At 32.8% G+C, this 72,089-nt stretch overlaps 1 protein-coding gene across 2 annotated transcripts; it reads right to left on the bottom strand.

Moving 5' to 3' along the window:
- Nucleotides 1-13,535: 13,535 nt before the first annotated feature.
- On the bottom strand, nucleotides 13,536-48,074 carry LOC127717501 (histamine H3 receptor-like). 2 transcript variants are annotated; one of them, XM_052223183.1, is made up of 2 exons: nucleotides 47,929-48,074; nucleotides 13,536-14,737 (listed from the first exon to the last, which is right to left on the bottom strand). In XM_052223183.1, the coding sequence occupies exon 2, from the start codon at nucleotides 14,703-14,705 to the stop codon at nucleotides 13,611-13,613; it is 1,095 nt and encodes a 364-aa protein (XP_052079143.1). In that variant the 5' UTR covers nucleotides 14,706-14,737; nucleotides 47,929-48,074; the 3' UTR covers nucleotides 13,536-13,610. The 2 variants fall into 2 exon arrangements, with proteins under 2 accessions (XP_052079143.1, XP_052079142.1); XM_052223182.1 differs by lacking the exon at nucleotides 47,929-48,074 and adding an exon at nucleotides 17,307-17,506.
- Nucleotides 48,075-72,089: the final 24,015 nt, after the last annotated feature.

Genomic DNA, 72,089 nt, shown 5'->3' with positions numbered 1-72,089 from the left:
TTAGTGGACTATCACAAAGTACGTAAAACAACATAACATAAAAATTATACTAAAACAAGCACCTTTTACGGGTTTGTTGGGTTGTGTTTGCCTGTATCATAGCACATATTGGTATTTTTTTATGAAATGGTTGATTAAATAAAGTCATTGATTTTTAACTTTTAACTCCCACTGTATCATCGACAACGGAGACTACGTACCACTGGAGTGGATAGAAAGGACAAAACAAAAATAAACACATTGATATTTTCTTTCCTATAGATTTTGCAAAAAGCTTTATATTTCAGAAGGTGAATGGACTTGGTGATTCATAACTTCTATGCAGATGCCTTATTTGACGAAGTTTCCGATTGTCATATGTTTATTGTCCTTGACCTCATTTAATGGTTAAGTGGCCGCTGGAACAACATTTACAAGTGTTTTTTTTTTGTCATGTGAAGTACTCGCTTATTATGAGAAATATGATAACTATATTTTGGTATATGGGATCCTTGAGAGGTCAACATATCTGTCAGACAGGGTTCACCTGACCTCGACCTTATATCAAAGATCAGTAAAGGATTCAATTTTCATGGTAAATTCATGGTAAAGTCTGTCTCTCAGATATGATAATCAGTAGGTCATATACATTGGGTGTATATAATGATTGTAAGGTGTACTTGTTCGAAAGATTGACAGAATGACGGACAAAAGTAAAATGAAACAAAAAGATTTCAGGTGAACAAACTAAATAGTAATGTTATATACATACGTACATTCATGGTCCTACAATCTGTCGTTAACTTTATTTTGGCATTGCACATGGTCATGTTGCTCTCTGGCTGTTAATGAAGTCTTTACACATAATCGATTGGTTATTGGTGTGTGATGATTTATATTATAGTCCTCGATACATGATTTGTATTTGTTGTTATTGGCTTTATAATATCCTTCAGTAACTGCAAGTACATGGCCGTAATTCGTACTGTATATTTCTTTTGTGTTTTTGTAAGGAATTTTTGTGCTTTATATTGACCCGTTGATTTAAACATTTTTCAAATGATTTTTATGGTGTGTCCTTATTTTGTTCTGTTACACCTCTGTTCCGGGCTAGGGCAGGGTTTGACGCCAGCAAAATATGTTTAACCCAGCCACATTCTACATGTGCCTTTCCCAAGCCAGGAGCCTGTGATTCTGTTGATGTATATACGATTTGTTTTTTTGTTACTGTTTTGCACATTAATCAGGACCTGTTTTTGTAAACTTTTTTCTTCATATTTGAACCTTTCATCATCTTAAATGTTAAAAATTCGTCAACTAAGGGTAATGACCTATAAGAAGTCGACTGATAGTTTTAATGTAAACAGACTGTAGGGTATATCTCATTACCTTGAATACTTTTGCCCCATTTAATATTCTCTATCTTTAGCGGTTTTCAAAATATTAGTCAAAACCGACAGCCGTATAGGTTGGAAGGCGGGACCATAAGACAAGTTTTAACAAAATATCCCAATAATGATTCTGGTCAAGTTTGGTTTCTATACATATTGACTAACGTACAGAAACTTTCACTTTTGAGGAGATCGGATTCTCGGGGTTACCTATTATATACTTTAAATTTTATGAGAATTAGCAATGTTAAAATACAATTCAAGATTAAAGATATCGCAAAGATTTTATATACACCCATATCTAATATGATTGGAAGATTTGCAAAATTGATCTCAAACAAAATTGTAGTCATTCAACAATAAATATATTTTAATTTCTAAATTTGTATTTTATATATGATAAACCCCGAGGATATGTCACAGTCTCAAATCTGTTATTGAAATAGATGAACACAATCTAATTGTCTAATTGGTCGATCTTTACTTTTTACGTAAGATGAAATTATGCATTGTCCAAAACTTTAAGAAGAAAAGATGTTTGTAAAAGTTAACGGAATACAGATGACGGACGACGATGACGGACTACAAATCATAAGAAATCTCACTTGCACCTTCTGTTAAGGTAACGAATAACGACAACGGAAGCAAGCTCAATTGACCATATGGCAAGGTGAGGAAAACAATTATGTGTTGTTCTTACACATTACTTACATGTAATACATTTTTGAAAACATTGTGTATTATTGATAATCCATTGCAATGTATTATCACACTGTCTATACGAACTCACCTAATTAAGTAGGGTACACAAAGGAGCAAATGTTTATCAAAGGTATCCTCAAATCCAACTGCATTAAAAAAAATAAGTTTTTTTATAACTTATAAGACAATAATGATTACCGTTTTTTTGTTGAATTGTTTTTCCCTTTATTAAACAATCTGGTGTAAGGGAGGCAATTCCCTTTGAAATCCTATGCAGTTTTACTTACGACCAAAAAGGCGATTGACTTTAAATTGAATTTAACTCTCAAACAGCAAATTTAATATTTTAGACTCAGCCTAAAAGTACAAACAACACGAAACTTGGAACCACTACTCAAACGTCTAAATTAGTATATACAAACAGGTATAGTCATTACCACGAAGTATTACCTTGTGAAAATGCCCAAGGCAGAACTACCACATTGGTGCATGTTCTGGAAATCATGATGTGTCCAACTGCGTTCAATAATTTTAGTTTTTTTTTGTAATTTAAATTACACTCAAGATAACAGTTCTTCTGTTGAACTGCTTTCATTTATTTAACAATCTGGCATAAGTGAGGCAATTCTCTTTGAAATCATATACAGTTTTAATTCATTCTTAAAAATGCATTACGGTAGGTCGGAACAAGACACATGCAGACTATATTCAAAAGTCTGAATCAGTAAATAGAAAATTGAACAATAAGGCAGTCATTACCACGAAGTTTTACCCGTTGTAAAAATGTCCAAGGTAGCTCTAAAACAGTGATGTACGTTCTAGAAATCATGATGTCTGTTGGTGCTCCAGTCACAACAGGTATACAAGTTGAGAACCATCGATGAATACAAAAAGATACGAGAACAAGAAAAAACTATATGAAAAGAAAACAAAATTTTAATCAAAGTTCAAATTAACCTCCAGGAATAAGGAAGACATTTTGAATGAAACGGGTATGTTACTTCAGAGTAGAAAAAAATGTTCATAAAAACTACCTGACATCGCACGATAAGATTATGACGTACACACTAAGAAAGCTAAAAACAAATGACAAACAAACCTTTCAAATCATATAAACCAGGGTGTGTATAGTGTAGTTTAGAAGTGTGGCCATTTTTGAAACATAATTCTGTCCATAGTTACACATGAGGTTCCAACACCAGATGTTCAATGAAACTACATGTCTTATTGTTGAACATATGACTGACGTCTTACTGTTCTCTATATTCCTTTGTACTTTGTGTGCCATAGTATAGTCTACGAGTGTTTTCAAAAGTCGTTTGCCAATCTGGCCAGTTCACTCTCTTGTTGCTTTAGACAGATTCTGTACAAGCACCATTCCACTGCATACATTTGTTTGGTAGAGGGGTGAAATGGAGCTATTCCTGCATATTTCATGTCAAATATTTCTTAAGGAACGCCTTTTAAAGCGCAAATATGAAGAATCCTAATATAGCGGTTATAGCCATGACGACCTTTCAGACATGTATTTCGGTTAAGGTTGAAGGTGGCAATTAACAATAACACTTTTATTTAGATTGACCACACTTCTGTTACACCGCAGTCCAACTTTTACTTGACTCAATTCCATTAATACATTGTCAAATAGAAATAGATTTGAAACTGCATGATAACCGTTCCCTTTCTGTCGAGCCTGCGACATTTATGCCGCGAAAGCAAGACATGGCGACCCTAGATTCCGTCGTCGACGGCGTCAACATTAAGGTTCAGTCTGGTTAAAGTTTTTGAGACATCACAAACTTGGTCAAACCTTCATGGAATTTTACTAAAGTTGGACAGACGCGTCATTGCGAAATGCAGTATCTAGAGCAAAATTTGAAAAGATTTATTTTCATTTTTCCGTATTTTACTGGTAAATAGACTTCGTTTTTTAACAGTTGACAAGTAGATACATTCTAGGGTTATTGTTGGTTTCACATCAATTTCTTTGTCAAACCTTCATAGAATTGTATGAAACTTTGGCAGGAGCTCGTGTAAGATTAAGAGATAATGTCTTTAGCAAAATTTTAAAAATATTTATTTTAATTTGCCGTATTATACTGATAAATGGACTAAGTTTTTTCACAGTTACAAACTTTTACAAAAAGCGGTATACAGAAATTGTTTGCCGTATTAATTAAGAGATAACTGTATTGTATTTGAAGCATTGCGGACGTCCATCGGTAGTTTTACTGTCGCAAATTTAGTTTACCTGGCGACGCGTAGCGGAGACAGGTAAACGGGTATTTGCGACAGTAAAACTACCGAATACAGCTGGCCAAGGACCAATAACAAGGCCAATACAGAAATACACGTAATGATACCTTTATTAATTAACTACAGTGTTAACATTGTTTTATATACCACAAGAGATAAACTTTTTTTACCTTGAAGTGGAACTATCCAAATCTGAGTTCCCATTTATGTTTATAAGCTGCAATATCAAATGATCTGGTGCTGTTTCTAGGCGTCTTCTACATTTTCTCATCTGATGAATTTGTCTATCCTTACCAGTCACTATAAAGTGTTGCAGTTCATATTTAATCGCAACACATAAATAGTAATTGGAAAGGTACTGCCATTGCATGTGTAATGCAGAAACAAATTATTTTTAAAAAAATGTAGGAGTTGAATTATGATTGAAAATGATACAACTACCCATAAGGCAACTGACCCAAGATTTGAACAATTACAGGTCACCCTACCACAATGCATATGCCTGGTTCGGGTTGAAAAATTAATGACAGTTTACAAAATATGAGAAGCGAAAGTAAACAGTAAATCGGTTGTACCTGAGGTCGACAAGAAATGAACTTTGTGATAAACTACTCGTTGCCCAAACCTGAAATAATTCAATTGTCTGCTCACAAAATGCTTTTCAAATGAATGTGACCGTCTTCAGCCTGAAATATATGCCACACTGAACGTTTCGTCATGTTTGTGGTGAGTAAATGAAAACTGCGTCTTCCTAACGACTGTTTACTTTCAGTTAGTGTTTATCATGACTTTCGATCTAAAAACTAGAGACGTTCCGAAATCCTGTATTGGCCGGATCAGAACTCGGCCAATACAGAAAAAAAATCAATATTGGCCGAGTTATTCTGTATTGGCCGAGTTGACACTTTTATATTGCATAGGCAGTTTTCATCATATTAAGTCCAATAACAGAGTAGTTAATTAATAAATATATATATATATATATATATATATATATATATATATATACAAGTCTAAATTGAAAACAACGTTCAAACCTAAGACTGCGTTGGATAAAAACCGCAATTTTTATACGTGTGCATGCAAAACAAATTTCTTGTTAGAAGGGTCTTAATACAGCACAAACAACATTTTCCAAAAGACCAAAAAAGTGAAAAAGTATATTTTAACAAAACGCATTTGACTAACAGGTCGAACAACAAATGTTCTTAAACCCTGCTGACTGCCATTGGCGATTGCCAAATAAACGGATCACCGATGTAATAAATGCATCTTAATTAAAAATTTAATACTAAACAGAAAACAATAAACTTGCGGAAAAGATGATATACCGCAAACAAAAGGTGCAAAGGTTTTTGTACACCATATCCGGATTTCGACAATTAATGTCTCTTCAGTGATGTTAGGAATCGAAACGGTATTTGGAAAGCCATACAATTTACCTCAATTTAGGATAGACTCTTGAATTTTGAGGAGTCAAAATAGGATGAACGGATCATCTAAACCCGAAGGCAAATATAATACAAGCCCAAACGAAAAAATATAAACAAGTCTAAATTAAAAACAACGTTCAAACCTATGACTGCGTTGGATAAAAACCGCAATTTTTATACGTGTGCATGCAAAACAAATTTCTTGTTAGAGGGGTCTAAATACAGGACAAACAACATTTTCCAAAAGACCAAAAAAGTGAAAAAAAGTATATTTTAACAAAACGCATTTGACTAACAGGTCGAACAACAAATGTTCTTAAACCCTGCTGACTGCCATTGGCGATTGCCAAATAAACGGATCACCGATGTAATAAATGCATCTTAATTAAAAATTTAATACTAAACAGAAAACAATAAACTTGCGGAAAAGATGATATACCGCAAACAAAAGGTGCAAAGGTTTTTGTACACCATATCCGGATTTCGACAATTAATGTCTCTTCAGTGATGTTAGGAATCGAAACGGTATTTGGAAAGCCATACAATTTACCTCAATTTAGGATAGACTCTTAAATTTTGAGGAGTCAAAATAGGATGAATATGATATATATATATTATCATTGGTATATTATAATTTCCAAATCAATACTTAAACATTATAATATCAATGCAATATCGGAATACATGTTATTTTTTTTTCGAGTGATATTACAGATCGATTTACTGCTACTTCGCAAGTATAATAGTTGTATTTATGATTTTTCATATTACTCTGAATACTATACACATTTTGAGCACAAACTGCGCACGATTTCCTTGAATATTACTCACAATTCAGTGTTTCATACTGTCCCCATTTTTTCCGAGAGCAACATTTAAAACGTCCAGGATTTTTTACAAACTGTTCGGGTTTTCCGAAGAAAATGTGAATTAAAAACTAGAGGCTCTAAAGAGCCTGTGTCGCTCACCTTGGTATTTGTGCATATTCAACAAAGGACACTCTCTAACATTGTAGACAAGAATAGAATTTATGACAAAAATCTGTTTTGTTGATCTTGTATTGCTGATCATTTATCCTGTTTAGTTTCTCTCTATCTTCTTTAGTTTTTGCTCAAAACACAAAAGAGGATAAAAAAAATCCTCATTTAAGGGCAATCACTCCTATAAAGAGTGAGTCTTCTAAACTATATCTGCAAAATTTGAATTCTTAGTAGATCTTGACTTGCTGATCATTTTTGTTATTTAAAGTGTATTTTTATCTATTATAATTTTCTATCATATATGGCAAAACGCAAAAAAAAGGTGAAAATTGTCTTTAAAGGGCAATAACTCCAATAAGGAGTTGTCTGACCATTTCCTTCATATTGTCTTCATTGTAGATTTTGTTTTGCTGATCATTGTTGCCTAGCTAAGTTTCCATCTGTCTATTATAATTATAAGATATAAGGCAAAAACGCAAAAAATTGGTCAAAATCATCTTCAAAGGGCAATAACTCTAAAAAGGAGTCAATTGACGATTTCGACCATGTTGAACTACAAAATGTATTTGTAGAACTTGTCTTGCTGATAATTTTAAAGTTTCTCTGTATCTATTATAGTTTTCAATTTAGAAGGCAAAAATTAAAAAAGGGTAAAATTTGTCATTTAAGGGCAATAACTCCTATAAGAAGTCATCTGACAGTTTAGACATGTATGGACAATTGGTAGAGCTCAACAATCTGAACATTTTTTCTCGGGTCAGATTTTCTCTCTTTATAATGGTTTTCAACATAATAGACAAAACTTGCATTTTACCCCCTATGTTCTATGTTTAGCCATGTTGGCCATCTTGGTTGGCAGGCGGGGTCATCGGACACATTTTATAAACTAGATACCCCAATGATGATTGTGGCCAAGTGTGATTTAATTTTGCAAAGTAGTTTCAGAGGAGAAAATTTATGTAAAAGATTACAGAAAATTACGAAATATTGTTAAAAATTGAATATAAAGGGCAATAACTCCTTAAGGGGTCACTTGACAATTTTGATCATGTTGACTTATTTGTAGATCTGACTTTGCTGAACATTATTGCTATTTACTAGTTATCTCTGTCTATAATAATATTCAAGATGATAACCAAAAACTGCAAAATATCCTTAAAATTACCAATTCAGGGGCAGCAACCCAACAACGGGTTGTTTGATTCGTCTGAAAATTTATGGGCAGATAGATCTAAACCTGATGAACATTTTTACTACATGTCAGATTGCTCTTAATGCTTAAGTTTCAGAGATATAAGCCAAAAACTGCATTTTACCCCTATGTTCTATTTTTAGCCATGGCGGCCATGTTGGTTAGTAGGCGGGGTCATCAGACACATTTTTTAAATTAAATACCCTAAGGATAATTGTGGCCAAGTTTGGTTAAATTTGTTCCTGCAGTTTCAGAGGAGAAGATTTTTGTAAAAGATTACAAAAATTTACGAAAAATTGTTAAAAATTGACTATAAAGAGCAATAACTCCTTAAGGGTCAATTGACAATTTTGGTCATGTTGACTTATTTGTAGATCTTACATTGCTGAACATTATTGCTGTTTACAGTTTATCTCTATATATAATAATATTCAAGATAATAACCAAAAACTGCAAAATTTCCTTAAAATTACCAATTCAGGGACAGCAACCCAACAATGGGTGCTCTGATTCGTCTGAAAATTTGTGGGCAGATAGATCTAAACCTGATGAACATTTTAATCCCGTCATTTGCTCTAAATACTTTAGTTGCAGAGATATAAGCCCAAAACTGCATTTTACCCCTATGTTCTATTTTTAGCCATGGCGGCCATGTTGGTTGGTAAGCGGGGTCGTCGGACACATTTTATAAACTAGATACCCCAATAATGATTGTGGCCAAGTTAAGTTAAATTTGGTTCAGTAGTTTTAGAGGAGAAGATTATTGTAAAACTTAACGACGACGGACGACGACGACGAACGACGGACGACGGACGCCGGATGCCAAGTGATGAGAAAAGCTCACTTGGCCCTTTGGGCCAGGTGAGCTCAAAAGGCATTCTTTGTATTTAAAGCTTTTTTCTAGTTTATTTCTATTATCTAGTGAAGAATACCAATAAGTCACAAAAACATATTATAAATGCTGATCAAATTCAACCATTTTCGATTTAATGCTAATTGTCTGTAATGAATACATTTTAAAATAACTTTGCAGTATTACGATATATAAGAAATCACTGGGTCATTTTTAAAACAGTTTTTTAGAAGTGAGTACAGGGTGCTCCTAATCTTTACAATTTCATTTCATGCTACCTTTGTTTTTACACTCAATAATATTTTATGATTGATATATATATAACAGTTGCGAATCCCTAACTCTTACTGAAAGGGTTAAAAAACTAAGAAACTACTAAAAGAGTGGAAAGTTTGGATCGATCCAAACATACGCTAACCTGTGTGGGTTGAACGTAGTGGACGTGCAGAATTTGAACAATCTTTACTTGGGTGCAAACATGTTTGGTCTATCCAAATATACGTATGCTGGTGTCCATGTAATTAATAAGACTTGCCAAACAACAAAATATACACAAATGACCGATGCAATTTATGAAATGTATGCATTATCGAACTGGTTCAATGCATTGATTTCGTGCTTAGAATAGTACTCTATTTAAACCATCTCATTGTTTTTAAGACATATTGTTTTTCTAGCCATAGGAATATTGAATTTACACTCGAGAAAACATGGACGCACAAAAAAAATCACGGACTACTCTCGAAAAACCACGGACATAAAAAAAAGAATTTTATCTCGAAAATGTCGTTACTAATGCAACAATACGCAGCATTTTTTGTAAAGTGTCTGTATATCTAATTATGTATAGATTTATAAAAATTGCTTTAATCTATATTTTGGAATACAGCATAGTAAGGCTAAATAAAATGTTTTTAAAACAAAATTATGTAGGATTGAGAATATCTATTTACTAGTATCACAAATATTTATTTACCTTGTATGATATTGTATATAAGTTCTAGCACCATTTTTTACGTCTTACCAGAATGGATGTCTGTTTGTTTACATTTGATAATATTCACTTGGAAGAAACGTGAACACACTCGACAAAACCTGATCAAAACTCTCAAAAAACCACGATTCCAGCCGTACACTATACCTACTGTGAAGATGATAACCTAGGCATTGAATGCGCAGAAGGATGCCATGATTGAGGGAAAATAAAATAATTGATCGGGAACAATAACGATATCTGAAAAACATGTAAATTGTCAATTATGAAATTTTGTTTGATCAGCAATGATTGCAACGTTAATTAAAAGAAAGGAATAAACAACTTCACCTCACTATAGCACAACATCAACTGATTGTAGTAATAACCTGATAAACATGAACTCGAATACAATCGTCGTTATAAACTAAACAAAAGACTTTGACACGATACTGAGATAACCGTTGGTTTTTGGTGGGATTCGTGTTGCTCAGTCTTTAGCTTTCTAAGTTTTGTGGGTTTTTTTTGTTTGTTTTTTTTTTTGCCTATTGCGTTGTCAGTTTGTCATTGACTTTTGAGTTTGAATACCCCTTTGATATCTCCACCTCCCTTGTAAATGGATACTTATAAGCATCATAACTTTCATTTATCAAACGTTTAATCGACTATCAGTTAAAGAACGGTGTTAAAGACCTACGTTTTGAAACACAGGCGACATACTTTGTTAAAGGCCTCACTGTGACGTTAAGGTAACATTTATAAATATTACTTAGCGTTTGGGTATACACCTTATCGCTATTTGTCCGCCATTACTGGACGTCACAAAGGTTCCCGTAAAATTTTGACGTCATTATAGAAAATATCTGACTCCACAATGGAAAAGTGATTGTTGTATGATGTCAAGCGGCGCAGATTCTCGAATCAACCGGCGCAGATTTCCAAATAGCGATAAGGTGCATTGCCATGTCCGTATAAGGAGGTTGTTCCGTGAAATTATGAGTCATATATCTTCTTTTATAAAAACGCATGTGACAATCGAACATCAGAGAAGCCTTTTTTACAAATAAAAGCATTTCATAACTGATAATTAAACTCATATGATTTTACATTTGACAAATTCACAAAGTTGGTTTTTTTTTCATCAAAATTTCAGCAGACCTAAATGTACACACGAATGTGAAAAATACTTACTGTACATCTAAAAATGACAAAATACATCTTTCGGTAAGATAGATAAGGGTAGTTTTGCTAAGATAACAACTAAGATATAAAAATGGGAAAAAAACTTGATTTCTGAATAATTTATTAAAAATCTTTTTGCTTATTAAACATATTTGTTCTTATGTATTCTGAGGGGCCTGATGGGTTATTTTCGTTCTTCGTGATCGGCGCATTTTCGCTATCGTGATCCGTTTTTCTACAGATTTTTTTTTTTTTTATATTTTCGTAATCCGTGATCATGGAAATTTATTTTCTGTGAATCGTGATTGACAAAAAAATCAACTCGTGAATCGTTCACATTTCGACGAAATTTATTTCAACCCATCAAAAGAAGTGTTCGACAACATTTAATGTAATATTTTGTAAGCATGTTTCAAAAAGAAATTATCATCAACACTTTGTGACTTAAATTGATTCAATTGAAGTTTTCATCAGCATACGTGTAGCAATGCATTTAACAAGCAAGACATGGCCTACATCATAATTCCTCATAGTTAAATACAAAGAGTCAGAAGAGATCGAATAGACAATCAAAACTCGTAAGGAGAAGACAACCGATAAATCATTGCAAAGAGAAAAAGGGACGAAAATTTCCCGAGGTTGATATAAGGTACTAAATATAAAAAAGAAGATGTGGTACGGCCTTCAACAATGAGCAAAGCCCATATACCGCATAGTCAGCTATAAAAGGCCCCGAAATGACAAATGTAAAACAATTCAAACGAGAAAACTAATGGCCTAATTTATATACAAAAAAAATGAACGAAAAACAAATATGTAAGACATCAAAAAAAAAAAAATTGAAAACAACACGTTTGATAATTTCATGCGTCCGAAGCGCTTTTCTGGGTTTACCTTCATCAGCAACAAACGACAACCACTGAATAACAGGCACATACAAACAGAATGTGGCGGGGTAAGTATTGTACAATGTTAGTTGATCGATCATATGATGTTTACATTATCTATAAAAAGCATTTATTATAATTGATTTATCGGATTTTATTTATGAAGATCCTACATGTGTTTTACAAGCTTAAGTAGAATTGGTAAGTTCGGTTCGATATAATTAACATCAGATCAAACACATTTGTGTCGCTGATGTATGCTATCAGTTCTTGGGTATCATATCGCTGCTGAAGGTTTTAAGTTCTAGGGTGAACCATCCACACGGTAGCATATGCTTGTGTATTAGAATCATTCACATGATTCATTTTGTTTGGAAAGGAGTAGAGCCAGTAACCCCAATAAACGGCCCTGTAACGGTGTTTTTTTAAACTTCAAATTGTTTGAGTAAATCTAATGTGTATGTAGTGCTAAGTGTATTATCTTTGAAAGTATAATAGAAAAAAATTATATTTGCTTTATATATATAACTATATAAGCCCGAAAGAGTAAAAAAAAATCATTTTTAAATTAGTCTTTTTTATAAAAAAAAAAGTTATCGTTTTCTGCCATTCTTCATGATTTCATATGTGGCGCCACCCCTTGCTCATTAAAATTTTGGTTGAAAAGTAAAGAATATAGTATGTAAAGAATACTTCAGCACAAATATTAGTGGGCGAGGGGTGGCGCAACTGCTAATTTTTCGGAAAACTGTCGTAAATGTTGCCAAATTATGCAAAAAATCGTTCTAACGCAATTCGGCAATATCTATGACGTCACATAGACACTTCTAATGACGCAATTGATGAAATTCTTTTTTTACCTGAAACAATTAGACATATAAACATATAATCTCATCAAGTTTTCACAACATTATCGCAGTTAAAAATTTTCAGATTTTTAGGGCTAAAACTATGAGTTAGTGAACCAACACCTTAAATTGTTTTAGCTAAAGCTGCATCTCTCACAGGCAAAGTAAAAATGTTAAGGTTTTATCTTGTTGTCTTTTTTCTGGCTTTTCGTATATCCGGCTTTCTAGTTTGTTGGTCTCAATACACACACAAATTATAATATACGATTTTAACGTCAGACAGCCGTTATAGGGAATTTTGTGAACAGCTGATCAAGACGATACAACCATAGATAGGAATTTAGGGCGAAATTTGACAGAATTGTTGCATTTCATGTCAAGTTGCGTGCAGGTTTGAAATATTGCTTTCCCCATTACTTTGGAAGCCAAAAAAACGGGTATATTATTGAATTCGTTTTATTTTATATATAGAAATAAAGTTAAGTTTTTTTTTTATAAATGCATATACTTTTGATATGATAAAAACATTTCTCAAAGCCGTTTTACATGCAAACAATTTCGTAATTTAGATTTTAAATGATTGATTGATTGATTGACTGATTGGTGTTTAACGCCAGTTTTAGCACTATTGTGAAATTTTCTTGTGGTTAGTTTCTATAGATGGAAGAAGCTGGAGTGCCCGGAGAAAACCACGACCTTCGGTAGGAAAACTAACAATCTTAGTATATTAGATTGGAGTCGGGCGCACCTGCCACGTGCGCGACTCACAACCTCAGTGTTTACAGCATAGTGATATAGCAGTTCGACTACACGTACCACTCGGCCACCGAGGCCCAATAGATTATAATACTTGCACAAATATCTTCGCAAAATATTTTATTCAAGACTGTATATGATTTTTAAAATCTATATAAAAATACAATGTAATCTGCAATTAACTGTTGAATGAATAATTAGCTCTGTAGCCAGGACGTCGTCGACAACAAAGAAAGTATTTGAAATTTTCTCTGAAGCGGTTGCTGTTATAGGCATAAAGAAATGGATTAAGTGCAGATTTAAACCATAGTACCCATGTACATGATTCAATCAATATAACGCATATACATGTAGGACAAATAGACTGAAACACAATTATAATGCCATAAGGGGCCCATAAAACTATAAATGCTATTGTTAATATCGCAAGCGACTTTGCAGCTTTTGTTCCATTCCTTTTTTTAGTATTTTCTTTGTGTATATCAGTCGATCTTCTGTGTAAATTTGTCTTACAACTATCAGTTTTTAATTCCAAACACACAACAGAATCTGAAGATCCTATACTACCGGAATGTGTCGAGATAAGTTGTTCCCTAGTTTGTATTAGTTTTCTTATTTCATAAACTATAAATATGTGAATAATTATAAGAGCCGTTAGGGGTATCACAAATTGTACAGTTGTCATAATTGATATGTATGCAACGTTATCGTAAAACTGTGCTTCGCAGTCGTTTGGATCTGTAGAATTTCCGGTCCATATATCCCATCCTATTGTTGCAGGACCATTTAAAACAAAAACAAAAATCCATGCTAGAGCACATTTTAGATATGCCTTTTGAGGCGAATGCGTTTTGTAATAAGTTGACCAATGTCTGAGCAATGACAGGCGGTCGTAGCTTATCAAAATCATTAAAATGGCCGTGACCTCTACTGTTGCCATATCAAATAATAGAAACACTTTACAAAAGTGGTATCCGAATATCCAGACGTTATTTCCGAATGTATATGTTAAATATATTGGCATAGTAATAGCCCCAATCAAAAAGTCGGCTATCGCTAGATTTAAAATGTACACATTGCATGTTTTGTGTAATCCTTTATCTCGTATAAAGCTACAAATTGTTAGTGCATTTCCGATCACAGCAATAAGAATCACTGGTATAATAATAACACCCGCATACGACAAAGGATTCGAGTTGTCCTTCACCTCTTTGGCATCTTCGGATGTGTTTTCCGAGGTCTGAGGCAAAACTTCAGTGATATTCATTAACATTTTGTATCATGTAGGGTCATGGGTTAATCCATCTGAAAAATAGAACAAAACAATTATTGACTATTGGTGTTAATTACTTTTGATTAACTATAACAAGTATCATTATGAAGCTATTAAGTAAACACGTAAATTATTAATTACCTGAACAAAAACTAAACTGACCAACTACAAAATAAATCATTTTTGATATGCCAGCTACATAAGGAGAAAAATCAGCAATATTGGCCCGAAAACATAGCTATTTCGTAGTGCATTTCTTTTGGACAATAAATTCAAATTAAAAAAATCGCACCTGCTCTATCTCCAAAAGATTTTTACAGTACAGTGTACTACTCCTTTGGGACAAACTATATCAAAATTATAGAAAAGTCCATCAGCTCAAACTCAAAATATGGACAATTCTATGTTAAGGGGGTCTATAATTCAGTTTGACAGCTTCAGACATACAGACATACAGATTTTTTACCTATATCAGCTCAATCAAATCAATACTTTACCTAAAAATGCATCACCAAAATGTATTTAACATGTAATTTCATCTCCCTACTTAATATGTCACGCATAAAATATAAAGAAATAAATTTGGAAAGTGTACGAAAAAAGTTATACACTGCCCACACAATGGACTATATATTTAGACAACGAAAATCAAAGGCCGATGACTGTGTCCTGGGACCTAATAGGATAGAAAGATTCGGCCAATTCTAATAATACTTGGCATGACCTTAGCTTAGGGAATTATAAGACAATTGACAAAGTTTCATGGCGATAGGATACATAATATAGACACTATGGCCATTTTAATTTGGAACTTTGGATGTTTATTTTTGCCGTTTAAATCAAACAATTTCAACTATAAAGATTTGGGCATAAAAAATTCTAAAGAGTTAGTGAAATATTTATGATGAACTTCAACTTTTTGTACATAGCTCCTCACATTTCACATGCATCAAACAGGCCGTCCGACCAGGACCTTAAATACAACACATTTTTGCACATTTTTTCGGTAATAATCAACTTTTCTCTAGATTCAGAGTTCACAAATATGACACTGAAACTTGCATTTAGCATAGAAACACAAATATCAAAATAATAAAACCTATCAGATAGAAGGTCAGCATGCCTCATTGGCATAAAAATGGAAACTGCTTAAAAGTGCTTACTTGGCCATATAATGCCCAAAATGGGACATTTTTAACGAATTTCTATCAAATAAAGATGTAAATCCTTTACTTTTATTCAGTTTGACAAATTAATACCAGCAAAATATGCAGGAAAGTTGCCAAAGTACAGAATAAATTATTTACTGGATTCATCTCTTATGCCCGCGAACACAGTTATTTCGTAGTGCATTTCTATTAGACAATAAATTCAAATTAAAAATATCGCACCTGCTCTATCTCCAAAAGATTTTTTACAGTGTCTTGTACTACCTTTGGGACAAATTTAATCACAATTATAGAAAGGTCTATCAGCTCTAACTCAAAATATGGACAATTCTATGTTAATGGGGTCTATAATTCGTTTGACAGCTTCAGACATACTAATTTTTGACCTATTTCAACTGGATCAAATCACTACTTTACCTAAAAATTCATCATCCTTTTTTCAACATGTAATTTCATCCCCCTACTTAATACTTCATGCATAAAATATAATTTCAGAAATAAATTTGGAAAGTGTATGAAAAAAATTTGCAAGTTATAATACACTGTCCACACTAGGGACTATATTTTCAGACAACGAAAATCAAAGGCCGATAACTGTGTCCTCGGACCTAATAGTTCAAAGTCAGTACCGATGTTTGTTTACATTGATGAAACTAAGATGAGTTCATCCAAAGTTTTTGGATCTTGTTGCTTACACCTCAATTTTCTTTTGTATTGTGGATTGACATTAGCCCCTTTGAGTTTGTCTTGAATTATTGAGCTGTTTTATACTTCTTTGATTAATAACTTTGATTGTCCCTTGGTGTCTTTTTACTTGTCATACAATTAACCTTCGTGTAACATGAGATTACTTGTGACCGTAAAAGTACTTAAAAAACAATACTAGTAATATGGCTTCCATGGCTTCCTTCTCAGTGGTTGGCAATGTCTTGCCAAACAGTTCGTTATTAGAATTCTTAAATTCCCTATGATTATAAATATCTTCTATAACTGCTATACTCGTTAATAGACTATTTGAAAGATAAAAGTTCGATAAAACAACAAAATCATGAAACAATATGAAAAAGCAGACATATGGTTGGTGTCAATGAGACAGCATTCCAACGACAAAATAAGTTTAAAGACACCCTGCAGTTCTCAACAGTAGACAGTTATCTATACAACACGTCTATGAAAGTTGTGAATAAGTTAAGAAACTTTTATATATCCATTGAAAGTGATACACAACAATTGGGATTACACTTTGAGGGTTACCCACTACCACCAAAACCTCCACCACATTCCCCTCCCCTTTATAGGATTTTGTATTATCTACGTTTTAATTTCCTGTGAAGTCTGTTCTATGCAGATGTCTTTGTGATTGACTGTGTTATTGATTTTGTTTTCGTGTTGAGTAATAATGATTTAAAGCATAGAATATTTGAACTCTTACCTGTGTAATGTATCCTTATATATCCAACAACTGATTTTTATTATTCAACTTGCTAATGAATATTTTGATTATATATCCAACAACGGATTTTTATTATTCATCTTGCAAATGAATACTTTAATAAGACACTTTGATGCTGACTTTCGGGTTTATATCAAGTAGAAACATAATATTATTTTATAATGATGAGAGGATGAACTATTTTTAGGTTTCCCTTATTATAACATACAATTATAATTTTACATGGTATAAATCACTTTTATGAATGAGTTGGTTCCGGTAACATTTAAAAGGTGTGTTTTCGTCTAACGTAAGATAATATTGATCAATGGTTTTAACAAACTATTTTACAATGAAGTGTTTACATAGTTGTCTAGTCAGATGTTGAAATAAAGTTGACATCACGTAATGGAACAACTACTCCCTGTGTCATTTGAAAAAGTAATTGAAGATAACAAATCAAAAGTGTATTTCCTGTTTTATTTGTGAAAGGATCCTTCCATTAATGTAAAGCAAAATCAAATTTCTATTTTACCTAATGATGTGATAACAATTTGTCACTGAAATTATTTTATCAATTTAGTAGGCGTTACAACGGAATACTGTTATTTTCACACATAGGGGAGGATACACATACATTTAATTAAGTGCAGGGCAATTAATTGAAATAGAAATGTGTTGATGGTTTTTGCAAATGAAATAAAAAAATGAATATGACACTTATTGAAATAGAATTTGGCGAATAATTTGAAATCAACGAATATATCCCTACAATTAATAGCTCTGATTTTTTGTCCTGATTTGCTACATTTAAGGACCTTTCTGGTTTCATCACCTATTTAATATTCATAATAAATTTTGTATATTCAAATGTTTTTGGCTTACATCGTCAATGAAGAGATATAAATTGTCCAAATGTGCATCTGGTGCAATATAATTGGTACCGTTAATGTTATTTCCATTACTAACAAAAAATGCCGAAAGAGTAAAACATGTTAAAAAAAAATCCCAATATTTTAGGCACTAAAATATACATCATGCTATCGTTTAACTTAACTATTAAACGGGCATTAGCTACGATTTAGACGAAAATCTAAAGTAAATTTTTTTTTGTTTCAAGTATTAATAAAAGCGGAATTTTGAAATAATATTTCGTTATAAGCAGTAAGTTTAGCCTAAAGGAGAAGGTCCGGTAAGGGCTAGTTTTGGCCTACTATTCGAAGTACATCTAATGAAAGATTTTTGACATTTTTTAAACACTTAAGTGTCTACCTCAGTCGATTCAATTAGTTTATGTAAAAGATTTGGACTGAGTTGGTCATTAAAGACGATCAAATTCAAGCTTAATTATGAAAAATCTATCAAATATGCCATAAAACGTCACTTTTCAGATGGTTTTTGTCTAAAATGTTAGTGGCCGCATTCGTGTTCAGTCTCAACCTTTATATATGTTATGTATTATCATCAAATACAACATATATTTAAATATTAAGACTGAACACAAATGCGGCCACTTCCATTTTGGACAAAAACCGTCTTAAAATTAGCACAAATGCTAAAATTGTGTCGAGTTTCAGTAATATTGCATGAATTTATGATGCATGTGCATTGTATTGTCAAAAACAGCCCATATTTATCTGTTTATGGAACAGAAGTATTCTTCTTTCCAATAAATAGCTAAAAATTTACATTTTAACAAATTGGTAAAATGCTATATTTTGGGGCCAAAAAGGGGTCTTACCGGGCCTACTCCTTTGTCAAAATAAGCTCAAACACATCGCTGATGTATTATTGACTTGCAAGTGAATGATTCGACCTCGTGTGAATTCGTATTCATGTGAACTTCAATTTAACCCTTTTGGCTGGAGATGGGTTACGCATGTATTAGACGTGTTCAGCTAATGCAAGGAAAATAATGTCAACATTGAAAGTGAAACAAAGGTGAACCATTTCGTTGACTGATATTATCCACAAATAATCATTCTTATACAGGTAAAAACGATGATATGCATACTTTTGTAACCTTTCACATTAAATTAAACATACCTAGAAAAATCCAATTGCACGTGGTCCCTATTTATTTCTTTTTCTATTTATGTTTATATCTGGTTATATGACTGTCGGCAGTCTTCGGAGGACATATCGATGGTTAATTAGATGGCGACTATACATGCTGATATATATTATCGAGTCCATGCATTGCATATTGTTTATTTTAGACTTTTTTACAATTTGGATATATGTTTTAGTATGTTATAATTCAAATATGAGAATTTGAGTCAAAACGGTGAACATGAATTTGACAGCTAATGTCCCTTTAAAGCAGACTACATTGAACGTTGTCACAACGAAAATATAACAAAAATAATGGAAAACTTCAACAGAGTACGAACTTTAGCAACAGTATCTTATCGATGTTCAAATATCGTAAATTGATTAATAAAAGGCAATTCAAAGTAACAAACATACACAAACTGAAAACTGATGGAATCGCATATACACCGACAGGAGCGTTACCTGGTGCGTCGACAGGGTAATTGTACTATGTTAGAGCGGTTTCTGTGTATAGAGCACTCTCTTGTTAAAGAAGTCGGTATAGTGTGAACATGCATGAGCGAAACGTTTTAACTGAGGTATGTAAACGCCATACGGTAAAGCAGAGGATACATGGGAAGTTTTAAATTGAAAAGTTATCGAAACTGTCCATTATTTGCATTTTTAATATGATGATCAGTTAACACCACGAATTACCTACCTCTACTGTGCGTTTGAAAATGCCATTAAAAAATATCTGATCATTGATAAACACGTTTTGTTTTCCTTTTCGAAAAATTAAATCCTTCTAACGGGATGACTGAGCGACATCTGTTGTGCTGGATTTCATGTCATAACGTAACACAACTTTCAATAAAATGTGCTCGCTTCAATACATAAAAGGAAATATCTATTTGGTCTGTTAACGTCTTAGATTCAAGCGTCACGGATGGGTCTTTTCTAGACGAAAACGCGCGTCTGACGTGCAAAATTGTAAGTTTAGTATCTTTAAAAAAATATAAGGATTAAAATTTTGTACGCGAGACACTTCAACTTATAGTGCCTACTTCCGGTAGATGTAAACGCTCATAACTGTATCAATACAATGATTTTTCATGATTAGAATTAACACATAAACGTTAATTGCTTAGTCAAATATGTCCTACATTTTCAAGTATTTTACAATTTGAATGAACAAAAACGCGTTTGTACACCTAAACTATAAACATAACATAAATAACTCATTTGTACCCGAACATACTTTTGTTTTAACTATACATTTGTCATGCTTAGGATTAAGTTTCTTATCAGTATTAGAATTACTGTCATCTTTTGCATTTACACCACTATATAAATAACACATAGCTGAGAGGGTGATAGAGCAGATTGTTACCCCGAGAAAACATTGTCAACTGAGGCAAAGCCAAGGTTGATAATGTCTTTAAAAAATTTCGGTTAGTTTATATGCTTGGTTATCATCATAAAATATTTTCTGAGAGATAATTGAAGGTCATCCCTCTTAAACAATAAATTTCATTTAGAGACAACAGCAGTTTACTGCAGTTTAAATCTCTATAAACTATAAGGACGATACAAATCAAGTAAAACACTTAAACTAAAGGTATCGCTTGACCTCCAAACGGAAACAGACTAATGCATCGACAGGGTACGCGTCTTCTGCTTTTCATTCATCACGTGCAATGCAAATTCACACTCAATCAAAAAGGTCACATTCTGGCCAAGGACACAACTGGTATATTTACAATTCAGACAAATCTGTAAAAATCGAAGACCACAAAATCATGTCGCTAGTAATCTGAACTTTCAATTTCATAATAATACGTGTGATGGTAAATCAAAAGTGATTAATAACAACATTTAATAACATTTTTTTTTTCAGATGAATTGATCCTTTACCTTATATGATACAAAATGTTATTATTATTATGAACTGTTTTCGGACTTTTTTTCTCATAACTCTATTGGAGGGGTTATAGTGATAATTGCAACACTGTATAAATAAAGTCTGTATAGTGTGACCATACACGAGCTCAACGTATTAATTGAGATATGTATACACTATACGATGGGACAGAAGGTATGTTCCTGATGAGAAATTTGAAGACGACAGTTTGGCTTAGAATCTAGTTTGAAGTCGTCCATCTGTGTCAATATCCAGGAAAAGACCAAGACAAGAAGAAAACCTTTTAGTTTCGGTAGCTAGTATCCCTTTTCATACTTTCATTTTGATATGTGAGATACAATCACTTCACTGAAATGTGGGTTTCTGAGTGACGGGTCATTCTCAATATATATGACAGTGAAATAAAATAACTTTTCAAGATGCTTTTTGAATTTGTCTTTTACAAGATTCTGTTTAAATTATCCTAGGAATACAAAAACAAGTCGACTAGAAGGTGTTCTCATGTGATCACCGAGTGTCTGTTAAAATATCAATTCATCGAACTCAACTGTACTTTATTTTCCCGATGTTCAAAATTCTTATGGTTGATAACATTGGGCTAGACCACAAAATTCCAATTTGTAAGATAATAAAGGAGGATAAATATTTGGAGGTAGATGTAAAAATCATAACAAATGAACTTTCACCAGTTTGATATGGTTCATGACATTTGTCTAAATTTTGAAAAGATGTTGTCTAGCGATATACTAATTTTAACCCCCTTTACAAAACACCCCTGGAATTTTATGATAACTAAGGGTATAATACTTGTATGGTAAATGCCAAACACTGTTAAAATCAAATCTGGTCAGTATTTATATTCTTAATAACATTACAGCGAGTTTAAATTTCAGAAGATATGGTCATGCGGTACCACTTTTTTTAATTCCGGAAACAAAAGGGTAAGAAACGGGCAAACCGAAGAACGGTTCTAATTGAATTCAAGCGAATTGTCTAACCAATACTGAATTTACTGTATTGGTTAGGACTGAAAGACTAAAAATTACTTAAATGTTTATTTTTCAGTCTTTTACGAGCTGTTAAAATCAGAGTGGCCGTTTCAGTTCACAATTAATACACCAGTGTATGTTAGTAAAATTCTGGTGTTAGATGCATATATCATTAACGTTTAAACCACACTCATTCAACCCATATAAGATTGTGTGACTTTTCGACGACTAACCTCTTATCCAGTATTTTCATACTAAAGCGTAATATGAATAAAAGAAGCTCAGAAAATGTGTCGATTAGACATCAACCTAACGATAAAAATAATAAAAAACGACATCTACAGGACAGGCGGGGGGGGAGGGGGTCAATATGCATTCACCAACAATAAATAATAAATGGTATTACTATATAAACTCATCATAGATATCAGGATTGAAATTTTGTATTTGCGCCAGACGCGCGTTAAGTCTACAAAAGACTCATCAGTGACGCTCGAATAAAAAAAAAGTTAAAAAGGCCAAATAAAGTACGAAGTTGAAGAGCATTGAGGACCAAAAATCTCTAAAAGTTTTGCCAAATACAGCTTAGGTAATCTATTCATGATGTAGAAAAGGCTTAGTATATATGTTAAACTCTAAATCATCCAGGGACTATCAAAATTGTGAATAAATCCTCCCGGAACTATCAAAATTATGAATAAATAAAACAGTATACTTACTGCATGTTTGATTGTACAATTCGTGTTTTCCCTTTAGCTTACAAGTTTTCATTGAAATACATTTCCTCCTGATTTTTATATTAATGTTAGAAAAACATCGTTGACGTAACTTTAAAATTCTTTGAAAGACACCATGTTGCAAAGGATGATAGAAAAGATGAAAAATAAGAAGTTAGATTAATGACAGCTGCTTAATTCCTATTTGTCGATACTCCATGCGTGAACTTAAATATTGATGATAGGAAACGTATCTCTCTTCCTGGAAGTGAATTTGTATATTGTCACGATCTGCGATTAGACAAGAACTGTCTGTTTCAAATAGCGGTTAATTGGCTAATGTGCTTCTATCGTCTGTTACATAATCAATCATTATTTTCATTATGTTACATATGGCCTCAGACCACAATTATTCTCTCCATTGGTTAAAATGCATTTCTTTGTAAAGGTCAAATTGAATTAAAACATTTGCATCGGTTCAAACATTAAATAATGTATTACGTTAAATTTTGTAAGATATTTTTTCATACTTTTGTGACAGAATGTCCCTCACAAATTTAGAATTTATGTCGGATTATCCAGCTATTTTGTTTAATTTATTTATTCTTATGTCAGAAATGATCTAATCTGTATGGTTGGAACAATGTAACAGAGAGTCACTGCATTTCCATTTGGTACTTTAGACACAATTGTAATACGATATTAAAACGATGCAATTTTGTAGAAAAAAAGGATTATTTTTAGACATTTATATTGAGGGCAATTAAAATTTACACAGATTAGTAGTTTTAAACATGTTTTAAATGAAAAAAAATATTATAATAATTTGTAATTCTAACAATAAAGATAACTGACAGGTCATTAAATGATATAGGTATTAATACAAAGTTTATGTTTTCTTTCCAAGCTATTCATTCAAATATAGAATGCTGTGTTTGTGTGAACGGTAACACTATTGATTGGTTTAGTGTTAATACTGGTTTGAAGCAAGAATGTGTTTTATCCACAGTTATGTTTAATATTTTCATTAAGAAGTTAATTGATGATATAAAAGAATTAAATGTTGGTATAGACATTGACAGTGAAACGGTTGCTATTTTGTTATATGCAGATGATCTTGTATTATTGTCTGAAAATACAGAAGATATGCAGAAATTGATTGATGTATTAGGTGTATGACGTAATAATGAATGTTTAAAAGTTCATTTAAGTAAATCATGCATTTTAGAAATCCCTCTGTGATAAAATCATATTTTGTTTTTAATATAAATGGTGAAGTCATTAATTATGTTTCTAGCTATCAATATTTCGGATTTTATTAAATGAATTTTTAGATGATAAAATTATGGCCAAAGGCAGTTGCAAAGTCAGAAAGTCGAGCATTAGGCCTTCTTATTGTAAAATGTGGCTTCCAACACAATATTTTCACCAAATTGTTTGACACTTTGGTTTGGTCAGTCATCAATTACGGCTCAGCTATTTGGGGTACGAGTTCTCTTGCATTTCAGCAGGTAATAAAATCAGTCACCTATTCTAAAACAATAACGCATTCAAACATACTTGTCGAAAATAAAATTAGATTAAAAAAAAACAATTCAAACAATTACCCTGATTCTAGTTTATTTCAGGATGTATTCTGTTCATTTTCGGAGGTAGCCTTTTCATGACTATCCATATCTATAAATATGTAGATATAATGATACAAGGCTACAACACAATTTCCTTGTGAACCTGAATTGAATGCTTGCAATAAATCTCCCGCTCCTGACCTCAATTACGTTACCATGGCATTAAACAAAGACATAAAAAAAATGAGAAATAAGACAACAAATAGTTTATTAATCATTTAAAAGCTTATATGTATCATAAAAAAATAGACATCAGTTAAATGTATTACTTATAAAGTATGACTGCATCATCAAACTTTTCTCTTGTGTGTAATGAAACACGAATACGTCAATTTAATTTATTATAGCATTAAAGCTATTGATACATACTCTTTTGTCAAGATTTTAGGAGATAGGCCATTGATAAGAGAATTCCATACAATGTATTGTACATGTATTTCAACCATTTCATTCATATCTTCTTCGCCTTAAACAGACGGAGAGTATTTTGATTTTTTTCATATGAATTCTTGAAATGCATTGATAGAACTTATTTTGTAATGGCATTATTGATTTCAAGAGTCGTAACAAAACACTAGGTAACACGATTATGAAATGTACTGTTGTATTTCAATTAACTATCCTGGGTTAGGTCAAGGAATGTTTGCAAAAAGTAAAATAACAAAAATACCGAACTCCGGGGAAAATTCAAAACAGAATGTCCTTTATCAAAGGGCAAAACCAAAAGCTCAAACACATCAAACGAACAGAAAACAACTGTCATATTCCTGACTTGGTACATGCATTTTCTTATTGTTTAAACATTGGTCTGAAACGGTTTTAATCCTTCTTGCTTAGGGTTGGATACAAAATGATATTACCGAATACTAGTATACACCAAATGTTCACAATAACAGAAGAATTTCATAATTAAGGTAGATTAACTGTATACCATCATCTTGGATCATTGTTAAAAAAGCAGTACACAATCAGTCTAGTTCTTTGCTTAGATCTGCAAATTTTGAGACAGATTGGCAATAAATGTGTAATATTGTTTATTTAGATAAAGAAAAATAAGAGATTGCATTATTCAAACTGTTTTAACAAATGTCTAACATTTATGATTGTTCGAGTCAATTTTTCAACTTAATCATTAAAGAGGAGATAACCTAAACAGTAAAATATTTTTTTATAAAGAATTTTAATGAAATTTTCATTTTTTGATTGTAGCAAGAAAACAAGTTTGGTAACACCATATTTCCTTTTTATTTTCTTAAAGCATACTATAAAACCTATCTTTTCATATTTAATTCAAAATTCTATCTCATAGATTTCTTTTTGTGAATAATCTATGCAAATGTGGGCAATTAATTGAAAAGTTGTACGGTGATCCTCATTTTTTATTATATTTTTGAAAATAGCATCATAACATCTACATTCCGTCAAAGAATAAGAAAATTCTATATGAGGAAATCTATACCGATGATCCACCTTAATTACAAGTAAATCAGGATAAAAACGTTTTATACCAGTTTTCGTGTACACAACACGGGTTTCCGGAATAACCTTCATCATTTAGACTCACGAACAAAACATTGGACTGTCTAAAATATAAAACGTTTAGGAGCTAACTTAAAACCAAAAAAAAACATACGTATAATATCGAAACTGTCATCATTGCCTACGGGAGTTGCAACCTTAGTTTAATAACTGCTACATACAATGACATATATGATAGATTTACAATTGCACACAAAGCATTTCACAAATCATTCTAAAACAAATAAGCAGATGTGGTATATTGTCAATGAGACAACCATATATCAGTGGCCAAATGAATAGGTGTAAACATCTAAAGGTCACCGTATCTAGAACTGAATACATAGTGCTGTCGATTGCTTCGTACCTGCTTCTTTTGACTAAATGTAATAATTAATCCTATTTACATTATCTAGAAGATGCTATTTCGTTGCATTTGTAATTCTATACATGTTAAATTCCCTCACGCTACTTTGAAAGGAGTCAATAAGTGGCCTATTACAAGGCAAAATTTCCACCTAACCATCATTTTCATGTGGCAGTCTAACTTTCCTGCTTTTGATCACTTTCGATCAACTTTACAAAACCGATAATTTGTTATCGTACTCAATTTGGATCGAATATTTGCTAATTGGCGTTACTCAAACAGAAATTAATTAATTTCATCAGTTGCGAAAATTCATTTTTTTTTATTACATTATGTTATTCAACTTAGTCGTCGAAAGTTTTAAGCTAGTTCTTCACAACCAAACGATTGTCCAAGTCTGTTAAATTCAACAAACCCAATAAAAATAACCTTTCTTCGCAGACAAATTCCGGATGTCAATTTATTGGTAGAGAGCTGTCTCATTAGTAATCATACCACATCTTTTCATTTTTATATCTAAACAGTAATGAAAAATGTCCGAATGGTACTAATGAAACAATAATAGACAATTTAGATTGCAGTGCATGACTCAGTCCGAAACCATGACAACTTTTTTCACAATTATAAAACAGACAAATATCGAACGAACTACCTACTCCTAAAATATGTACGTACGCGTTACTTTACAGTGCCTCAAACTTTTTGGACTACAATTAACAGTAGCCGTTTTGTAAATACGTAAACAAATATATATATATACATAAAGTACATGTGAAAGATTTCGTTAAATATACAGAATGTACCATATGTCCTGTTGATAAAATGAGACGTGGAGTAAACGTAATAACCAAACAACACAAAACAGAAAAGATTACTTACATGTACTTCAAAAGGTGATAAGACAATACGAACACACAACAAGAAAGCACTGTTAACTTTTTTCTATAATCTAGAGATCCACAAACCGTCTTTTAAAACTTCATATTGAGCATTGTCCTTGGAATCCAATCACAGGAATTTACGGATAGAACAAGGATGAACTTGTATGAAAATAATAGTGCATCCGTATACATGAAACAGTGCTAGGCTATTCCTATTTTAAAATTAATATGTTTTTATAGCATTTTCCCTTAGCCTATTAAATTGGAGAACTGTAAAGTATTCATCAAGGAGGCAATCATTTAATTAACATCACGTTTTGTACTAGTAATTTATATACCGAAATAAATATATAACAATAGGAACCACTGCAAAGTAATAAACAATCATATTGAGGAAAGCCTTACAAGTAATCAGATGTTTACGTCACTCAACTACGATAAACAAAAATGATAAAGGGTTTCCCCGTGATTGCACTGAATAATGTACAGTATCAAGTGTATTTTTTAACGGACAATTTAGAATAAATTTTGATAAACCACGGTTGTGTACCTGAAGTATGTTATTCTATTGAAATAATTTGATTCGTTTTAAACTAATATACACATGCGGGACTTTCCGTTTGATTCGTGTAATTGCATTCTTACTCACCCTTACACAATTAAATGTACACATTGAATATAAACTATAAAGCGTAATCAGTACATTAAATTGTTTTACAGTACTTCCGGATTGATTGCCTCATTCATAAATTATTTCCTGTTAACCACATATCTTAATGTGTCCTGTTATTTTCTCAATATTGGTAGTGTTTTAGCGTTTTACAATGAAATTGTTTGGCAGTATTATTACAGTATTTGTAAGATTTCATTGCTCGTAAAAGTAATTGGTGATGAAACCCCGAACCTGTGTTTTTCAAAGCACATACATAGCGTAATTGACATCTACCAAACCCATTACGCTGAAACTAATGCCAGCAAGCTTTTGTTCTTGACACACACTCTCTTGCAACAGAGTTATGCGGGAGAAAGCCTGAAATCAATACTACACGAGTTGTACGGTCATCATCACGACTTGCTTGACCGATTGATATGTCTTTATCGCATTTCCCCCGATTGCTTGATCGATACGATATGTCTGTGTCTGAACTTTCTACCGACATGTTTTCAAAGTCTTTAAGCTTTAGATAGCAGAAATGTCGTTTAATCTATAGTTGTATCTATTATATATAATTATATTTGAATATTTGGTCCTCAATGCTCTTTAATTTCGTATTTTATTGGCCTTTTAACTTTTTTGATTTGAGCGCCTCTGATGATTTTTAGACGATACGAATGTCTGGTGTAGCTTGGTATCTCTGATGATATTTAGACGATACGAATGTCTGGTGTAGCTTGGTATCTCTGATGATTTTTAGACGATACGAACGTCTGGTGTAGCTTGGTATCTCTGATGATTTTTAGACGATACGAATGTCTGGTGTAGCTTGGTATCTCTGATGATTTTTAGACGATACGAACGTCTGGTGTAGCTTGGTATCTCTGATGATTTTTAGACGATACGAATGTCTGGTGTAGCTTGGTATCTCTGATGATATTTAGACGATACGAATGTCTGGTGTAGCTTGGTATCTCTGATGATTTTTAGACGATACGAATGTCTGATGTAGCTTGGTATCTTTGATGATTTTTAGACGATACGAACGTCTGGTGTACCTTGGTATCTCTGATGATTTTTAGACGATACGAACGTCTGGTGTAGCTTGGTATCTCTGATGATTTTTAGACGATACGAACGTCTGGTGTAGCTTGGTATCTCTGATGATTTTTAGACGATACGACTGTCTGGTGTAGCTTGGTATCTCTGATGATTTGATGAGTTTATAAGGTTGCCCTTATTTGCTTATATCCACTGCATTTGAACTGTTGTGTTCATTATTCCCAGATGATTACTTAATTTTTTGTTTGTTACTTTAATTTGTCTCATCTTAATTAATGTATGAAGTTTAAACATAAAAAAAAAACCTGCTTTTCTCCTAATTGAAGCCAATTTGCTATGTTGTAAGTCCGGGTACAGATTTAATGTCAGGAATTCATATAATATATCTTTTCTTGTCAATTATATTGTTGATATTGTATTACTGAATGCGAAATTTGTAACCGATGTAGAGCATGGACTCAAGGTGATAACAGGTTCTTCATGGTCTTCCAAAGTTTATTTTATAAACGATTAGAATAAATTGTCGTGAACTGTGTTTTTTTCTTATGATTAAAATTATAAAAGTACAATAACTATTCAATTGTGTTAACTGATATCTAAAGATTGATGTCAATATAATATCAGAGTTCACATTTCATATAAATGCAATAGACCATAATTTGGAATGATCATAAATGTGCGAGAAAATTTTCACAGAAAACTATACCCCAGAAATCCAAAAGATCTGTTAAGTTTTAGTTTAAACACATTTTATTGTTCAAAACTGACAAGCGGATTAGACACACGTTTTTCAAATAAGTAACGTCTTCTCCAAAAATCGATATGCCATGAATAAGACTGTAACCACAGTAAGTGTTTATGATAAACTCATTATATGATTTCGATCATCTATTTATCAATTTCGTCTTGGTATCTTAGAAATAATAATGCATTTCTTTAAGATAAGAACTTGTTTGTAAATTGACGGTGTACAAAATGTGTTTGACAGCTTCTTTCTTTAGCATAAAGCCTTAATGCAGAATTGCATAATCTTCATCATCAATACATTACAGAACAAGTCCTTTAACAATTAAATGACTCAAATCATGTGTATATGTTATTGATCTGAATATGGCTGTAATTAGTTTTACAATAAGGAATATTTAATCAACGAACGTACAACAGAATGAAATTATGTACACTCAATAAGTTGAACGCAAAAGTACGGAAGCCTGTTAGTGTCAGGGTGGAGATAGGTAAGTTGTTTAAACGAGTTAGCTAAGTTGTTATAACGAGATAGATTAGCAAAGTCGATTTAGCTAGTTAGCTAAGTTGTTTAAACGAGTTAGCTAAGTTGTTTAAACGAGTTAGCTAAGTCGTTAAAACAAGTTAGCTAAGTTGTTATAACGAGATAGATATGCTAAGTCGTTATAAATACGTAGCTAAGTTGTTATAAAAAGTTATTTAAGTCGTTTTAACGACTTGAAAATAAAACCGTATCCTGACACTAACCGGCTTCCGTGGAAAAAAACCTTTAGGTAGATAATAAATTGGTAATCCTTTTGGGATTGTTGAATTTGAAATTAATTCTCATTAACAAGTGTATTCAAAAGGACGCCAGATTATATTTTCCCTATGTTAGTTTTCAGAAGAACTGATGATTATTGAATCGTTCATTAACATTAAATAATATTTATATTAATTAGAACACCACACATTAAAATGAATTATTTGTCAACGAATTTTCTTGAAGATGACCAAAATTGATTTTAGTTTTAATTTACGCAAACTCATGATTTTATAAGACAGTTTCTCTTATCAATTGTAAACTGAATTGACTATAAACCGGGTTTGTAATAACATGAGCAACACGACGGGTGCCATATGTGGAGCAGAATCTGCTTACCTTTCCGGAACACCTGAGATAACTCCAGTTTTTGGTTGGGTTCTTGTTGCTCAGTCTTTGATTTTCTTTGTTGTGTTTTGTGTGCTGTTGTTTGTCTGTTGATCTTTTTCCTATTTTAAGCCATGGCGTTGTCAGTTTATTTTCTACTTATGAGTTTGAATGTCCCTTTGGTATCTTGCGCCTGTCTTTTTTTCTCCTTGAATAGTTAACCGTTTCAGAAATCTAACTTACAAAACATTAAGTCATTTTTAATGCTTTTGCATTCTTTTACACATTTTTACACAACAATACTTTCATCATTTTGCAATGGTTTCTTAATGCCTGCATCGCTCTATGGAAAAATATTCATATTAATGTACAAAAACCCAGATGAAAATAAATATTCACAAAATCTCCAAGTTCTCCGTACCCTGTATACTGTTTAAAGTTGATGTTTCTTTTTCAATATTTTTCAAGATTATAAAAAAAAATACTTTAGTTAAAACAAAATATCCCTTTAAAGGAATGAATTGAAAGATAGACACTTGGAAATTTCATGGATTAAGTTTTTTTGTTAATTATTTTGATTTACTGTTTCCTGTTTGTAAAAACAAATATGGAAATGTGACAATGATACAACTATCCACTATAAAGACGTGGATATATGCAAGTATATGATGGTAGTCACCATTACATGATTTAGCCTAGTGTATAAGCAGTGCATTTAGAACAAATCCGACGTTTCCTCTGCCGTGAACTACGATAAGGCGTTATCTGCGGTTAACCGGTTCTAAAACACCACACTCAACTTCATGTTGCTTACATTTCTTTGGTTTATATGCATGTTGATACATGTTTCGTCTATGTACACCATTTTCATACCCTTCTTCCGGTAATCTTTAATTCTGTGCAAATACTTAATTCGATTTTCAAAGATTGCATCTTTTCCGATGAGGACCTTTCTCTTTGATAATGATCGTTTCCTTTTAAAACCAAGTTACTTCACAATTTCCGGGAGATGGGATTAACACTTCCAGGAAAATTTATGTCACATTAAAGCGATTCAAAAAGTCTATCAATGGTTGGTTTCTGACGGCGGACTGTATAAATTTCATAAATCTGTCTTATAGCACATTTACCAAAATCATAAATAGGTTTATAGGGACCTCTTAGTTTCTGCCTTTCTTGGCAAAAAGTCTCCCTTATTCATTTTTCCCTCTTCGAATTCTACGTAAAGTAGCCTTGCTAACAGGGTACCTTCTGCAGTTCTCTCTGTAGAGACTTTTGCTGGAATGGCCATCGCTTGCTAAATCTGCGATCCGAAAAAAAATCTTTTGGCTGAGAGGAAAGTATTTTCTTACGCTCTGCCATCATTCGTTCAGAACTACCAGATCTGCTTAAATAGTAAATCTTAGAAGTGGTAAAACATATACGCATATATCGAGAATTAGAATTGAAAGCTGTATATTATGATCGTATCTTAGGTAGGAAAAAAAGGGGGTAAATGTTTTTTTCAAGCAAGTCTTAATTGAAATATACATTTTTTTTATAAATCACGTTTTGTATTTGTTTCACAGTTAGAAATGTTTTAAACAGAATACCACATTAGCCAATACATTAAAATACCAGCAGTAATGTCGATCGAGTAGTAGAAGGTCAAGGTAAAACATATTGGTTTTTTTTTGCGTTATACGAATATCTGTCAGAATAACGCTTCAATGGAATCAACACTTTTGGATAAACAAAACGTACAAAGGATACAAACCCCAAAAAAAGGATTAAAACTAAAAACAAAACTACACAATGTCAAAAAAACATTATTGTAGTAAATGCACATATACATTGTGTCTATCAAACTAAGACGAGCGTTATTCCGTTTGTTTATTTTCTTATTTATTGGTTATTAGATAATTTGAATTTTAATGCTCAAACATTCATTTCATCACGAAGTTTATTAATTAACACATGTTTTATCATTCTGGTCTTGTGTATCGTGCTCACATTTTCTAAATTTACAAAATATTAATATAAAACTGAAATCAATATTGCAGTTGCTTCATCAATTATGTGTATTTACAGTTCGGCGTGATCAATAAAGTTACAGCAAGGATTATCATCTTCTGATAAGAAGTATACGACAAACTAAGCGTAGCATGTTTCGAACGATGTTTTCATCCAATGACATAATAAATATCATCCATTTGAAGGCAATAAAAGAGCTTTACAAGTAACCGTCACGATATCTTTAAGACATGATGGAACTGAATTATGTAATAGTGATCAGCAATGATTGTAAAGATCATCACATAAAGAACTAAACGATAAAGAAATCACGAGAAGTTTTATGAATACCAATGAGGCATTTATCCATAAAGATTATATAGGACAAAAAAGTATGAACAATTACAGCTTACCGTATAGCCTTCAACGGTTATCAAAACTTATACTGTATAATAAATTATAAAGGGTTATATTTAAATAGAATAAATCAATCTGATTGTAGAGATGCACGGGTGAAATCGAATTAAATCGTCGTAATGACTTAAACTTAGACACGTGAGACATTATTTTAGATATGTATCATAACTTTTCATGATCATTTATCTAGCTTTTCAATAAACAGTATGAAAACAAGGAGGTGTGATATGATTGTTAATGAGACAACTCTCCATCAGAGACCAAAGGACGAGGATGTAAAGATTTTAGGGAATTGTACGACCTCCAACAATAAGCAAAAACACACTGTAAATTTATCTATTACAGTAAATGACTGCAACATTTCCTTACCCATAAACTGCTCCAATAGAGTTATGAGGAAAACAACTGAAGTACGTCTTACGGTCAACACTATGAATTAATTAGATGGTAAGGATGTGTTTGTGTCTCAACTCACTAGGTACATTTTTGCGGCGTCTCAGGTCTTTTATTACTAATAAAGTCGACTGATCTATGATTTATGTTTGCTTGCTATTTTTTATTTTGGCATTTTGACAGAGTAAATTCTCAAGCCGTGCATGAAGAGCACGATACGCCCACCCTGTCGACACATCCGGTCTCACTTCTTTTGGAGTTCGTGCAATTGCCACTTTTTTATTAGGATTTTGAGCATCTGTAAACTTAAGTTGCATAAAAATAAACCACAAATAATAGCTTAATTGTGAAACACATACGAAAAACTGTATGCAAGACTTGATTGTGACTTTCAGATGCAATGGAGTAACAAAGGCACCGTTTCTTTGTCTTCAAGTTTAGTCAAGTGAGTAGTCAGACTTTGTCACATAAACGCATAAGCTATACTTTTTTTCAATAATAAAACAAAACATGCGACAATGGAGCATTTGATTATAAAAAGCGCTCTACTAACGCACTGTCAATTGACAAAGACATGTTTTAAATCAAATAGAACATGGGGTATTCGTGCTTGGCGTCTCACCTGAATTTGCAAGGACATTTAACGTTGTGTTGTGTACGGCGCTTGAGATCAAATGAACATTTAACATGGATTTGCTTGTCATGACATTCAATCAAATTTTTACAAGAAGTCAAGTATCATTCGAAATGATTCTTCAAATAATGCCCAATGGTTATTGTAAAATGGACAGATATTATATTTGTAAATATCTAAATACTTAGCTTTATCGAGGATGTAAAATATTAGCAAATATAATTCCTACCCATACATACCCATATTGAAATGTGCATAGTGCTTGCAATTACAGCATTTCTAATTTTGATATGAGTGTCTTCTTTCTTAAAGCTATTTCCTTATGCCAATTAAACACTAACTGCACTTGCTAGGCATAACAGATAAACTTGTTATGTCAATTGCATTTTTTTCAACTTTTCTTTGCTTGCTAGAAAATATAAAAGGAAAACAAAACCTGCACTTTCCATTTTGAATCGAATTATTCTTTTTTGTCTTGCACAATGCCGATATCCTTACACCGAGCGTAAAGAGATATTTCATTAACCTTGCATAATTCAAAATGTTCGCGCAGTTTCACAATCAAAAAGAGATATATGTACACAGGAAAATAAAAGATAATTTTATAACATTAACGATACTAATCTTACTGCAACAGAAACTTTTACAAATAAAAGGTATAAAAGGTAAACTTTGTAAAACAATTTCCACTACATATAATTATGAATTAAAAGTACCCTTTTTCTCCTGATCTTATAACAAAAGCTTCCTTTTTGAGTATGTGCTTCTTTGAATTCCATCTTTTTTTATCTGTATGCAATGAAAGTATGCAACTTTTATATGTGTCCAGTTTTCCCCTTATTGATAGCTATTTGTCAATCAAAAACGATATAATAATTTGGAAAATTTGGTTATTTAGTTCATTTGTACCACGAGTCTTTCTTTCAGACGTTCATGATTACGTTTACGATATGATTCCGTTAAATTAATTATTGTATCGTTTATAAGAGAACATAGTGTTATCAATATAATTTAAGTCAAATGGGAGTCAAAGATATTGATATGTGCAAATACCATTTCTGTTTGCTTTATTGAGACCTGTTAATCACCTCCCATTCTCAAATGAAATAAATGATATGTAATTGTTTTAATTTCAAAAATACTCTAGCTTCGGGCAAAGAGGGGAAAAGTTCAATTCTGAGAAGCGTTTGAAATCTTAAACAGGTATCAGGTTTATATTAATATTTTTGAATATTTAAAAAAAATATTCTCCGATAAAATAAAACCACATAGGTTGGATTTATTTCTAAACTTATGTTGAAAATAAATAAATGACTATCAAATGATTGAAAATATTAAACAAAAAGTTTTTACAGGTGTTTTCAAAATATAAAATAGCGGTAACAGCTATTTGGTAACTCGATAAGTGTTTTAAGGCCTGAAAAAATACAGTTGCAGTTACGGTACTGAAATACTGTTAAGGGATTCTACGTTAATCTTGTTAAACCACTTATGACACAACAATATATAATATTGTCTATGAATTCGCAGTTGTCTTTGCTATTGTGAGATGGCGCTAAGCCACGGTTAGGTCCTTATACGTTACATCATCAACCGATTTGTAATTGAAAATTAAGTCGCCCGACATTCAACATTCACCAGAGCACAATTTCAAGCCTTTTGCAGCGGGAAGAAGTCAATCGGAATCAGCCAAAGATCACTCTAGACGTAATAGGCCATGCAACATTACTCAAGCCCAAGATCTTAATATTTCGGTTTTCTACATACTGAATCAACCAGTCAATGTTACAGCCAAACTTGGTGACTATGTTGATCGCATCTATCTTATCGAACTTGAGATGAAGAATAAAACAGAAACAGTTAAGTAAGCCTTATATATTGACTTAGATCTAGAAATTAACAATGAGGGTCGGTTGAAAACAAAACTTTACGACAAAAGAGATGGTTTCAGCTTCCAAATTGTGAACTTTCCATTTCTATGTAGCAACATTCCAGCAGCTTCTGCATACGGAATATGAATCACCCAGTTGATACGATATAGAGGGTTGCTGCTCACAAGGAAGCTGTTAAACCAAGAGTTTCAAGTGGTGAAGTTGAAATCATCCCTCCGTAAATTCACACACTCTTTCACGAGGAGGTTGACCGTTATTGATTTTTGTTTCACAGATGACAACGGTTATGTTCCAATTGTCGTAATTACAATCCAGTCCCCTTTTCCACGAATGTGACCTATCAAATTAGACTAATCACCGGGTTTGTACATACATGAGCAACACTACGGGTGCCTGATATCACCCCTGTTTTCGTGGGGAATGGTGTTGCTCAGTCTTTAGTTTTCTATGTTGTGTTTTGTGTATTGTTGTTTGTCTGTTGGTCTTTTCTTTTTTAGCCATGGCGTTGTCAGTTTATTTTCGACTTATGAGTTTGATTGTCCCTTTGGTATCTTTCGCCTCTCTTTTACAACCACAATACTAACATTGTGCATTTCCAATGAAATTTATCGGATGAACGTGTATCCCAGGAAATCTAACGGCTCAAATGTATAGAGACGATATTTTACAGCAACATATACTCTCATGCTCTCGACCGACATGGTAAGATGTTTCAGCAGGACAACGCCGGTCCTTTAAGCAAGTGAAACTATATATTCCTAACTCAGGAAATGTATTGCGAGTCGTCGATTTAATCCCCAAGATCATCAATAGACGAGCTTGAAAGACGTATCAGGCCAACGGCAACAACAACCCTAAGCCTTGAAACATGAATACATAGTCTAGTTCGATCCACGCCAAATACATGTAGTGTGAGCCGCACATTTTGTTTTTTTAGTGACTTAACTTCAACAGGGTTGTTCTACTTACAAAACAGCTGCACCAACAGAAATTCATTATATATAAGCGACATGTGTTCGTGGTCTTGGACCTTTAGATACCAGTATATTCGCCTGATCTGTAATTTTACCGAATGTGACCTTTTCTTGATTGTGACATTTTAACTGAGTGTGTATTTGCATTGATATAAAGAGACGATTACATTTGTCAAAGCACCCGGTTTTGCTCCTTTTGGAGTTCATGCAATTCTCTCGTTTTTGTTTGTTGCTTGAATTGTCTCTTCGTAATAGATTCAGAAGATTTTAAAAATCGATTAACTGTTCTCACCTTATTTAAACCTCATCGAACAATAAATTGACTCAATTCAGCATTGTATTTGATTATTTTTTAACAAAACTGTGTACAGTATCATGTATGACATTCGCGTGTGAATTTGTAGCTCAATATACCAAAGCATTGCCGAAAAAACAACGATTTTGAAGTATTGATAATTTTTGTTGATGAACAGTTTGGGTTTCTTTTCATATACCATACCATAATGTTGAGAACAAATGATCAAGCAGATTTCGTCATTTAAGGCGTTTTACAATTGTTTTTTTTTTAAATTATATCATCTATCATTATGTCAACGTAATATTGATATTATAATCGCATATCTATTTGTCATACTAGCTCTTAAATCATTTTATAGATTAATAAATGTTCTTTAAAATTCTAATACATTTTTTGAACCGGGTGTTGTACTACGAAAGACAATTGGGTTAAAAGTGTATACTTCTGACATACAGATCGTCATAAAGAGAGACCTCCTGCCACGAATTTTATTTTGTTATTAATTTATAGCAAATAACACATCATTGTTAGACCGTTCCTGAATATGATATATCAGATATGAAACGAGAAAAAAATTGTGTAATCAATATTTACCCGTCTATTTTTTTCATGTACATTTCAAATGGTCATGTAGTGTTTATTTAAGGTTCGAAATTGCAGTTGACAAATTATGTGATTAAGCCTAAACAATAGAGCACTTACAAATGATACTATAATTATTTATACTTCATTTTGACAATTTCTGATTGTATTTTGTATTGTCATCAGTTTTTTCCGGATTTTTTTCACATCCAATTTTTTCTTTGTCTTTCAATACAAACAATAGTTTTAAATTGTCTCAAAACGTTATAACAGTTTCAATATTGAAATTTCCTTCATGAAAGGACATCGTTTCCGTTAACTAAAAAGCTGAATATTGAACTGACATGGTCGATTTATCTTTGTTATAGTATTTTCTGTTACATAATTAATGTACAATTTAACATAGTTTACACATTTTAAATAAGTACGTTACAGTTATATATCACTACTGATAACTAAATAGTATATTCCTCTCTATGTACATTGACTATTGTGAATGCCTTTAAAAAGTAAAATAACAAAAATACCGAACTCCAAGGAAAATTCAAAACGGAAAATCCCTTATAAAATGGCAAAATCAAAAGCTCAAACACATCAAAGGAATGGAAAACAAATGGCATATTCCTGACTTGGTACAAGCATTTCCTTATGAAGAAAATGGTGGATTAAACCTTGTTTTATAGCTACCTTAACCGATCACTTGTATGACAGTCGCATATAATTCTATTATATTGTCAACAATGTGTTTGCCAACCAAACAGACATAATAGTGGTTACTTTCTGTTTACTTCACGTCTCTTGTGTGTTTACATACCAAATGTTCATTCTTTACGTTTTTGAGAGTTAAAACTGTAGTGGTTTGTCCTAATTACGATCTGCCTTCCCTCCCTTTTTAATGGTTCGCAAAATTCGTGCATACTCTCGATCCCTTGATTATATATATATATCCATATCTATTTTAATTAAATATCGAGTCATGTTGCAATAACACGTTTACTGTATAAAAAAGGATGGTTAGATTTATAATTACTAATTCTAACAGAATTGTGTTAATGCTAAATGAGCATTGCATTAATTGATTGTTTGTTTTGTTTGCTTGCAGTCAACAACACATGTACAGTGATTCATTGTCACTAAATATATTCAGATTTTGTCTTATTTTAATCTAAAAAAAACAGGATTTATTTCCGTTCTAAATGCGTTACCGAAGAAGAAAATATAATATCTTGTGGCTTGTAGAAATATCCGATATGTTGTTTCATAAGCGAACCACAATGAACTACGCAAACATTAAAATAACAATGTAACTTTATTCATACATGTACATATATGTTGTGATTTGTAAATAGATCTCTTATAAATCCGGTATTGTCTACAGTCGAACAGAAAACCACCATGGTACCGGTATTTCATGGAATAACATAAAATTTAGTAACTATTAGTAAATATAAATAAGAAGATGTGGTATGAGTGCCAATGAGACAACTCTCCATCCAAGTCACAATGTATGAAAAGTTAACAATTATAGGTCAAAGTACGGCCTTCAAAAAGTAGCATTGGCTCACACGAACAGCAAGCTATAAAGGGTCCCAAAATGAATAGTGTAAAACAATTCAAACAGTAAAACCAACGGTCTATATAAAAAAAACGAGAAACACGTATGAACCACACCAACAAACGACAACCACTGAACAACAGACTTCAACTTATTTGATAACATGTCAATGAACAGAGCTATGCAGACGATATCTAACAATTTACAAAGAAATAACTAAATGTAAAAGAGGAGAGTGTGAAATCCAGGTTTTTTCCCGGACATTGCAAAAAAGTAGAGTTCCACAATATTAACAACTCAGTTTAGCCTAATTAATGAATGAATACGATACTATAGTCTGGTCATTTATAGACAGGAATGTCATATATGATGTAATTGTGACGCCATCAACATATCATTATTTACAAACTTGACTGAAATTGCCAATTATATGCAGCTCTTGGGGCAACTTTGAGCAACAGTTTAAACTAAGACGTTTTTTAACCTGCATTTTTAATTAACATATTTATATTGGATAACTCGGGTCCTAAAAGCTTATCAACTTCGGATTTTATCTGGCCTTTTTAATTTTTTTGATAAGAGCGTCAATCAAAAGCCAATATTTGTCCTATTCATAGCATTGGCAAGTTTTTACGATTTGCAAATTTGATTTGCATTTGAATAGGAATCAATCTATTTTTAATCGGACAAACATATTGTTGAGTTTTATTTTTTTTTCACTTTTACAGTTACATGTACATGTATTAATTTAATATATAAATATACTGTAATAACATTAACGGTACCAATTTTCCTGCACCAGATTCGAATTTCGACAATAAATGTCTCTTCAGTGATGATCGCGGCCAAAACTTATTAAAAAAATTAAGAGTTTATAAACCAAAATGGACAAAAGGTATAGCCATATACATGTCAATCAACGGTAGGTATACACATGTTACGGTAGAAGTGACAGAACCAATGACAATTTACTGAATGTCAATATTTCCAACAAAAAAAAATAAAAGGGGATGTTTATCTTTAAAGGAGATAGCTACCTCACAACTTAAACAAAAACCCAAAAAATCAAAAGAGACAAATGATATTCGATAATATAAAGGTGTCTGCACAACATGTCAAGCTCTCAAACCCGAGTATAGAAAAAAAGAAAAAAAAATGTTACGCAGATTATGAAAGGTCTGCCAATAAACCATGTTCTAAACAAATACAAGGAAAAACATTTAGTTATAATAAACGAAAACACACTAACGGGGTTTTTAATTTGCAATTTTTTATTCTATTATTAGTAATCAAACCGTAAAAAAGCTTCTTGTTGGCTATATTGATATGTTCTAGAAATCATAAAAATTCATCAATATAACTTAATAAGAAACAACATTTGTTTTGCGTGATTGATAAACTATGATTCACATTGATTGAAATTGTGTGATTATTGTCAAGTAATGAAGAATGTAGAATCCAACCTCTCCCTTGGCATGGAATACAAATATATAAAAAAATATCCTTCATGTGATTTTGATGAATACGTTATCGTAATATCTGTTGTTATTCCAAGAAAATACGGAAGCCGTTCTGATATATCTTCATCGTTAAATAAAGATTCACATGACTTTTCTTTGTGACTTTACCTAGTACATCAAATCAAAAAGGCATTCTTATTTGCCTTATTTGTAGATCGGTCAAAGAAGGAAAAAAACGTATTGATACAAACATATGTAAGCAGGGTATTTAATTTCGTCAATTGTTCATATGAATACTGCGCCTATATGATGCTATTTTGAAACTTTGAAATCGTTGTACTCAAGCAATAAAATTTCAATGGTCGTCTTGGGGTATCCTGCTATCGCTATTGCTATAAATGCAAAGAATGACGCGTAAGCTTCCACAGTGATATTCAAACTCATACGTCGAGGAAAAAACTGACATCGCCATGGAAAAGGCTAAACACAACCAAAAAAACAACTTGCAGCCTGTAAACAAGCTAATACATTTTATTTTCAATTTTAAAAAAGAACGATATAAACTACATTTTACACAAGTATAAAATATCTGTCTTTTTGTTTGGTCTATTACCCATACTACATTAACATCTTTTTTGTTCAAGTTTGTGTATTGATCATGCATTTGTTAAAACAACTTACTCTTGATCCCAGCAAACGGAATTAATGAGAATAAATCCCCAAAACGTTTGTGTTTCATGGAATTGATATTCAAACGAAAAAAAATAATATGCGTTTGATAAATTCCCTGTGAATAGTATACTTTCTTTTTCCAATGAAAGTTGACCCATTCATGAACATCAAATTAAATGTTTAACCAAACGTACCTTTTTTTATCTGTTTGATATGAGTGCAAAGGTAAACAAACTTGTTTACAAATCAAAATCCGTCGCTTTAACAGTCAAATTTATTTTTTTACAAATAACTAGTAGTTAACAAAATAGTTTCCGATAATACAATCACGATGCATAACAGATAAGTCGGGATATCCTTATATAATTAATTTTATATTTTAGAAAATGAAACATTTTCTATATCACACTACATAGTAACATTCCCCACTTCCTGCTATGTAGTTACAATGATTATCTGCAAATACCTTTCTCACAATAAATTCAGTTTTGAAACATGTGAAAGGAAATATGATATAGCACTGTTTTTTGCCTTGAATTTAAGTTCAAGAAGTATTTTAAATCTACCTAGTTATATTTGTTCTATGTGCATAAGACATACGACAATTAAAGACCAATGAATGAATTTTAGTAAAAAATTAAGAAAAGTCTTAAACAGCCAGTTTGCTCTCAAAATCATCTGAAATTCAGCACCTTTAAACGACAATTCTTGTCAAGGGTTTATAATAGAAAAACAAAGAATATGGGATATCCATCCATGACACAAAATCAGTACATGCATAGCTAAAACATACACACAAAGCAAAGTCACCGAGCTTTTATTGCTGTTCTTCAGAAAAGTCTGAAAATGGTCTGAACCGTTCGTATTAAACTGACTGTACGCGATTGATCTGAATTGTACTGAACATACCGCAGTGGATAAGTTTTGAAAATTGACTGAGAGACTGAATAAAATTGTATTGCAAGACCCTTTCAGATGAAAATGGCTGTTTTAGTTCTTAATCGATTCACTAGTGAGATATCAGTATTAATATCATTGTTTTTTGTCCAAAAATGCTTTCATTAGGGATCGAACTTTTTTCATTAAGTTCAAAACGGAGAAAAAAAACGCCAAAATAACCTCATGTTGATATTTTGTAAGATATATTTAGATATGATACAAAATATTTCCCAAAATGATATTTTTCTAAAATACATAATCTATAAAGTTGTTTATGTGTGTTATTTGTCTTTTTGTGCAAGTTTACAATGCATCGTATAACACGCAAACTCAATCTGACTTGGACATGTTGGACACTTTTCCCATAAGATAGGATTATTTCCGAAACTACGCCAACCATTACATGACTATTAGGAATATCATTTCCTTTTCTTATAAACAATTTCAAACTGAAGTATCTAAATAGCAAATACGGGTGTCGTTTCTTGTAAATAAGGAAATTTTATAGTCTAGATACGTGTTTTCTAATTTAAAGGAAAACAACAAGCTTAAGTATTTGACTTTTTCCGTTTTTCCAAGCAAATGATAATGGAAAGCAAATAGTTTGGAAAACTGAAGACTAGCTTTCATTTCTCTTTTAAGGTGCAGGGAACAGTAAGGAGAAGAGTATCTTGAAGAGTTTTCTGATACCTTTAAAATAGATAGAAGCTATTCTACCCTAGACTATGTGGATAGATATACCCTGAATAGATTCTTAAACTAATACCTTAGAACAGTTTTGAAAGATCCTACCCTAGAACAATTTGGAAAGACTCTACCCTATAACAGATTTTGACTGTTCTACCATAGAACAGATTTTTACTGTTATACCCTTGAACATATGTTGACATTTGTACCATAGAATGGGTCTTCAGTAAAACTGTCCTTTACCTGTCATATGACAGATAAGTCGTCTGTCTATTCGGAAGAGAAGCTAGATCTGATTCAAACTGTAGTTGATGTATTTGTTAAAACAACTTACTTTTGATACAATCATTTAGAATTAAGGGAACAAACTATCCAAATTTTATGTGTTTGAATAAGGATGATTTTCAACAACAACAAAATCGATCGCCGTTTGATTAATCCCTGTGAATAGCATATGACATTCTTCCCAAGCCAGCTGGTCCCCCTGTATGGACATTGATTAAAATGTGTATATTTTCTGTTGAATAAGATTACGATAGTAATAACACAATCCTCTTATATAAAAACTATGTCGTTTAAACACTCAAATTTTTCATTTTCTACAAGTGACTAGTATCATGTACGCAACAAAGTGTTAACAAAAACGTTTCCGATTACACGATCACAGGACACAACAGATAGGTCAGGATATCATAAAATAACTCATAGTTCGAGAAAATGATACGATTTCAACGTCACGTTGCATGTTAGCATAACCGACTTCCTGACATAAAGTTTTACGATTGACAAGTTCATCTATTGTATATAGTAATGATTAACTAAATCGACTAACGTTTGGAAACATTTAAAATGGACCTCAGCGCACGACATGACATAGCATGAAGTAGATTAAATTGAGGTATCCCTGATAAAGTTGTTATTCATTTTATGAATAAAATGCTTTGACAAATACCTCATTACCACACATTTATTCTGGTAAATTAGGATGTGACAATGTAAAGACAATATAACAATAACATTGAACATAGACACGAGACAACATCCCAAAGAAAGATAACCATATAGCTACGGAAACGGCAATATTGCTGTTTTTATCTTGACAATCACTTGAAGGTATTGAACGATGAGCTACTAAACATCGCCCTTTTTCAATAATGTTAAGTCGGTCGAGAGTGATGATTGAAGCCGTATTATGTTGCATTAGACACTATGCGTGGCGAAACAACATTGGTATCTTTCGCCGCTCTTTTAATAAATCAGGGTGAAATGTATAACTTTACTACTCATGTTAAGTGGGCATTTGTAAGATACTTCTAAAAGACTATTATGATCAAACAGACATTGGTTATTGTATTTGTATCTTTATTTGATGTGATAGGTGTTTTGTTTTAACACCAACAACAAAACGGGACATACAAGCAGTATTCACAAATTTACGCAAGAACATTTTAGATAATACATTTAGACTACAATCCGACATATAACAATAGGCAATAGATTCAATTAAAATAGATCGTATAGCTACTCCCCTTTCTAAGAATTAATCCCCTTTTCAGTTAATATGTTGTTGTTTTTTTAACGATGATAAATGTGAAATACATTTTTATCTGATTTACGTCATTTGTATGTCATAGAAGAAAGTTTTGTTTGCTAATCTAATTCATTTTTGTCCATAACAAAGAAACATGATGCCAATAAATCAGGTTTTCGCAAATCTGATTGGAATCTAATGAGAACAAGTCACCTCCGGATTATAACAGGATTTAATGTAAAAGCTTTAGCCTCTTCTGAGATAAAATCAGAATCGATGCATGTGATTACTTTTATATTTGTGAAATTGACAAGACTATCCCTCTTGATGCCATTTGTAACGGTTTATGAATATGAAAACATTGATATTGTTCAATAAATGAAAGCCAGTAATGTTTAGATATCAAAGTCACAAATTTTGCTTTAAACAAAACAAAATTTGAAAATCATCAAAAAAAGGTGTACGGTTTCTCAAAGTGGCTTTCCTCCGTGAAGTCGTTATTTTTGTTATACAGAATATCATTTAGAATTAAATCATATTAATCATTGATAATTTTTTATTTCCGAAAGGAAAAATATACTACAGATTTTTAATTGCTCTTGAAAACGTCCTCAATGGGACTTAAATCGGACATCAGGAGATTAATGAACTGGAATTATCTTTTCACCTTTGCAAGAACTTTCAATTCTCGAACAATTGACGAGGATCCTGGAAGACAGAAGATAATAGTTTTCCTCTAAAAAAAAGTATTAATATGCATACCGAATTATAAGGTAAATTCAAAAATTGGAAAGTTCATTAAATCTTACAAAATCAAACGCTCTACTATCAAGAGACAAAAAGAATTGAAAACAACTGTCACGCTCCTGTTTTACTACAGGCATTTTTGAAAGAAACTGGTGGCTCAAACCTGGTTTTATACTTAGTTAAACCTCCTTCTTGTATGATAGTTGTTATAGTGATTAAATAACATTAAAAATGATATTAACAATAATACCAAACTATAAAGTTAGTTAAGGAAAAAAGAGAAAGTCCACAAAACATGACAAAACCAAATGCTCGATTATATCAACCAAATGAACAAATATCATATTCCTGATTTCGTACAGACATTTTCTGAAGAAAAATTGTGGGTTAAATCTGGGTTAAATACTTAACTATATTAAAAATTGAAGCAAAAATATAACAAGAACTCCAAGGTAAATTTCAAAAGGGGGAAGTCTATGTAAACTGAAAAAACCAAACGCCCGACTGTATTAATCATATGATAAGTTGTCTGTTGGTCTTTTTCATTTTTAGCCATGGCGTTGTCAGTTTATTTTAGACTTGTGAGTTTGAATGTCCCTTTGGTATCTTTCGCCTTTCTTTTATTTCATAAAACAACTGCATTATATACCTACAGTACTTCTAAAACGTTATAATCGTAAAAAAAATAATTGTTCTTGGATTGCATATCATCATAATGAGCTGATTTATTGTCTAGAATGAAATAATTTTATTTGTTTTATCATGACAATATTAATAAATATTATAAAAATTTAATTGCCTGTTTATTTTTAAGACGAAGGAAATACAGTTGTTCTAAAAAATAATTAGATATCAGTATAGAATCATGACGATTTTTTAATTACAATAATTTCCAATTCTAAGTGTTCTATACATATGTGATTGCTACATAGATTGAAAATACGTAAAATTCAATCACATTAAGATCCAGCTGTTTACATATTTACCACGGCTTTTATTTTTAGTGTTTTTCACTGTCAGTGGTATTTTCTTACGATCGTTACCAGTGGATATTTGACCTAATGCTAATTCTGCATTTGTTTCTTGTTGCGATTGGTAATTAAACATAACAATTTAATGATATTATTGACAAAAGAATATAATTAGACTATCAGTGGTAAAGCTATTTATCTATCTTTCAGTTTTATTGGCCTTGATATGATACATTGATCTGATGGAGTCTTCAAAATGACTTACGGTTCGAGTTCACGAGGACTTTTTGGTTTCTGCTCTTTTTTTAAATTAAAAAATGCATTTGTTTTCTTTAACTATATTATTACACACCTGTCATCAAATGCAACTTGCTTTTGTTGGTTTAATATGCTGTTTTAGATTGTAGATTATTATTCACTCATAGTTCTTTCAATTTCTTTTCATAAGAGACTACATGTCTTTAAACCTTCAATTTGATTTGTTTTTAGATGGGGTTTTTCTTCTTTGTATTCACCTTTATTTCTTTTTCAGTCAGTAGACACACATGATTACAATGTAATAAATATTTATGTTTTTTTATACTTTAATACATGTAATAGAAAAAAATCTGTAAGGTTGTATTCCGAAGATAGTTTTAATGTGCTAAAAAAACCTTATCGGATCTATAAAGACTGAAAGCCGAAGTTATACAAAATCTAGTGAAATTCTCATCATGAATACATGGAATATGTTCGGAGAAGTGAAATTCTTACAAAGAATATGTATGGAAGAAAATTATAAATCTCAAAATTTGAAAAATGCAAAATTGAATTTTGGGTGTACATTTTTTACATGATGACAGATTAATTGTATTCAAAATGACGATTACAGTACAGCTGATGGGTTATGTCTATGTTTGATGTCGAACATATGAAAATTCTGTTATAAGCAAATGTGACTTTTTTTACCTTTATAGCAGTCTATTAATTGAAATTCGATTCTTTGAACTTTTGTCGCCGCTTGTTTCATAAAAGATCATGATTGAGTTTAGATTATACGTTCTTGTTTGTTTATATTTCATAGGTCCTAATTTAACATGTTGAACTACGTATATAAAGCGTAGTTCAATCTTCGGCTTAGAATAATTAAATTGTTAGTATTCGATAAGACAATGAACTTTCAAAGGTATTCATCAAATCAATACAATTACTAGTATTCTTTTACATTTAATTATTTAAAAATCATTCTTACCTTTACAAAGAAATACTGATAGTTATACTTTATCAAACACAATTCCCTTTACAAGCACAGTTTTGTCTGATAGTAGAAAAGTCAGTGTTATATACTAGTATTTTATTTCCGATATAATACATTTACTTTGCGTGACTTGATATACATCCCACAGTGGCGGACACTTAAATAATAAAACAGTTCAGGTACATTCATTATATCTGACTCTTGTTAATTAAATGCTTTTTGATTATCAATACGATTAATCTATAATTTTGTTAGTGTTTTAAGAGCATTGGTTTCGATATTGATGATACCGTTACAAAAATCAGCAAAATTCATGACAATTTAACAGAGAATTGGAAATATGATAGGTTTAACATTTCTGAATAATAAAGATATTAAATTGATTGTATCCTGGGTATAGGGTTACTATCGACATTAAATGTTATGACTGTTTTAAATACAAACAAGTTATATAATCATTCTAGGAAGAAAGACAATCAAATATTTTAGCAAGGCCTTTTACTTTGAAAGAGGTAGGGTGAAATTCTCATGTATTTATTTCATACTAGCATCATCTGCAAAAAGGTTTTTTTTCATATTTACTGGCTATTCCCCTCAACTATATCTTCCTACTGTATGAGTTTCATTGAAATGAAGCAATGGAACTGTAGCTACTGTTCTGAAAACAAATCTATTTTAGTTACAGTAACATTGAACATGTTGACTCCAAATTTATAAGTTTTTTTTCCGTTCTCTGTATCTGTTTAATACAATATTTTTATATGGTAAGTTTTAAAGAAGCAAGTAATTAAAACGATTCCCAGTTAAGTCCAACAGTCTAGTCTAGTCGAGTTCAGTCTATTGAGTGGCATGTCCAGTCAATGTTTTACCATGTACTGAGGGTTGATAAGAATTCAAAATAAAGTAGAGACATGGATTTGTTGAATAATATTGTACGATGACTTCCAAATGATTCTTGTTATTTTATTGTTCTCATTTATAGTCTCAGTAACCTAACCTAGACATCATCCAATTATAACATAGATCTAAACATTGATTGATTGGTTAAGAGAGAGAAAGAGAGAGAGAGAGAGAGAGAGAGAGAGAGAAACTGACAATCCTAGTCAATTAAGATTGGAGTCGAATGCACATACCACGTGCGAGTTTCAAACTCACAACCTGAGCGTTGACAGGCTATCTTTATAGTACATAAACCACTCTGCCACCGAGATGTAAAGATCTAAAGAAATTAAATGAGTATAACGATCGGTCTACACCATACCCTCGTTTGTTATATTTTCAATTCCAAAAGTATAAATACAATAGAGATAACCATTTAATTAACTAAGACGCTTTCTCTCGGGTGCAAACTTAGTTCCGAAAATTTACACGACATTACCATTATGTTAACTAGTTTGATTGGTGTTAGGTCAATCAGAAATAAGAGGGATAAAGTTTATGCTTGTGCAGTAATAATCAACTCAAAATCATTTCACCGCCCTATCATTATATGTGTAAAACAAAGAAGATTTGGTATGATTTCCAGCAGTTGGATGTTTGAATCTCCTGTCTATCAACCATTTTGGTTAAGACTTTTGCTCATTTTGGAATATTAATGAAAATATCTAAAAATGAGTGGTTTTTTTAATAGCTTTTACAGTTTTCCATACATTTCGAGACGTGTTGAGCATAACACAAATATTATATAAACATTGTACAAATACAATATTAACATCTAATAGAACGCTGTCTTTTGAACCTATTTGATATATCTATAATATAATTTGATTTTTTATACCTCCTCAAATTGTGGTATAATGTACGTGAATATTTAAACTATGTATAATTTACCAATTATGTATCAACCCATCTTCATCATTATAATGCCCATTCGGTGCTTAACATATTTTTATACTCCACGACACTTACTAAAGAGGAAATCCTGGATAATCATAGGTCTGTTCTATGTTCCTTTGGAATTTCAACCAAAGATGAAAAACTGGATATTCCATCACTGTATTTGATACCTAAACTACATAAGTGTCCTTACAAACAACGGTATATTACTGGGTCATCCAAGTTTTCCACGAAATCTCTTTCTAAATTATTAACATCAATTTTATCAGCAATCAAAGCCGGGTTCAAATATATTGTGAAACTACCTATTCTAGAGGTGGCGTGAATCAGATGTGGATACTAAAAAATTCCAAAGATCTTTTAGAGTACATACGATCTAAAACTCTTTCATCTTGCACTAGTATTACAGAATTTGACTTTTCTACACTTTACACATGTATTCCCCATTCCAAACTAAAAGACAAATTGAAAGAGTTGGTCCTGCTTTGTTTCATAAAACAATTGGCCTACGTAGATACAAGTATCTTGTCTAAGGGAGGGATAAATCATACTTTGTAAAAAAATCACTCTGATTCTAACAATAAATTCTCTGAAACTGACATTATCAAGATGCTTCATTTCTTGATTGACATCATATGTGTTACGTTTGGAGGACGTGTTTTTCAACAAACAATCGGCAATTCCCATAAGAACCAACTGTGCCCCTCTTCTTGCCGACTTGTGCCTTTATGTTCTCTCACTAAATAATTCAAAATTTGGTGACTATGTTGAACGCATCTATCCCATCGAACTTGAGATAAAGGATACAACAGATACAGTTAAATCTGCCTCATATCTTGACTTACATCTAGAAATTGACAATGAGGGTCGGTTGAAAACAAATCTTTATGACAAAAGAGATGATTACAGCTTTCCAATTGCGAACTTTCCATTTTTATGTAGCTACATTCCAGCAGCGCCTGCATACGGAGTATTTATCTCCAAGATGATACGATACTCCAGGGCTTGTATTTCCTATCAAGATTTCCTTTGGTAGAGGGTTGCTGCTCACAAGGAAGCTATTAAACCAAGAGTTCCAAGTGCTGAAGTTGAAATCATCCCTTCGTAAATTTTACGCACGCCATCGCCGTTGACCGTTCGGAATACCCGTTTCACAGATGATAGTGGATATGTTCATAATGTTGTAACTGCAATCCCGTCCCCTTTTCCCAAATGTGACCTTCCAAATTAGACTTATTACCGGGTTTGTACTAACATGAGCAACACGACGGGTGCCACATGTGGAGCAGGATCTGCTAACCCTTCCAGAGCACCTGAGATCACCCCCAGTTTTTGGTGGGGTTCGTGTTGCACAGTCTTTAGTTTTTCTATGTTGTGTTATGTGTACTATTGTTTGTCTGTTTGTCTTTTTCTTTTTAGCCATGGCGTTGCCAGTTTATTTTCGACTTATGAATTTGAATGTCCCTTTGGTATCTTTCGCCCCTCTTTTATCATGCTGTTTTAAATCAATATCATACGTCGAAAACAAACTGACAATGCCATGGCAAAAAAAAATGGAAAACAACGAAAAGATGAACATCAGTACACAAAAAACAACATAGAAAACTAAAGACTGAGCAACACGAACCACGCCAAAAACCAAGGGTGGTTTCAGGGCCTCTAGAAGAGTAAGCAGATCCTGCTCAACATGTCAAACTTTGTCAAGGATTTATAGTCAACACTAAATTCCTTAGCGGACAAATAATTAAAATATATATAAAGACAATGACTGACGAGTTTCTTGGTTTTGGACAAGTAGCTTATTAATTATTTTTGAAACTTATTAGTTCACATATAAATGAGAGAAATAAATTTTACTAACACTTAGTAGTAAAATATAATGCAGATAAATTTAAATGTTGAACTTTAGATCTAGAACTGCAAAGCAGTTAAAAAACTTATGGTTGTCTTCAGCTATTTGTAAGTAAATTTTATTTTGCTTCTAGCATTATTCGATGTTGGTAGGCTTTTCCCTATAGACTCAAAGAGATCATATATAAAATTGAATAATACAAGACTGACTGACACCTGATATATGTCTTCTGGGACAATATCGACAAAAGAATGAAAAACTCGTCTTTAATTTATACATGTAATGATACAAGGATAATGACATGGCTTTTTGTAATATCAATCAGTATTGCAGACTTTCAAAGGTTAACATATACATCATATGTATATATTTCAAACTGAATGATACGCAATTATTGCACTTAATCCCTTCTACAGACATGTCACATAATTATGGTTACAAAAAAACAAAAGCCTACATCACTCTATTAGCATGACATAATAACATATATTGTAAATTGGGGGTCATACTTAGTCTAGTACTCAGCTCAGATGTGATATAAATATTTTACTGTCCAAGTAACAAGATCATAGTCGGGAATCATTCTCAAACATACGATCAAATTAATACTGCCTTTATATCCACCAATTCTCAAAGTGAACCATATACTATAGTTTTGCAGCAATTGAAATTTTCTATATTAACATTGAATGTCCAAATTTATTATTAACATTGTGCATGACAATGGTTCATTTACTATTAAAAACTTAGCTGTTTGGCATCTACTTGAAAGTAAATTATAGTTTTGAAAATGATTATTGTTCAGAAGAGAGTTTCAGCTTTCTATCAATAACTGCCAAACTATTTGATATAGTACTATTCGTTTTTTCTCAGTGAAGCAATAATTTTATTAGCTGTCCCATTGGTCGAGATTTAAGGTATATAGTTGACTACTGATATACCTCAGTTAACCGAATAACGTATTTGTGTTTCTCTCTCAATTATGGAATTTTGTCAGTGGTCACTGTTGACTTCTAATGTTTGTTTGATCTTGATGGATTTTGGAATTAATTACAGCTATATATGGTAGTTTATGTTAATTTCATTCATAGCTTGTCTAGACAAGCAGGCAAAGTGTAAAATCTTAAATGACTTTAGGACTTGACCCATCGACATCATTGTACTGGACTGTTGAACTTAAATGGAACACGCTTTAATTACTTTTCTTAATTTCTTTATATGTATCAATACAACAAGAATATTTATATTGCACGTGTACATGATTATTTTTTAGTCCCTTTGACAATTGAAGACGTAAGACATGCATTTTTCTCATATGCCTGAACTGTTTGACTGCAGTTGATATTCATTTTTTATCCAATCTAATCTATCACGGTGGTATAATGCGTATTGTGTATTTTATTAATAAGAAGCAACAGTTATTTACCGAATTTCAAATCTCGTAAATTTATACAACTCATGGTAGAAAAATAACTAAACCTCAACACTCAGTAATCCAAAAACTCCAAACTAAGCAAGTTGAACATGGATTTTGCATTTGAATGGCACTCAGATTTAGGCGTTTAAAAAACAAAAAAATACCAAACTATTTATGTTTTTTTTTTCTCAAAGTACAATTAAGTACAGTAGTATTGTAATCAAATACAATTGCAACATGTAAGACGCACTTACAAAAAGAAGCAGAAGATTCCAAGGAGACATTCAAAACTTATTAGGCGAGAGAAACTGACAACTTCATGGCAACAAACTAAAGACGACAAAAAGACAAGCAAGTTCACAAATCACTTCATAGAAAAAATAAGACCGAGCAACACAAACCCCACCAAAAAGTGGGGCTGATCACAGTTGCCTCGGTAGTGTATATACTGCAATTGTTTGCACCTGTCCTAAGTTAGGAATCTGATGTTCAGTAGTTGTCGTTTGTTGATGTGGTTCATAAGTGTTTCTCGTTTCTCGTTTTTTATATAGATTAGACCGTTGGTTTTCCCGTTTAAATGGTTTTACACTAGTAATTTTTTGAGCCCTTTATAGCTTGCTGTTTGGTGTGAGCCAAGGCTCCGTGTTGAAGACCGTACTTTGACCTATAATGGTTTACTTTTATAAATTTTGACTTGGATGGAGAGTTGTCTCATCGGCACTCATACCACATCTTCTTATATCTATAAATTACAAATATAGTGTGATCATTTTATACATATCTTACAGAACGATAAACTTCGAACAAATATGTGATGAGAAAGAGACAATGCAAAAGGTCACTACTGTAACAGGGAAATTTTCGCGGCAGTTTTATTTTCGCTATTTTCGCAGAAAGAGTAGAAACGCGATTATAAAACCACCGCGAACATTTCAAGGAAAACTTATTAAAATAATGAAGCCATCCATGAACGTATACATTGTACCAACAGGAATATTATACGGCCAATTTATAACAATGTTTTCTTTTCAGAGAACAGATATAAAAATTTTAATTTTATTTCTAAACGTAAGACAGTGTTAGAAATCAAAACGTTTAAATCATGACAGTCGAAATAAAATGAAATGTATGTTAAGCAAGCGGAAATTATTGATATTGTTATATAAACAACACTCAGCACGGTTAGGTAAATGACACATTCAATCATTGTTAAAATGATTATCACATTATATCTGCTACACTGATTAATATGATCAAACGATTGATTAATTAGCCGTAATCCTCACACTTCGTATTTGTTCTAACTAAAGCTATTCTTTTATTCTAATTGTGTATGTGTTTTTACAAACGAACATAAATGTATAGTGGTTTAATTATACTTGATATGTATCCTTACATCCCAGCTCCTTTGTTCTACCAGGGGTGATCTGAGCCTAGCTTAAGTTTCTTTGTTCTGCATGCTTTCCTTTGTTCTGTAACATTTTGGCGGGAATGTCGAATAAACCTTAGACATATTTATACGGAAAAGACTTACTATCAAAACTTGTATTTGTAGCTATGCTGGGAATCGAACTCAAGACCTTTAGCATATAGACCCACGAGTCATACCCCTACACCAGGACGACTGGATACAAACTCTCTGTTACATCCCAGTTCTATTGTTATACTTCATAGTTTCTATTTCTGAAACAAGTGTAAATTGAATAGATCTATTGTTACGAGCGGGGTTTCTGGAAACCCCTGCTTCTACATCCCGCAAACAAAGTCCATTGTTATTCGTAACAATAGAAATTGATTATTTTTTAAATAGCATGAACATAAGAAATAACTAATAGTGTTCACTACAAATTGTTTCATGATATTAAAAAAACACATTTTAGGAAATTCCAATAAGCGTCTATATGGAATTCAAAAATAATCCTTTAAATACTCTTAATTTTGCTTGAAGGTAATTTTTTTTTATCCCAGCCATTTGTCTCTATTCTAAAGCATTGATCTTTAAAAAATAGGGATTCTAACTCCCGTACTCCCCCCCCCCCCCCCCCCGGTTACCCAGTGGCCGATCCGGGGTTTTTATTTAAAAGATCAATCCATTTGAATGGTTGGACCCCCTTTTTCTCTTGAGTTGGGAACCCCCGGCTTGATCAGCCCCTGATTGCCCCCCCCCCCCCCCCCCCAAAGGGAGTTCCTCAATATTAAATATTGTATGTTGAGCGTGTCTGGTAGTCGGGTTTCTAATGCAGACACACATATCCCTTAGTATGTTCGAATATGAATGTTTGTTTATTCTCGAGAAGAGGGGGGGTGGGGGTTGTTTTTGATAAAATCGTAAGATATAAAATACAGTTATGATTACCTTTATTAAACTGATACAGTTAAGTACTTTGGGTTATAGGATTGCCTTTATCTTTAGTCTCTTCTACCAAATCCAACGCTTGCCACAAAATGTCGTCCGTCTTATACCCGTCCATGTTGACAACTGTATACCAGGAGCATGATGTATTTTTTGTTTGTAATAAGAATACACGTAACACTCAACCTTGACCTGCTGATCCATATTAGCACATGGATTTAACGGGAATATGCAAAACAACTTTACATTTGTAAAATATACTAACTTGTCAAAGTTTGAACGAAGATAACCAAAGAAAGGTTACTAGTGGGGTTTCATGTAATAAAAAAATATTCTTATAAATCATGGTTTGATATTGTCAATAAATATGCTATCGTTTTTTTTTTTTTTTTTGCATTTAATAATCAATGTTAACAAATATAGGGTTTAGAATGGGGTGTAAGTTAGTTATACACCTCGGGATACGTCGTGTCTGGATAAAAAAAACCTCCGGCCTCCGGCCGACGGGGTTCCTTATCCGGACACACCTATCCCTCGGTGTATAACTATTACTTAATTTAACATATTTTAACATTGTATCCGGGGCTCATAAAGGGTATATACTATATAGTAATATATGAAGTATATAATAATGATTGTGTGGCGTTCTAAACTAGATTTTATGAAGCGTAAATGAGTTTTTTCTAATCTAGAACAGCTGGGATGTAAAATAGTTATCCCATTCGGACTTGGTGTGTCAGTGTAAGATCACCCTCTGGCCACCGGCCATCGGAGTGATCTTACACTGACACACCAAGTCCTCATGGGATAACTATTACAAAAAGTTGAAATGTACATGGACATTCATGAAACAATGAAAACTGTTCACATTGTTACATCAAAAATGTTTTTTGATCGATTTTCAACACGTGCTTTACGATACATGCACAAGTATACTGTTTTATAACCATTAACTAAATTTTTTACAGGATTCCAACGAATCGCGAATTCAAGACGTCGCGAATTAAGATTCAGTTGGTAAATCGCGAAATAAAGACGGAGCGAAAATTTCACGGTCTAAATAATAAAAAGTAAATCAATTCTTTTATTTATTTGTACTATTTTACAATACAATTCCAGTCGAGTCACGACCAGCAGAAGTCATTCTATCGAACAGGTCAAAGTATAACTTATTAAATGTTTTCTATAGTACATGATACAAAAACTAGAGGCTCTAAAGAGCCTGTGTCGCTCACCTTGGTCTATGTGCATATTAAACAAAGGACACAGATGGATTCATGACAAAATTGTGTTTTGGTGATGGTGATGTGTTTGTAGATCTTACTTTACTAAACATTCTTGCTGCTTACAATTATCTCTATCTATAATGAACTTAGCCCAGTAGTTACAGTGGAAAATATTTTGTAAAAATTTACAAAAATTTACAAAATTTATGAAAATTGTAAAAAATTTACTATAAAGGGCAATAACTCCTTAAGGAATCAATTGACAATTTTGGTCATGTTGACTTATTTGTAGATCTTACTTTGCTGTACATTATTGCTGTTTACAGTTTATCTCTATCTATAATAATATTCAAGATTATAACCAAAAGCTGCAAAATTTTCTTAAAATTACCAATTCAGGGGCAGCAACCCAACAACGTGTTGCCTGATTGGTCTGAAAATTTCAGGGCAGATAGATCTAATGACCTAATGAACAATTTTATCCTTGTCAGATTTGCTCTAAATGCTTTGGTTTCAGAGATATGAGCCAAAAACTGCATTTTACGCTATGTACTATTTTTTAGCCATGTCGGCCATCTTGGTTTGCGAGCGGGGTCATCGGACACATTTTTTAAACTAAATACCCTAATGATGATTGTGGACAAGTTTGGTTAAATTTGTCTGAGTAGTTTCAGAGGAGAAGATTTTTGTAAAAGATTACAAAAATTTACGAAAAATGGTTAAAAATTGACTATAAAGGTCGATAACTCCTTAAGGGGTCAACTGACCATTTTGGTCAAGTTGACGTATTTGTAGATCTTACTTTGCTGAACATTATTGCTGTTTACAGTTTAACTCTATCTATAATAATATTCAAGATAATAACCAAAAACGGCAGAATTTCCTTAAAATTACCAATTCAGGGGCAGAAACCCAACAACGGGTTGTCAGATTCATCTGAAAATTTCAAGCAGATAGATCTTGACCTGATAAACAATTTTACCCATGTCAGATTTGCTCTAAATGCTTTGATTTCAGAGATATAAGCCAAAATCTACATTTTACCCCTATGTCCTATTTTTAGCCATGGCGGCCATCTTGGTTGGTTGGCCGGGTCACCGCACACTTTTTTTAAACTAGATAACCCAATGATGATTGTGGCCAAGTTTGGTTCAATTTGGCCCAGTAGTTTCAGAGGAGAAGAATTTTGTAAAAGTTAACGACGACGGACGACGACGGACGACGGACGCCAAGTGATGAGAAAAGCTCACTTGGCCCTTTGCTTAACTAAATAATCTTGTAATTTAGATAAACTTCAGTTTATTTTCGTAAATTGATTTGTTATAAATAAGGCCGTTCGTTTTTCTCGTTTGAATTGTTTCTTATTTTTCATGTCGGGGCCTTTTATAGAAGACTATATGTTTTTTTTTTTTTTTTGTTTTTTTTTTTTTTTTATCGGAGACGGCCATACGTTGATCTATGATTCCTTATATCTTCGTCATTTGAACTCTGGTGGATAGTTGTCTTATTGCCAATCATACTAGCTACATCTCCTTATTTTTATATGAAAAGAATAACGATGACACATTTGAAAGTAAAAATAATTAAACTGCTCTCCAGTTACTACTAGTTGTGTTTAAGGATCTTGACTACCCATGAGGGTCTCACACAGTCGGTTCTCTTGTAAAGTCAATGAGTTCAGTCGAGTTCAGTCCATGTGTATGTTGGTCCATTCCAAGAGTTTGATCCAGTAATTCAAAATATAGTATAAACGTGGGCGTGTTGTTAAAGATTGTACTGCTACCTCCAAATGATTTTTTTTTCAAGTTTTTTGTTTAAATTAGTTTAGTTGACCTATTCCATATATCGCAGGTCATTCAGAAAGATAAAATACTTGCAAACAGATCTGAAGAAATTAACTGTGTATCGTGATTGGTCTACATATATAACATTATTAGCCGCATTTCCAATTCCATAAACTGCAGCACTCAGTGGTTTAAAGAGTCGACCATATGTCACAGTATAAATACAACAGAGTAAAACATTTAATCAGATAAGACGATCTCATCTCATTTCGTATCCTCTCTAGGGTGTACACATGATTCCGGAAATGTATCAGACAATACCAATACGTTAAATGTCATAATTTGTCTTAGACTAGGTCAATTGGAAGCAAGCGGGATGTTTTCTTCGCAGTAATAAACTTCATTTGCACTTTAATTCAATCGCATCGTTATTATATGTGCTGGTTTTACGTTTTGTAGCAGAACAGAAGTATTGTTAAAAAGTCGGCTCTCTTCTTTATGGACAAAACTATTTTCAAAAAAATGAAAACAACGGGTTATGAATTCCAGGCTTTCGAAGCGCTCTTCTAGATTTACCTTCATTAGGAACGCTCAAAGCCGAATATTTGAAAGCCAAGGATGTATAAGAACCGAAACAGCTGAAGAGCTACATGACCAAAAAGGACATAAAAAATAACAAATTCAATCTAAGGTCAATTTTGCATAAGGGGACTGAAACCTTAGTTTCTCTATAATTTCAAAATATATAAACGGTTAGTTTTAGAAAGGTGTGTTTTAAATCATGTCAGTACCAAGGTTCTGACTACTGAGCTGATGATACCCTCGGTGACTGATAGTCCACCATCAGAGGTATCGACCCAGTGCTGTAAAATATGAAAACAACACGTTATAAATTTCATGCGTCCGAAGTCTATATCACATCTATCCTCTATCCCATTAAATTTGAACTTGCACAAATTGTCCGTTTGAGTTTTATGGATTAATCTTTATTTACTTTTTTGCTTCTTTTTTTGTATATGGCTGTATAAAAATAAGGAGATGTGGTATGAATGCCAATTAGACAACTATCCACCAAAGTTTAAATGAAGTGCATGTAAGTGTATATATATCTATGAATTAAACGGAGTAAAGGAATTGCCCATGACAGTAACGTGTATGTTGTTTTATATTCACAATCATTATAAATTATTAACGCCTCCACACATCTTTAAAGGTTTGAAGATGAATTCATATCTACTGCATATGATAAACAAATACATGTAATTTCCGTTCGCAAAACACAAAACAATATGTCTATAATTGTTGCTGAACTATATATTGTTAAGGAACTGCCAATTGGTCAATATAAGCTCTTTAGACTAGGCTTTTAGTTCGACGTGTTTCCTGTTTACACCGTTTTTAATACTACGTTCGGTTTGTTTTGATTGCTTCATCATTTCAGAATCTTGTCTGTAGGAATCACCTTTAAAAAAAATCGATTTATACACAACAACAAAAAAGTCCAGCACCTCCTGGTATATTGAATTACAGCACGTTACCACGAATTTCAATTTAAATGCAAATATTGATTTTAACAAGACCATTCTTCTACTGACAAGGTAATAAAGATATAGTAGTATCATGCACGTGAACCATGTCTCCCATGCAATATCCAAAATTAAGAATGTCCACGCCTCAAATTTTGATATTTAAATTCGGCGTTTTCAAAAATGTATTCTTTCTTGGTGAACATGGTACGAAGTCGAATATCATAGGCTCCAAAACGGCACATTATCGGCATGTGATCAACAGGGGTGTCCTTTAAAACCATTGGACGTCAGACGGCTATAACTATACTGTAGTCAACCGGCTTCTGAGAAAAGCATCCAAAACCAAGACTTTTATCTTGAAAGACTTGTCAAGATCCGATAGACCGCCAGTAAAATCGCAGCGTGAAGACAGTGTAATGCATCTCATGGTAAGGCGAATACCGTTTGCAACTATTCATGTTCTAAAAAGACAATGATTACCTAATAGACTATCAACCAGAACAGTGAGGAACCTGTTAAAATCAGCAGGAATTCAGCCAAGGAGAGTGATTAGACGTCCCATGTTATCTGATCGACATCAACAATTGCGTTTGGCATGGTGTTTAGCGCGACATGGTTGGAACTTGAGAACTTGGCGCAGGATCCATTAGTTGGACGAGAGCCAGTTTCTGCTTTATGTAACAGATGGGCGAATGAGTTTGGAGACAGAAAAAAACGGCACATATCCCGAGGAACATCCAACCTACTGTCTTTTACGGTGGAGGTAGGTAATACCATTCTTTTTAATATCATTTATCGTGTGTGCTTATCATCAGTACCATTGGTGTCTTTCACTTAAATGAAAAACCTTAGTTACATACAATATCAAATTCCATATTTCAAACGTGAAACCAGAACCATGTTATCAAGTTATTGCGAAGTTATCACGAATTTGTTCTCATATATTATTTTAAACAGATATATCATGTTAAGGAGGGGTATTTGCGAAAAATACCAGTCGAGAGAATGTTAAATTTCGCGAGCCGTAAGGCGAGGGAAATTCATTCTCAAGACTGGTATTTTTCGCAAATACCCCTCAAGAACATGCTATATCTGTTTAATTACACAGAATGTTAACGTACAAAACGCATTGATGATCGTGACATTAAAAGCGTCCAGTCGGATAAAGTATTTTTTGGCAAATACCACGACAGAGAGGGTAAAAAAGGCATATTCTTTTTGCATATACCCCGGCGCTGTTTAAAAATGAACGATATTCATTGGATAAAAGTAAATTGGTGAAAAATACACTGGCTATCAACCAATCAAAATCCAGGATTCTTACATAAGGTGTAATTAGAACAAAAAGTCAATGGTCTTTCTTGTGAAATATCCATATTACGCTTAAATACCTTTCCAACTGAGTGTGTATTAATGACACTAATGAAACATTAATAACTGAAAGGTAAAATATCGATAACACATTCTAATGTTTGAAGTACAATAGGATGAAGCGTGTTCATGAATAGATATTTTGAAATGTATCACAGTTTACTTAAGGTACCAAAAATCGATTGCAAAATATACTGTTTTAACCAGTCTACTGTTAAAATTATGACAGAACAAAATTTCAAACACCATAGTGTCACTGTCGGAAATGTTTATTTAGAAGGGGTTAATGTTTTTCTGAGATGCGTTTTTATCAACGATACTATATCGTTGCGCACTCTTCTGCTCTCCGAGTAATCCTTTTTCGGCTTTTATTTATCCTATTGATTTTTCCTTAAGTCATTGTGGTGTATGTCCTGCTTGAACTAATGGCTATCAATGCTCACTTGGGACACAGCGTATTAGTAAACTAATTCGTGATGGTGACCATAAACCCTTGTCAATATTTAGGTCCCGTCCTCCTAAAATACTGCTGAACAAATAAGATCGTCAGAAACTTGTTGCATCAATGAAACGTCACTGGGTTTTGGATGATCTGATTTGTCCAGCAGTAATTTACGAGGAAGGAACTGAATATCAGATTGGCCCATTTTGATATGTTTTGCTATACAGACCATATAGCTCTGCACCTTAATTCTGAGTAAACTGATCCCAAACACAAATGTTATACGAACTGAAATACAATAGACAATGGATATAGAGTACTCCGATTCCATGAAAAGTCTTTGAACAACTTTTCTAGTCTATTGATTACTGTATTGGCCTATTAAGAGATGACAATAGCTTATTATACGGATATAACAAAGATTCTTAATTCTAAATACCGTAATAATCCATCAGTTGAAGTATAAATTCAAATTGTACCTGATCAGCTACTAAAAAAATATTTATGTTGAAGTGTATTGCAAAACTCATTCTACCATATAGTATATTAGCAAACAAATTCCTAAGGAGTGTTGATTTGATTTTGATTTTTGTTGTTTTAACGCCACTTTTAAGCACCGCTTTTGGACTATATCGTGGCGGCCAGTTTTAATTGGTGGAGGAAGCCAGAGTGCCCGGAGAAAACCACCGACCTTCGATAGGAAAACTGACAATCCTAGTCAATTAAGATTGGAGTCGAGTACGCTCGCACGAGCGGGGTTCGAACTCACAACCTCAGTGTTGACTGGCTAGTGATTACAGTAGTAACTTAAGGAGTGTTGATGTTTACTTAACAAAACATTGTTTAAAATGGCCTTTTGTTGTTCTTAACGGATACACAAATTTTTAATGTTTTTCTTAATTTATTTTACATTTAAAATTTTATCATAATTGTTTTTTTTTTTTTTTTTTTATTACTTTGTAAACGTATAAATAATGTATTGATGTGCGGAATGAGTTTGACAATTGCACAATGATTTTATAACGCAGAGTTTAAATAGGTGTGTAACAATTGTTGTTCCTCGGTTTTGGCGATCAGTATATCTAAGGTTTAAGTTATCGAGGATTGGGTCGTGACTAAACCAGCACACTTTAATAGTAAGAAGTTTAATTTTTCTTTTACAAAAATATTTATGTATGTTTGTTTTCATATTGTTTAAGTATCTTAAACATTTTGTTTTTATTTTGTAGATTGTTTTGTTACAGAACACGTACTGGATTCTGCCATGCAGTTTCTTTTTTGTTGATATGGACTTTATATTTTAGTTTAGACTTTTAGGCAGAGGAGATACCTTGTATTTGAAAATAAAATTTTGAGCTGGTAACTGTGCCATTCAGTACCCAAACATTCTGTTTGTATTTCAATGTATTCAGTAAGAAAAGTTAACATAATTGCATGTGCACAATTATGTTCACATGGTTTCAACGTAGCTGGAGCATTTTCAAGAATGTGACTTACCGAATTAGAGTATTTACCTGATTTGTAATAACATAAGCAACACGACGGGTGCCACATGTGGAGCAGGATCTGCTTACCCTACCGGAGCACCTGAGATCACCCCCAGTTTTTGGTGGGGTTCGTGTTGCTTAGTCTTTGGTTTTCTATGTTGTGTCATCTGTACTATTATTTGTCTGTTTGTCTTTTTATTTTTTGGCCATGGCGTTGTCAGTTTGTTTTCGATCTATGAGTTTGACTGTCCCTCTGGTATCTTTCGTTCCTCTTTTTTAGCACATAAATATTTTATGTTTGTTTAAACAATGTGAATCAAAACATAATTCATTCTATAAATTAAATCATCTATGCAAACCAATAATGAATTATAAAAATAGTTACGAGAGGGGGTGTTGTACAAATAAAAACGAATACAATTAATAAATATTAGATATAAGGTGAATATCGAAAATCATAATTCGAAGGAAAGCAAACGTCACCATGGCCAAAAGGAAATGACAAAATATCTTAAAATCATGCACAGGAAATTTAATATTGTTGCATATGAATCCTATGTCGCTCAATCAAACAACCGGTTATACAGTCATAATGGATAAAAAGTCAAAATAGAATGAGTACAAAAGGATGAGAGTCTTTACATCTTGCATTGGTCGACTTTGTTTTAAAAAAAAGAGGAAGTAATTTATTAAATGTACTTTTATTTGCATATTGAAATGTAATAATTAAAAGTACCATCTCTATTTTTTATAGTCAATAAAACAATTGTTACGAATTTAACAAAAATGATACTACTTTTCAAAACTTGTATTGTTATAAATGATATTATCGCTAGAAACTAAGGGAGCGCGTGCCCGTTGTCAATGAAATTAACAACGTCGTCATAGGTAAAATAGCGATAAATAGATTATCATTGGTCATCTCAACTCGATTGCTTATCTCACTTTCGCCGTACCGGCTCAAGCGAGAAAATCAATCTCGATGAGATGATCAACAATAATCTATAAATAGTGGTATGATCGACAATGAGTGAACTAATCAACAGAGACCACATTTACGTAGATGTAATTAACTTAAGGTCACCGTACGGCCTTCAACAATGATCAAACCCCATACTGCATATAAAGCTATAAAAGACCCCATAGTAACAAAATATAAAACTATTCAAAAGCGAAAACCAAGGCCTATTGTTTGTACAAACAGTAAACGAAAAACAAATATAAATATTTTGTTGACAACACTTATATAACCAACTGAAAATTAAAAAAGACACATTTTCCTTCCTAATAAAAGTAAACCTCTGAGTGATATTAGTAAGGATTATCTTCATTAATAGGAAAAGATGTAATTCCTACGCGCACTCGGCAAACTTCAAAGTAAAGGAACATTTTCTGTATAGCTGTACTTCATCTTAAAGTCAACGTGAAACCTTCAAAACGTAAGTTGGTTATTTCCCTTTCAGTATATGGCTATTTGAGTCTGTTAGAACAAATAGATAGAGGATAGAGACATGGAGAAAAGACTCAGGTATCACTGCAAGTTCTAGATGGTCCTAGGTACTAGCTTTGCGAAATTCTTTGTTAGATATCGACAACGCATTATCATTGAAGAACACAGATGCATGGTAATGTGGTGAGGGGGAGTCCCTCCGTCCATCCGTTGTTTCGTCATTATCCCAGTTTTGTATTCACAACTTCTCCAGAACCGCTTCCCGTATTTTTTTATTTATTTTTTAACTTTAACAGAATCGTACTAAAACGATGTTATCTCATTTCATATCTTATTTTTTTCGTCATCTGAAAGATTTTTCGGATTTACTTTTGAATGACATGGACCTCGTCATATCAGAACACTATAGTACAACTATAAGGTTTCATTAGTCCGAATTATTGTTTGGTTTTTCTTAGGAAATCGTGGACTTTGCATGAGGCGGAGTGTCATTTTGTGAGCTTTGCTTGACAATGCCTAGTTTCCACGCAGTTAAATCTCATGTCTTATTTTCAGATCAATCTATCGAGATTTTATGAAAACCATTTCAGTCACAATAAACCCCAAATAAAAGAAATTACTGCCCATTAACTTCATAATGATTACGCTTTTATCATGCATTAACGTATGCAATCTGAGACTGTAAAACAATTTAATATGCAATAAAAGTGGATTAGTGCTCATTCAAATTGCATAATGTCGGATACAACCATAAGTCATAATGACCTAAGATATCATATAACATTGATTTTTTTTCTTTATGAGAGCACTTAGTCTTCACTAATTATATTTTCAATATTTACACTTAAGTAATGGGAAAAAATTATAAAAAGCAATCAATTAGATAAGAAACATCTCTTGCCAGACTAAATGTGGCTTCGAAGCATATATCGAGAATATGTTCGAGGTTAAATCTTTTATGTAATCATTGAAAACAAGTTTTACGTTCGTTGCATGGAATCAATACACAAATTGATGTATATTCTGCTTAGAAATATATGAGGGTCTGATTTGGGGTCCTTCATTTCTGTATTCTTTAATTTTTTAGGCCATTTTTCTCATTTTTTTTTTATACTTTTTGCCCATTATTCTGTTTTCGTTATATCTTAGCACCTCATTATTCTCTATTCTTTATGTTTGTGGTCCATTTTTCTCTATTCTTTATATCTTTTGCCCATTATTCTCTATTCTGTAAACCCCCACCCACATCCTCATATATAACTTTGGTCAGATGATGACTTTCGTTAACTATAAGTGAAATAAGTTGTATACCTTGTCGACATCTAAGCTGTAATCATAACCTGTAGCTAGGTTTCGGTCATAAGACTTTACGCAGTATTTGGAATACAAAATCGTTCCAAACACCAAAGCCAGCATTTTTGTTGATTGATTTCTGAGTTTGAGTACGAAATCGTTCTCCAAAATTTTACGACTGTAAGTCTTGAACTATGAATTTCGGCGCTACACTTGTTCTTGATTTACAAATGTCAGATATCTTAAGATCTGAAGGTGAAGATAGAACAGTGATCTACGATACTATTGATTTTCTTTGATGCTTGTTGATGATTGACACATGCTAGATAGTCAGATACAATGGCAAAGTAATTATACAGTCATGTAGGAAATGATGTGTACCTATTTGTTCATACAGAACAAATCATATAATTTGACTCTCTTGATTAGATTGTTACAGGGGCATCTTTAAAGGTGTTTTTATACGATTTTCTCCAAGTGGTTTACAGAATTTACAGAATAGATAATGAGGGGCCCGAAAAAATATTCAATAATGAATAGACAAAACTGCACCAGAAAAAAAGAAAGAAAAGAGAGTAATGATGTGTTAAAGTATAAAGATTAAAAAGATAATAGGCCGAAAAATAAAAAATTGAGAAAATGATCTAAAAATTAAAAAAAAAAAACAGAAATAAAGACCTCATCAACATCCCTCCCACAATCCAGACCCTCCTGCTTTACGCATTTTAAAATACTACAGATATAAACAACACTTGATTTAATAGCAATATCATGATGACCAAGGATGGCTGTTCAACGTCCACCGGCAAATCAAATAAAACTGAGGATGGAAATGGGGAATATGTCAAAGAGACAACAACCCGACCAAAGAGCAGACAACAGCCGAAGGCCACCAATGGGTCTTCAACGCAGCAAGAAAATCCCGCACCCGGAGGTGGTCCTCAGCTGGCCCCTAAATAAAATTGTGTACTAGTTCAGTGAAAATGGGTCGACGTCACACTAAACTCCAAAAACATATAAATATAAATGAACTAAAATTAACATACAAGACTAACAAAGGCCAGAGGCTCCTGACTTGGGACAGGCGCAAAAATGCGGCGGGGTTAAACATGTTTTGTGAGATCTCAACCCTCCCCCTATACCTCTAGCCAATGTAGAATAAAGAAACACATAGCAATACGCACAGTAAAACTCAGTTCAAAAGAAGTCCGAGTCCGAGTCCGATGTCAGAATAGGTAACAAAAGAAACTAAGCAAAATGACAATGATACATAAATTAACAAAGGACTACTAGCAGTTACTGACATGTCAGCTCCAGACCTCAATTAAACTGATTGAAAGATTATGTCTTCATCATATGAAATATTCACGACGAGAACATGTTAATGTGATATGAGTATTAACCCTGGATGTACTAGACAGACACGCTGAGTCAGTGTTATATAGCCATTTCTCCCCCATGCCTGTTTTTCCCCTGGAGGAAACAATTGGCATGATCTCACTTTTCCCCCGGGTAAATTTTGGATCATTGCCATTCTTCCCCCACGGAAAGTTGATAATACGTATACATATAGCAACTTTTCCCCCATGCCCATATTTCCACCCAATATGCATTTCCCTATATATACATCATATTACAGCCATATATTTAAAAAAAAGAAGATGTGGTATGATTGCCAATGAGACAACTCTTCACAAGAGACAAATGACACAGAAATTAACAACTAGAGGTCACCGTACGGCCTTCAACAATGAGCAAAGCCCATACCACATAGTCAGCTATAAAAGTTCCCGAAATGACAAATGTAAAGCAATTCAAACGAGAAAACTAACGGCCTAATTTATGTACACAAAAATGGACGAAAAACAAATATGTAACACAGCAACAAACGACAACCACTGAATTACAGGCTCCTGACTTGGGATAGGCACATTCATACAGAATGTGGCGGGTTTAAACATGTTAGCGGGATCCCAACCCTCCTCCTAACCTGGGACAGTGGTGTAACAGTACAACATAAGAACGAACTATAAAAATCTGTTGAAAAAGGCTTAACTCATCAGATGGATACAAATAGAAATACATCTAACAAAAACACAGAGTGGACGTGGCCGGGTACTTGTACATCCCAACGACAAAAAGACACTATAAGTACAGATCTGAGAGTACTTGCAGTTACTGACAGCTACTTTAAAGCCAATAACAACTAAAATCATGTATCTTAGACTAAATATATTACATATATTTTTCGTATTTTACTTAAGAAATAATTGATTCCTGGAATGCTAAAATTATCTGTTTTTCGGCTTGGGTTGCATAGAAGAAATGTTGGGTACAATTGTGTTAGTTTCGTTGACATGCGAGGCACTAGAAAGGTCTGGGGTCGAGGAGTGGGATCGGGTACCTATATTTTGTTACAGGGGTGCCGTTTGCATTCAAAAAATATCCCGATTCATTTATTGACTCTGTCCAAAAATTCGATTTACTCGTATGGCTTACATACAAATGTTTTCCAATTCATAATTACTGTGGATGATAAAATGCTACTGGTTAAATTAACACTTTCACCGCAGGAATGATTTTATTTAATACATTTTTGTACTCATAAAAATATTTTTACAAATTGATATATTGTTTAATGAAATTGCCACCCATTAATATATGATAGGTTGAAATATTCTATCCATTCATATATTTAACATTCTGAAAAACGGACATTGCTATAGAACTTTTCTAGAGGAGTTACCCTAAATTGAACATTGAACTTTATGTTTGTGCAGCCGTCTGCGTTTACTGGCGTGTGCATGACAGATAGTATGGTGGTTTCATCACATATCCACAAATCTGAGTTCATTTCTGCATGGCCACTCGTCTGTCTAAATGTCCAGTAGCAGTAGTTCGCTAACATGTCCACCAATCTGTGAATGTATCCACAAATCCGTTTACATGTTTACCAGATTGTGTTTATACTCACCAGTTTGTCGACATGCCTACAACTCTTTCACCATGTCCACCAGTCTGTGTGTCTCTGCAAGTCTCACTAAATGTTCACCAGTTTGTCTCTACGTGTCAACCAGTCATTCGAAATGTTCACCAGTCTATATATGTGTCCGCCAGTCTGACTACGTGTCCATCAGTCAGTCAACATGTTCACGTTTCGGTCTAGCTATGTGTCAACTCGTCTATCGACATGTCTACAAGTCTGTCTATGGATCAGCCAGGCTGTTAACATTTTCACATGCAGCCTGTTTACACATCTACCAGTCTTTGTGTCTGTCCACTAGTCTGTCTATGGGTCCACTAGTCTGTAAATATGTTCATTGGTCTGTGTATGTGTCCACAATAGTTGATTGGTAACGCTTAACTATTTAAAAGATCGCCGACGTTACTACAAGGGGAGAAAATGAGCTTCTCGTGTTACTAGGGGGGAAGAGTAGGCCTGGTCCTGGTTTTCCCCCATTCACGCTAAGGGGGAAAGCTGGGATCATGCCAATTTTTCCGGGGGGAAGACTAGATCAATCCAGCTCTTCCCCCCGGAAAAATTAGCATGGGGGGAAAATGACTACAGGACACCGGATCTTTATAACTTGCTTATTCGCCAGGTAACAGTCCGCAGGAAAAATTTCACCCTACCCGGACTCACCATTCTAACTCCGAGCCGACCGTCTTTGCTCTTTCTCCTAGATGCCGCGTTATTAGTTACCAATTTTCAATTATTGGTGTGACCCGCACGGGGATCGAACCCACAACCTCACGTACTAGAGCAAGCAATAAATAGAATATTGGTAATATGAATTCATAGTTTATACTTTTAGCTATCACCACCTACTACAATAGAGCATTATTAAAATATTGCACACCGTGACTTGCAGCCGATCCTAAACATTTTTCCCTAAAACATGATACAAATGTATTCTTATATGAAAATAACAAGATTTTGTATGATTGCCAATAAGATAACTCCCACTACAGACTAAATGACGAAGTTAGCAAGTAAATGTGATCGTGTCTTTAATATTTGTCGGTCGTGTGCTAATCTCTAAATTTATTTTGGCTTTATGTATCGTTTGGTTGCTGCCACCATGACGTATAACCAATGGATACACATATATGTATACTTCACTATTCTAATTAAGCTTGTGGAAATGTACCAAAGACCTTTTATAATTATACTCTGAAAGTGTCTACTTAATGTTCGCTGTTATGAGCATGTTGAACATGAGAAATGGAAAAATAGACTTTGCAAGAAAGAATCTATGGCATATATGGAGATAAGCAAATAAAATTTTCTACATGGATCGTTTTTTTATTTAAACTTGGATTGTTTATCTTGACAAGTTAATCAGTCAAAACATTAACTTTTCGTTGACCTTCAAGGGTCAGACATTTGTTGTGAAATGTAGTCAATATTATATTCGTAGTTCAAGGTGTTTGCTATCAATTTATTGCTAGAATGATAAATGATATATTAAGATATGTTATCAACCAAGTTCGACAATCGGGGAAAAGCAGTTTTAATGCAAATATCTTAGGTTACAAGAGCGCAATTATTCGTAATGCATTTTCCATAGGGTACCACTGGTGTTCCGTATTTTTTTTCTCGAAGACTACACAAACTAGGGAAAAACGGATTGCAGTTCCTGTTACTAGAAATGCCAGTGTTGCATTACAACCAAAAAAATATATAGGGTCATGCGTCAGAAATTGACTTAAAATGCAGTTGAAAAAGATCGTCTATTTTTTTCGCTTAATGAAAAAGGCATATTTTTAATGGCTCCGACGTGCAGAAATTGAGGATATTTTCTATACTTCGTAAAATGTTAATATGATTTTCTGCAATTTTTAAACCTAATTGGATAAGCTTTCGATTAAATGTAATTCCAATCCTTTATCATCCATTCAGGAGCCGTATAGGATTCTATTCTGAGTACCATCTTGGGGTAAAAAACTTGCTGGTAAAATGTAAACAAATAATTGCGCTCTTGTAACCCTTAGAAGTACTTTATTCGATTGTATTAAAGTTCTTGCGGCAATGTTATCCCTAGTATGACTTCAAATTGATTCCAGTATATTTATTTATTAAGACAGTTCGAGGGGGGAATTGTTTTGACTGATGCCTAGACACAAATATGGTCTCATAAGCGTCTAGACTATAAAAAGTTTCCTTGGTTGTGGACAATCATATAGAATGTTAACTAATATAGCATATATCAATTAGAATAAAATAGTCAACAAAAGTAACGATACACAAATTTGAACTCCAATTTATCATAAAATATAATGATTAGGAAAAACTGTTAAAGCATCCAATGAAAAACATTCATTTGCAAAGCAAATGCATATGATTAAAAGAATCTGACTAAATTGGAAAGTGAGAAAATACCGTGTTATTGAACACGGGGGTCAAATTTATTTTGCGGAAAATGATGACAAAAGTCGGCACTTAACTTCAAAGATGAGAATTAAGTATTCAAATATCTACAAAGACATTCAAAATTTTAAGCAGACTATGTTTAAGTTTTAAGTTCTAATAACGATTTTTGAAATAACAAAAATTGCGACAACAAAAAATCGCGTATTTGCCTTAAATCAATGGTTTTGGTAAGATCTGAAAATAACGCTCTGTAAATATTAGACCAATTGGGCAATTATTTACCTTGGTACAGTGTATCCAATTTCATTATATATGAAAAATACATTGCCTTGTATCGTTTCTTTTGTTGACTAGTATATAAATCTTAAAAATCCCACGAGAAGTAAACTTATCTGAAGGTACTTGCATAATTGTAATACTATATCATATCAAGGAGATGTGGTATGATAACCAATGAGAAAACTACCTATTTAAGTCCAAGAAGTTAATTCAAGCAAATCTAGGTCACCGTACGGCCTCCAGTGATACAAAGTAGGGTCCTTCAAAGTAGAAGTACTTTATTCGCTTGTATTAAAGTTCTTGCGGCAATGTTATTCCTAGTATGACTTCAAATTGATTCCAGTATATGTATTTAATTAGACAGTTCACTAGTCATTTTGGGGCCCTTCATAGCTTGCTGTTCGGTGTGAGCCAAGGCTCCGTGTTGAAGGCCGTACTTTGACCTATAATTGTTAACTTTTT

This window comes from Mytilus californianus, unplaced genomic scaffold, assembly GCF_021869535.1.
Source record: "Mytilus californianus isolate M0D057914Y unplaced genomic scaffold, xbMytCali1.0.p SCAF_10, whole genome shotgun sequence".
NCBI classification, from domain to species: Eukaryota; Metazoa; Mollusca; class Bivalvia; order Mytilida; family Mytilidae; genus Mytilus; species Mytilus californianus.
This window is presented reverse-complemented; position numbering and strand designations above follow the sequence as displayed.

Coding starts and splice junctions, on each gene's coding strand:
- LOC127717501 (XM_052223183.1), bottom strand. CDS start 14,705: ATGTTAATGAATATCACTGAAGTTTTGCCTCAGACCTCGGAAAACACA.